Source organism: Papio anubis, chromosome 4, assembly GCF_008728515.1.
Source record: "Papio anubis isolate 15944 chromosome 4, Panubis1.0, whole genome shotgun sequence".
Lineage (NCBI taxonomy): Eukaryota > Metazoa > Chordata > Mammalia > Primates > Cercopithecidae > Papio > Papio anubis.
Window position 1 is genome coordinate 164,794,023 of NC_044979.1, and position 72,089 is coordinate 164,866,111.

Consider the following 72,089-nt stretch of genomic DNA (forward strand, 5'->3'; position numbering starts at 1 on the left):
ATTTCCCTGTGTAGACCCTGCAAAATGGGAATGAGATCTTTTTCTGTAGTTTTAGATAAAGGTAGTCTGGCAGTTTTCTAGAAAAATTCATTATTAGAAATTTATTCTAATGGGAACCCATTTTTGGCTTACTCTGTTGGTTGCTTTGACGTCTGTTTTTACTTGCAGAGCTTGACTTATTAATATCATTTAGGACCACTGGGAAACATCATTCTGCATATTTATCAGACAATTCATACACACATCCCTACAATTCAGTGTATAGAACTTCTCTGTTTTGGACTTAAACTGAAAGATTTTAATGACTGGCCGTATTGGCCCAGCTCCTAATTTGCAGACGAATCATCGTGTCTGCACTGCGGAGTGTTGGCCATCTTTTTACTTTGCTTTTCTTAAGTAGAAACAAATATTGAGGGGATCCTACAGAAGGACAGGACATGTACCAGCATTTCTTTTTTTTCTAAATCTGCCACTAAAGTCCCTTTGCATTGGATTTTAGATAGTCATGGCATTTGAATAACCTGCAATTTATTAATCTCTGGAGATAAGTGAAAAACTAGAAGAGGTTGAGCGTACAATCAATATAAGGCAATCTTGGGGCCTAACAAAGTGGATAAATTATGTTTATCAGAAGGGGACTGCTGTTGCATTCACAGGCACAAACGCCCACATTCATCTGTGACACTGAATCCATTTTCTAATGAGTGTTGTCTTCCCTGCGGTTCCTTTCTCTCACTCTTCTCTCCTTGCTCAAATTTCAGAGTGGTCATCCACAATTCCAGGAAAGGTGGTGTTTCACTTGCTTCATTCAATAAAGGTGGGGTGTGGGGGGGTGACACAAGGTGTGGCTACAAATGTCTAATGCTGGTATTATATCCTTTATCCAGTATGCCGGGGAGAAAGTATAATGATTTTGCTTTACTTCATAGCTATCAGATTCATTAAATCCCATGAGTGTTGGTAAATTATCAAGCAATTATTGATTTTGTTGTGGTCAACATCAAGATATATTGATTTTCCCACCAGCCAATAGTTTCCAGAGGCATAACAAATATTGATGTTTGCTGAAACATGCATGTTAATGTCAGTGTGTATATATACTTAGATCTCTATATTCAGATATTTATTTTATACTCTTTCTGAACGTCTTTGAAACAACTATTTTCTCCCAAAGATCCTATTATTTTTTGGCTGATTTATTTAGTTCTTCCTTTTTGGTTTACATTTTTAATCTCATTTATTCTTCCCCCATTGATAATGGAAAGGAAAACTAAGGCTTCGGAAGAAGTCTATTTGCCTTTAATGAACCAGTTGGGGGTGAGTCTTCCTGATGAGATTGTGATTAATTGCAAACTGAGTATTCCTTCCTGTCTCCATCCTGTTGGGTTCGATAGAATGACAAAGAACGTTGAAGACTTTCACTCTCCATTCCAGCATCTACCGGACCAACATAATTCAGGAAGCACATCTTAGAATCCACCTCATTTAATCCCAATACTTTTTTCAATTATGTGGAACATAGACAAACAGGTCAAACTTGGATTTAGACAAAGTTAAATGATCAACTACATGATGCAATTTAATGGGCACAAAAATAAAAACAAAGAAACCTCTTACTCTCTTCCATAATAGCTTACAGTCTACCAGTAGGAATTTATTACAAATATCCTCTTAGAAAATTCAGATTGCTCCTGAGTAAATTACAGTATCAGGACACACACCCTTAGCCATCTATTGAACACATACTAGATGTCTAGTTCTTTGCTATCCTTTTGAGTTGGCGCTTTACTTGGTTGACTCCGTGGTTCTTTAGTCTTTGTCTGCACTCCACGTTTCTTTAAGCTAACTGATGTTTCTCATATATTAACTGGCTCCTTCGACCAGTGAGGCAAATGAGTTAGTACTCATTTCATTAGTGAGTTTTTTCTTTTCATCTAGAAAAATGCATCCCATCTAGGAAATGGGCAGTTTGATGGCATGTGAGAAAGGTGAGAAGAAAGGAATAGATTTAAAGTACAGCAAATTGCCATCCTATACGTGCATGTGTGCATGCCTTCTGGTATATATGTATCAGAGGCTAGGTGGTAAGCAATAATTTGCCATGAAGCAGTTTGGTAGGGCTGAACTTCTCGGAGTAATTTCAAGCCAGTTACAGACTCCCAATAACAACGTAGCATTCTGATTCCCAGAGGAGAATGTGGTCAAGAAAAGAGAAAGGTAATGCATACATGACAAAATCAACCTCTCTCAAATTAAGACGAATTCCCTAATTGATCAGTGCTTCACAGCATTCCATGTAGTGGCAGGGGAAAATGTGCAGTGCAGGAAAAAACTGGTTCTTGCAAAGGAGAGATAGCTTTGATGTGACAGAGACAGTGTGACAACAACCAAGTCCACTTTTCTGTAATAGTGATCTGCCAACGCTTTGTGTAGTACTTAGGACCCATGTGGAGAAAATAACAGCTCACATTCGGTTGATGCATATTTAAAGCTAAGAACTTAAACATGAGATTTTATGTTTGAATTGTTTTTGTAGCTATACTTTCGAGCCAGTGTAATTCTTTATAAAATGCATCAACATGATTTTCAAACGTTACATGGGGATAAAAGAAAAGCCATTCTGAAGTTAAATATATAGATTTTCGTGAAGCTTATATAGTCAAGATAGCCTTTATACTTTTGACTTCTAATATAAAGAGGAATTATGTTGAAAGCAGTTCATGTGGAAGCAAAGTATTGTTCCTGCAGAATACAGGAATAGATGGACAATTTGTGAATGGCTCCTTTTTTCGCCCTGTTTCATGCTATGTAAAAATCTGGATTATAAAACATATCTGTACAAGGGCCTTTTTTTTTTTTTCTGAAAGCCCACAGGGATCTGGAGGAGATGTAACATCAAAATGTTTTGTTGTCTCTCCTGCAGGGGCCCCATGGGGACCATTTTTTTCATGGCTATAGACTGAGTTTGACTTGGGTCTGGAATGGCCTTGGTGTTTCGTGGAAGGAGACAAACAGTTCTTGCCTTTCACGTGAACTGTCCATCAATAATCCCATATTTAATGGCTCCTGGTGGAGCTATACTCCATTCCTTGCTGTGACATCCCAGGAAATGTTTCTACTGGCTCCTGGAATATTGTGAGGAAAATTAAGTTTGATTTTGATACGCAAAGCATCAACTGTGTACCGTTTCATTCCTCACCTCAACAATCCCTCCTTCATGGCTCATGATCTTATGTTCTTATGTATTACACAAATATTATTATATGTTCATATATTTTACATTATATGTTCATTTATTAAGAGTAAGGTTTTGATATGAGTATTATAAATATAAGCCAGTATATGGTTATTAATAATTAAAACAATATTATTTATACATTTATTATTATGCAATGAAAACTTGTTCCTTATATAAGGGAAATTTTAGGAATAGCAGCAAATGGGGAGATACAATGGATACAAGGACTTTAATAGTGATACTGAAGTGACTGGTTTCAGCAGCCACTTTGGCCTATATGGCCTTTCCTGAGACCTCTAGAAATGGCATCATTAGGCCTTCTCCTTTCTGAGTTCTTTCCTTCACAAGTTATGTACCTGATAAGGACTTTATGCATCAGAAAGTATGGCACAGTGTAGAACAATACAGGCAGCATGGCACAGCGGAAGGAACTCAGGGCTAGTTGTCAAGAGATTTGGGTTCTTCTGTGTGCTTAATGCTAGTTTTATGATTTGGATAAATCACATCACCTACCTGGACATTGCTGTCTACATCTGTGGGATGATGATGATGATGATGATGATGATGACGACAGTTAAGTGCTTAACAATAATGAACTCATTTAATCTTTACAACATCCTAATGAAGTATATACCATTTTTCTCATTTTACAGATGAGGATGCTAAGCCATAAAAAGGTTAAATATATTGCTTAAGTTCACTCAGCAAAGACAGGGTTAAGGTTATGTCTTCCTGTCCTGGGCTCCTGCTCTTCTTCTTGACAGTGGCTAAAGTTCCTCAAGTCTGAGATTCTATTGTAATGAAAACTTGCATCGGTGAAGACAGAGATAAAACACAGTTCTGGAACAAAGGATTCCAATGGATTTGAAAGCCATTCAGTAGTCATGACCATAACTTAATAGTTTATGTTTCAAAAATACATACTTGTCTATCATCTCTCTCTCTCTCTCTCACACACATCTATTTTAAATGTAAACCCAGGAATCAATCTGCTCAAGCTGCTCTCAAAATTCTAATACCTAGAATTAATGGCTAATGGCTCCTAGTAGAAATGAATAATTATAGCCCATTGCTAACCACCACTGAGAAATATAATAGCTAATCATTTCTTTCTAATGGCTGTTTGTGTCACAAACAGAATTTTTATCTAAGAAGAGAGAGAAAACAACAACAAATGACAGAGTCTTGCTCTGTAACTCAGGCTGGGGTGCAGTGGCGTAGTCACCGTTCACCGTAACCTTGAACTCCCGGGCTCAGGCCATCCTTCTACCTCAGCCTCCTGAGTAGCTAGGTCTTCAGGTGCATGCCACCATGCCCAGATAATTAAAAAAATTTTTTTCTTGTAGAGACAAGGTCTTGCTATGTTGTCCAGGCTGGCCTTGAACTGCTGGCCTTAAGCAATCCTCCCACCTTGGCCTCCTGAGTTGCTGGGATTTCAGTTAACTTATCAAAACAGTAATGCTGTGTAATAATATCACATAGTTTTGAAACTCTTTTCTATGGGAAGGGCTTTGTAGATTTCCTCTCATTCATTCTTTTGCTATCTCTATTTTTAATATATTATTTATAAATTTGATCTTGTTTGTTCTTATGTCATCTCTATTGTAGGACTTACCATCATATAATCTAGTAGTAAGTTTTATGAGAGCTCTCCACGTCCTGTAGTCTTATTGAACCAACCATCTCTGTTTCTTTAGCACTTCATGGAGTAGAATATTTCTTTTTACACTGTGAATAAAAGGACAGGTGAGTTGTTGAAATGTTCTCTGATTTTAGGGAATGGAGAATCTGGGTTCACACAGTGAAGGCTTTCGTGACAGCCTGGTCTGCTTACTGAGAGCTTCAGCTTTCTTTCAATGCTTAGTGTATAGACGTGATAAAATCACTCACAGAAACAATGATTCGTCTTCCTAGATACACTTGTAGGAGTTCCTTGAAAGACAATGGATCTAGTCCTAAATACTTTGTATTCACCCCTTCAATGAGTAATCAACTTCACTCCATCCAGAAGTTGGTAGTTAGGAACTTGAAAACAATCTAAGAAACTTTTGCAGTTTCAGGCTTAAATGATAGTGTATGTAAATGTACATGTTTCAGCCACATCATAGAAATTAAATCCAGGAGCTTAAGAAGCCTTTGTTAATTTGTCTAGAAAGAGAAGCCAGGGGGAAAAAAAGGGTGAGGCTATCCAGAAAACTGCTAAGTGATCTGTGGCTAGCAGGGCATCCCACAGTTAGAAACATTTTTTTTGAAATTATCTAGGCAGTATCATAAGTCTTATTTCATAACAGCTCAAACTAATATCAAAGAGAAAAAAAAACTTCTAACTTATTCCTTTGAAATATAATCGATGGCCATAAGTCCCATTAGGCTTACTAGATTCTTCCTTAGGAGCAGGAAGTAAATATGACAACAGACCAAGACTAAAGTGATACCGACATGGAACTTCAGTCTGTCCAAATAGGAAGATGGGCCAGGACCCATCTTAGAGTTGTGCTGTCCAATATGGTAGCTGTGAACTCCATTTGGCTCTTTAAATTAATGAAAATGATAATTTAAAAACTGGTTTCTCCCTCACACCAGCCACAGTTCAAGTGGTCAGTAGCCACATGTGGCTAGTGGACATCATATTGGAGAGTGCAGATGATTATACAATGTTGTATGTGCAGCATTGTTGTCATCGTGGAAAGTTCTTTTGGACAGGACTGACTTAGCGTCAGAGCTTTAACTGTTAGAAAATGACCACTCCAACTGGTTAGAAGGCAAGGGGTCAGTAGCAGCATTGGTTAGTTAGGTTAAAAGTCAATAACTACAGTTTAGCTAGGTTCAGAAATGCAAGCAGAACATGATCTGGATAATAACTCTTGGCTGCTTAATTGCTAACCAAAAACAGGCAGATAGTGACTAGTTTGGAGGCGAAGGGGATGGGCGATTAGATTTGCTTGTCTTTCACTTTCATATGAAACCACTCTTGACTCTGATGTGAAGTTTAAAGATTTGATCCCTTCCTTGGTCTTCTGCATCCGATTTTGATATGCTACCACTTACTCTAGAAATTCTCGTATCTGGATTTTATGATGATTGGTCTGGTGCGCCACAGACTTCACCAGAAAATTTAATGCTATGTGCCTCGGGCTTTCTTGCTGGAAAATATCCTGTGTAGAACACTCTGCCTGCCTCTAGATAAGTGTCATTTTTGGGGAGGGAATCTCCCTGAGGACTTCTGCCATTTCAGATTAGAAAGCCCAGAATTATTCTTATAGCATAAAATGCCACACAGTGGTTATGATATGAATATAAGAAATGACTTACAATAGATTGGGGGGGGATGCTGCTGCAAATATACATTCAATTGCTTGAATAAAAATCAAAGCAAGAAAGGTGGACTTAAATTATAAGGAAAATGTGTGGTGGATTTCTGAAAAATGTGAGTGGCTTGTAGGATTTCTGCCCTGGGAAGTTTTTAATCAGAAAAATTGAATACTTGATGAACATCTCTTACCTGGTCAATTGCAACTACCTTCCAAATAGACTTTTTGTCTTTAGCATTGACCATGACCACCTCTTCCCCACCGCACACACACACAAAAGATATGTCCACATTCTAATCCTTGGAGGGTGTGAATGTGACCTTATTTGGAAAAGATTTTTTGCACATATAATTAAGATCAGAATGCTGAGATGAGATCATCCTGAATTACTTGAGTGGGCCCTAAATCCAATGACAAGTGTCCCTGTAGGAAACAGAAGAGGAGAAGACATGCATAAAAGAAAAGGTGAGATGGAGACAAGGGCAGAGATTGGCATGATGTGGCCATGAGCCAAAACTGGCAACTTCCAGAAGCTGGAAGAGACAGAGGATGGATTCTTCCCTATGTGGCCCTGCTGGCACCTTGATTTCAGACCTTTGTCTCAGATCTTTGGCTTCCAGAACTGGGAGAAAATAGATTTCTGTTGTTTTAAGCCACCAAGTTCATGAGAATTTGCTATGACAGCCATAAGACATAAATACAGATACCCTCTGATATATCCTCCAAATCACTTCTAGAATGATCCATTTAAGAAATAAACATTATGCACAGCATAAAGTCCAAATCTCTTAGGAGAGCTTCCAAGGACCCCTTGATCTGGTCTTTGGCTTCCTCTCTCACTACATGGCTCTCTGGCATCCCCATAACATTTAATAAGACTGGAGTCCCTTATTCCCTGGATATACTATCTGTTTTACCCCACTGTATTTTTGAACTTGCAGTTCTCATGATCTGTGATGTCCTTTTGAGGATTGTTCATCCATGGTAACTCTTTTTTTTTTGTTTGTTTTTGAGATGGAGTCTTGCTCTGTTGCCCAGGCTGGAGTGCAATGGTACGATCTCAGCTCACGGCAACCTCTGGGTTCAAGCGATTCTTTTGCCTCAGCCTCCTGACTAGCTGGGACTATAGGCGTGTGCCACCACACCCGACTAATTTTTGTATTTTTAGTAGAGATGGGGTTTCGCCATGTTGGCCAGGCTGTTCTGGAACTCCTTACCTCATGATTCGCTCACCTTGGCCTCCCAAAGTGCTGGGATTACAGGCGTGAGCCACTGCGCCTGGCCCATGGTAACTCTTGATCATCTTTCAGAGTCCCGCTGAGTGTCCCTGCCTGTGAAGATGTGTTAGCTGACTTCCCTCTCTCACCCCCTCCTTCTCTGTGTCATCTCCACATCTTGAGTATGCTCATTATGACACAGTGCTTTCTTATATCCATCCATTTAACAACTTAGAACATTAATTTTTAGTAGGTAAGACGTTAGACGTTTATATGGGGTATCCATGGAGAAGTCTAATTCCTATCCATTTTTTTCTTTCTTTTCCCTACAGGTAACCATTTAAAAAATTTTTTTAACTTCCATTGTTTCTTTATGCAAATATGTAAATTTTCATTATACAAAGGCAGTACACTACATATATTGTTATGAACTTTACTTTTTTCCATTTAGTAATATATCCTAGATATTTTTCCATATCATTACATAAAGATCTTTCCCATTCCTTTTTTATGGTTACATAGTATTCCATCGCATACACAGTCCTAGATAATTTAACCAATTGTCAATTGTTGAATCACTGAATTGTTTTCATTATTTGTTATTATAAACAATGCTTTAATGAAAAATTTTGTGCATGCATTATTTCATATGTATGAAAGCATAGGTAGATTTTTCAAAAGTGGGATTGCTGGGTCAAAGGGCAAATGTTACTGTCACTGTGCTAGACATTGCCAGATTTTCCTCTGTAAGCACTGAGCCATTTCATATGAGGGAGCCCATGGGCATACTCAGGAACACAATGTTATATGTTTTGTATTTTTGTCAATATGATTGACAAGTGTCATAGTTTTCTATTGCTGAATAACAAATAATCATAAACTCAGTAGTTTAAAGCAACACACATTTAGTATCTCACAGTTTCTGTGGTTCAGAAGCCCAAGCACGACTTAGCTGCATCCTCTGCTTAGGGTCTCAGGAGCTGCAATAAAAATGTGGGTTGTGACTGTGGTCTCATCTGAGGTTAAGAGTTCTCTTCTAAATTCATGTGATTGTTGGCAAAAGTTGGTTCCTTATGGTTGTAGGACTGAGGCCCTCAGCAATTAGAGGCTGTCTGCAGTTCCTGGCCACATGAGCCTCCCCATAGACAGTTTACATCACAGCAGCTGGCTTCCACAAGGCTAGCAGGACAGTCCCTTTCTATGGTCTGTTAAGTGGTGGAGTCTTATACTATGTAACCTAATCATGGAAGTGTCATCGCAGCACATTTGCCAAACAACAAAATCTAGTCCAGGGGATAACACCACATCACTGTTGTCACATTCTATTGATTAGAAGCAAATCACAGGTCCTGGCCACACTCAAGGGGAGGGGATTGTACAGGCCCTAACACCGGGGGTGGAGATTATGGGGCTACCTATCATAAGATTCTTCCCATCATTGTGAGAAAATAAAAATCCTTTCTTTTTATTATGAGTATTTTCATATATTTAATTACCATCTGTGCTTTTTTCTTAGCGAACTGTCTGTTCATGTTCTTTGTTTATATTTCCATCAAATGTTTACTTTTCTTCTACGTTTCTATGTGACATGAATTGCAAATATTTTCTTCCATTTTGCACTCTTGATGTTTTTGAATTCAAAGTTTATGAACTTACCAATCTTTTCTTTTGACTTCTCATTTTTGAGTCATAGCTGTAAAGGTCTTTCCCATGCTATGTATATAAAGAAATTAAACTATGTTATAATTTTTTTTACCTCTAAATCCTAAATCCCATTAGGAATATTTATTTGAATATGATATGATATATAAATCTAACAATGTCATTTTTGAGAAGGCTTTTTGGTTGTTCTAATATTGTATATTAAAGTTCATCTTTACCACCACAGAATGAGTATCACCTTTATCATATACTAAATTCCCATATAAAGTAGAATCTATTTCTGGAATTTATCTTCTCTTCTTTAGTATATTTACATATGTCTCAATACCATATTGTTTTAATTATTGAAGTTTTGTTATGTATTCATTGGCTTCTAAGACTTCTGTTCTGGAGATTTCCTGGTTATTATTACTAGTTTATTTTCCACATAACCTTTATAGTTAGCTTATCTAATTCTAGAACAAAATTCCTTTTTCAGTATTCTTATTAGGATTGTTAAATTTATGAATTATCTTAGAAATAATTGGCATCTTTACCATATTAAGTTTCGGTGCATTTACAAACTTGGTATCTTTGTTTTTCAGAAATATACTAATTTTTCTTTCCTCATATTGTTTTGCATATTTATTTTTATTTTTTTGAGATGGAGTCTCACTCTGTCACCCAGGCTGGAGTGCAGTTGCGCGATCTTGGCTCACTGCAACCTCCACCTCCCAGGCTCAAGTGATTCTCCTGCCTCAGCCTCCTGAATAGCTGGGATTACAGGCACATGCCACCAAGTCTAGCTAATTTTTGTAATTTTAGTAGAGATGGGGTTTCACCATGTTGGCCTGGCTGGTCTTGAACTCTTGACCTCAGATGATCAGCCTGCCTTGGCCTCCCAAAGTGCTGAGATTACAGGTGTGAGCCACCATGCCTGGCTGCATATTTCTTATTAGGTTTATTCTTTGGTATTTCATGCTTTATAGATTTATTGCTTTTGCCATTATAAATGACTCTTGTCCATTACATCTTCTACACTTTGTTGTTTGCATAACATGAAAACTATTGCTTTCTATAAATTTTATATATGCATCCATTCTCAGTTAGAAAACATTTATTGGGTGTCTACCGTATGATGGGCTTCTATACTAGTGCTGAGCTCACAGTCACAAAATAGCCACAGTCCTTCCCCACCATGAACAAATGGCCTAGTAAAGGAGGCAGAAAGTAAACATGTAAGTAAGCTAATTTATAATTACTATTTGAATAAATGCTATGAAGATAATGAGGAGTGTTCAGTCATACAGAATAATTATTTAAGTGTATCTTATTACCCACTTAGAGTCTTCGAGGGTTTGGTCCATAACTTATTTGTCTTTGGGTCCTCAGAGCCTCGCACAATGCCCCAGAAATAAAGGCACCAAATATTTATTGAACAGAACAGAACCAAATTGGCTCTGAGCTCAGGGCCAATGTTTTCAGTCCTTTAGCCACAATGATCATGAAGTCCAATTTTTCAACCAAATTTATATTTTAAATATTCTGTTTCTATAAATACATTATCCCAGTACTGGCCTTAGTATTTGTTTGGAAAATGGCCACTACAGTTACAGCTTTCACCTAAAGTGGCCTTCCATGTCTCTGGTCCATGAGCAGAGTGGGCTTTTAATCCTTAGCCTGAGTGTTTCAGAGACAAGTTAGCAGAAAGGGATGCTCCCTTTGTAAACTTTTGACTGAAGTGTCAAAGTTAAACTTAGGGTATTGAGGCTAGCCGGAGCTTATCTGTTCTTCCAGGCAAAGGTGTTAAGATTTACATCTTTAATAACAGTAGGAAGCAAGAGAAGACTGTAGTGGAGAAAATTCTACTTTTACGTCCATGCTTTCATTGATGTTTCACTTCCCCTCCCCAAATGTTAATAAAAGGTAAGTAAATAATTTAGGGATTAGTCTGCGAATTTTTATTTATTTTTAGCCTATGTGGCTCTGGAGATAATTTAGATCAGCTTCCAGGAATATATGAAATGCAGTCAAATTAAGTACACTGGAGGAAGGTGAGAAAGAAATGGGGCACCAAACAAAGTTGGAGACATTTGACAGACTTGCTGTGAGAAGGCTCAGGTTTTGGCTCTTATCAGTTAGAAAACATATTGAGCATGAGCACAATTTATAGTTCAATTAAGATTTAAAAAAATTCCTAGTCATGGCAAAAATATATGTGGTGCCTTCTCTGTTCTGGGCATCATTTTAAGCTTTTTAAATGAATTAATTTAATCCTTGCAACAACCTGATGAGATGAGTCCTAATACTCTTCTGTCTTATAGGAGAAGATCTACTATTACTAACATTGAGATAAGGAGGAAAGTTATTCAGAGGATTTTCACAAAGACGATGCCATGCAATAGAATGAGTAGCATTCTCCAGTGTTTATACCCTGGCACTGCAGTGAATCTCACATGTCTGTCTTTATATTATGTAACATAATCCTGAAACTGTCATCTCCTCACATTTGCCACACAACATAACCTAATCAGGGAGTAATATCCTATTACTGTTGTCATATCCTATTGGTTGGAAGCAAGCTGCAGATCCCAGCTACGCTCAAGGGGAGGGGATTATACAGGGCCTAACACTAGAGGGTGGCATCTCTTGATCTAATGCCCTCATGCCAAGCTCAGAATGAGTCTACAGTGGCCAATGCGATAAACATAGCTCTGCCAATAAAACTTCATTCAGTGGTAGATTTTAGAGTACCTAGAGGAATGTGTTTATTTGAATATACTTTAGTTAATTCTCTTTCTTCTTCTTCTTCTTTTTTGAGACAGGGTCTTACTCTCTCATTCAGGTTGGAGTGCAGTGGCACAGTCACAGCTCACTGTAGCCTTGACCTTCCAGGCTCAAGAGATCCTCCCACCTCAGCCTCCTGAGTAGCTGGGACTATAGGCATGCACCACCATATCCAGCTAATTTGAAAAATTGTTTGTAGAGATGAGGTCTCACTATGTTGCCCAGGGTGGTCTTGAACTCCCAAGCTCAAGTGATCCTCTTGCCTTGGCCTCCTAAAGTGCCAGGAGGCCAAGGTGTGAGCCACCTCTCCCAGGCCCTTTAGTCAATTCTTTGAAAATATTACATCTTCTAATTAAGTGATAGGTAGAAATGGAAGTGATGGCTTGGAGATGGTTTCAGACTTTGAATTAAAAATGATGAAATAGATGCTAATGAGTAGTTAGGCAGTTCTTGGCCTGTATGCACAACTAAGCAACCTTTCTTTTACTGTTTGTGACTGTCTCAGATGGGTGAAATAAGGTGAATCAGTTAGGTTATGCTATGCTATGTTGTGGTAACAAATACATCTCTGAAATGCACTGATTTTGCACCAAAAAATGCTTGTTTTCTTCTCATATGAGGCCTAGTTATGTCTAACAGCTTACTTTGATTTGTAGTCATGCTACTTAGAGCAAATGGTCTCCAAAGTCAATGTAGCAGAGGAAAAAACAGTCTTGGAGAAGGCATACCCACTCAGACGTTCCTCAAATCAGAACTGGCATATTACTTCCGCTTGTGTTTCATGGAGAAGAGTTAGTCACATGACACCACTGCTCCAATGCGTGGGGTTGGGAAACCTGGAGAAGCACATGGATATTTAGTGAGCGCTGGTCATCTGTGCTGCATAAGGACTAGGCTGTTCTTAAATCTACTGGGAATTTCTCTCCTGCTACCTTTCTCTTTCTTAACCCTTTAGACCTCATGCTTTATGAAACCATATCCTCATGGTACCAGATTTCCCCTATTCAGACAACTCAGTCTTGACTAGAGGAGGAGTCTCTGAGGGTGGGTGAAGTGGCAGAAAAGTAGAAAGGGGAGGTAAAAGAAAAGAAATAGTCCCTTAGTTGTCACTTCTCATTTCTCTACTGCTGCTGGTTTCTTTGCTGCTCCATTTCTCAGGGCCCAGCTCTTGCTGACAGTTGCCAGTGGTAAGGAGATTCAAGAGCAGAGAGAATCTACTCTGCTATTTATGCTAAGGGACCTCTGCTATTTTTCCTCCTTCAACTCCTTTTCTTTCCCTTTTATTTAATAAACTCCTTTTATTTTTTTGACAGAGTTTTGTCCTTGTTGCCAAGGCTGGAGTGCAATGGTGCAATCTCGGCTCACTGCAACCTCCGCTTCCTGGGTTCAAGCAATTCTCCTGCCTCAGTCTCCCAGATAGCTTGGATTACAGGCACCTGCCACCACACCCAGCTAAGTTTTTGTATTTTTAGTAGAGATGGGGTTTCACCATGTTGGCCGGGCTGCTCTTGAACTCCTGTCCTGAGGTGATCCACCCGCCTTGGCCTCCCAAAGTGCTGGGATTACAGGCGTGAGCCACGGCGCCCTAAACTCCTATTCTACAAAAACATTTTAACATGCTTTGTGAGCCAAACACAAGCAGGGTTTGGGTATTGAGAAATGCATGATACAAGGCATCTGTGCTCCAAGGACTCTTGGTCACTGGTCAACACCAACAACTGTAAAGTGATTGAGTGCAAAATAGAAGTGTTTAAAAAGTGAACAAGTAGATGAGTGACTTAATGCTTGACTGAATGGAATGCTCAGAGCTTCCACATTGTGTGAAGAGAGGAGGATCCATGAGAGTGGAGGCTGGCCTTCTCAGGGTAGCACTGAGTTGGAAGGCAAGTAAAGCCAGTCAAGGGAGATGCGGAAGTTACAAATCTCATTGCCCTTGTGTTATCTCCAGTCTCTCTCTCACCTCTTTCCTAGCCCCTTGTTCATTTCTCTCCTACCTTACAACACAGGTCCTGATCCTACTCATAGCTCTCTCCTCGTTCCTTTCCTCAGCCCTTTGGTGCTTGCACATGCGGTAGAGATAAATCATGCTTCTGCGTGGAGTTTGGGGCTTCAGATGTGTCTGTGTATCTGCCATCCCAAATTGCGCTATAATCTGATCCTATTTTTTCATACAAATATTATGATACAGAGTGGGAAAATGCTATCATACTATGTGTTTAGTACATGCTAAATCTTTATGATGTAAAAACAATTTTTTTTTTTTTTTTTTTGAGATGGAGTTTCCCTCTTGTTGCCCAGGCTGGAGTGCAATGGCACAGTCTTGGCCCACTGCAGCCTCTCCCTCCTGGATTCAAGCAATTCTCTTGCCTAAGCCTCTCAGGTAGCTGGGATTACAGGCACCTGCCACCATGCCTGGCTAATTTTTGTATTTTTAGTAGAGGTGGGGTTTCACCGTGTTGGCCAGGCTGGCCTTGAACTCCTGACCTCAGGTGATCCACCTGCCTGGGCCTCCCAAAGTGCTGAGATTACAAGTGTGTGCCACTGGGCCTGGCCGTGAAAACAATTTTATAAGGTAATCTGGAGTCTTAATGGCCTTTTTATGACATTATTTACTTGGTGGGGATGATGTAATAGGTGATTAAATCCCAGAGCATTGACCTAAATGATCTTTGAGGCTCCTTCCAACCTGTAGAGTGTATGATTATGCAGGAATATGTGCTCTAAATTCTGAACACATGGTTTCAAAATGAGCCTTTGGAACATAGGGTATCATTAATAGAAGGATTGCCTGCAATGTGGCAAGTTCTCATTTCTTCAATCTCTCTTCCTTCTTAAGTTTTCACTCACAACTTATTCTGTGATTTTTTTCCTCTACCATTTCTGCATGTTAACACAGGATTATTCCTTAATCCAAAATTGCTTTTTGATTATAAGCAGTTCTGAATTTCACTAGGTTAAATAAATATATCTCTAACAAGGTAGAATGTATTTCCCAGTGGATGACAAGGGAATATTTTATTATTTTGCTTCTAAGTCATTGAAATCACATACATTAAAATGTTTAGCTGATTCTTTTACACTAATGAAATGAGAAATGACTAATTTTTTTTATCACTTCCCTAAATAAAGCATACCATCCCTAATGCATGTACAACTGGAATTAATCTCAAACAGAAATTGTAAGTGACATGCAAAGAGGATTATGTGATTTGCTTTCTTCTTCTTTTTTTTTTTTTTCTTTTTTTGAGACAGAGTCTTGCTCTGTTGCCCAGGCTGGAGTGCAGTGGCACAATCTCAGCTCACTGCAGCCTCTGCCTCCTGGGTTCAAGCAATTCTTCTGCCTTAGCCTCCCCATTAACTGGGACTACACGTGCGTGCCACCACATCCAGCTAATTTTTTGTATGTATTTTTTTTTTTTTTAGCAGATCTGGGGTTTCACCATGTTAGCCAGGAGGGTCTTGATCTCCTGACCTCGTGATCTGTCCACCTCAGCCTCCAAAAGTGCTGGGATTATGGGCGTGAGCCACCGTGCCAGGCTGTGATTTTCTTACCTTACTTTGTCAACAGGTATATTTTCCTGAAGCAGTTACATTTGCATTCAATTGCTTTTGTGTCACACATTTTGATTCTTAAAACAAAGACAACAACAACAATTTGTATACAACTTGGGCATAATAGTATTGGATAGAATGAGACTTACAGAGGTCATTAACATTATCCCTTGCTTCCTGCCCACCAATGAGAATTCATCTTGTAATTTCACCCACTCAAGGGCATGGGCTTCACAGTCTCCTTTGGTAACTGATTTGAATATCTAACAACAGTTTCTGTCAGGATTTTTTTTTTCTCACAAAGTACAAAACTGAAATGCCTCTTGTCTTTTTTTTTTTTCTTCTTTTTCAAGCTGTAAGGAAAAAGATAAATAATTGGTTACAATTCTTCATAAACTCTTGAGTTTATATTTGAACCTTTTATTTTATTTTATTTTATTTTATTTTATTTTATTTTATTTTATTTTATTTTTTGAGTGGAGTTTTGCTCTTTTTGCCCAGGCTGGAGTTCAATGGCGTGATCTCAGCTCACTGCAACCTCCACCTCCCAGGTTCAAGTGAGTCTCCTGCCTCAGCCTCCTGAGTAGCTGGGATTACAGGCGTGCACCACCATGCCCCGCTAATTTTTGTACTTTTAGTAGAGACGAGGTTTCACCATGTTGGCCAGGCTGGTCTCAAACTCCTGACCTCAGGTGATCCACCTGCCTTGGCCTCCCAAAGTGCTGGGATTACGGGCATGAGTCACTGAACCCGGCCTGAGCCTTTTATTAAACTCTTCAGACTAAGGTTGCCTTTTGTTCATTGTTTATCATTTTCTTTAAAATGATCCTTGATCACTTCTTCAAGTTTCTTAGCCAGGGCTAAATTTATTATTACACATATTTAGGAAAGAGGCTGCTCAAAGAGGTGAGTGTAGAACTTTGGGAGTAGATATTTTCAAAGGAGAGTCTTGGTGAAGGAAATTTCTGAGGGACTGGGTTTTGGAAAGAGACCGTTAACGGAGAATATTAATGGCTGCTACTAAAAGGAGGGTGAGTAATTGGTGCAGGGAAGAGATCAGTAAAGAAGTAAATGGACTGAAGGGGCTTAAGTTAAACAAGCAAACAAACATATTTCTTTTTTTTTTTTTTTTTTTTTGAGACGGAGTCTCGCTCTGTCGCCCAGGCTGGAGTGCAGTGGCCCGATCTCAGCTCACTGCAAGCTCCGCCTCCAGGGTTCACGCCATTCTCCTGCCTCAGCCTCCCGAGTAGCCGGGACTACAGGCGCCCGCCACCTCGCCCGGCTAGTTTTTTGTATTTTTTAGTAGAGACGGGGTTTCACCGTGTTCGCCAGGATGGTCTCGATCTCCTGACCTCGTGATCCGCCCGTCTCGGCCTCCCAAAGTGCTGGGATTACAGGCTTGAGCCACTGCGCCCGGCCAAACAAACATATTTCAAGTTCAAAGTCATTCAGAAGAGGGAGTATATGGGACGCAGACTTTGTACAAAAATGAAAGCCATTTTGACCCTGTGAGAAAAGAGAGTATTTGGAGGCAGAAGGCAAAATGCAGGCAGCCTGTGGATAAATGACCCGTCTCTAGAATGAGGAAGGCACAAGTGGGTGCTCCGAGAGTCCCCCTAAGGAGCTGAATTTATGGTGGTGTGCAAGGCTGAGGACATTTATTAGTAAATAACAGAGATAGTGTGCTAATGACCTGATCACTGGTCCATAATCAATCAGAGGTTGGTCTCTGTGCATAATTCTCCTGGGGGATTGTTAGAAGGAAAACACAGCTAAGGCCAGACACTGACTCACTAGGGGCCCCTTAGTTGCTCATGGTGGGCAGATCTCCTCTTTCTGTACCCGTAGAAGTTCTCTTTATTAGGGAAGCAGGAAGAAGTGGTTGAAAGACGCTGTGTCCTTCTCTCGTGGTGGGTGTGGTTTCTAAATGCAGCATATATCTGAGTAGAACCAAATTTAACTGTGAATATTTGGGTGAAGGTAATGAGATGGTACATTATTCTTTTATCAAAGGTTTTGATGAGCACAATGTATAATATAAGCATCTCCTACTTAAGTACAAAGTATTTTTACAACTATGTTTAAGATCTATGAATAAAGACAGAATAATAGATTTATAAATTATGAGTAGGAGGGTGATGTGGTTCATTTGCCAATCTACTAAGATATATTATAAAATCACACATTCTTCTAGCCTTTTAATCTCAATGTATTTCTTGTGTCTTGTACATATTATTTAATTGTTTTCATACAAAACTAAAGATGCTGTTAACTAGTTTGTATCCAATAAGAGGCAGTTTGAGGTTAAATACATTCTGCTTTCTTCATGTAAAGTGAGTCTCATCTTTATTTCATCGTACTTCGAATTGGGGTGGCCTGTGCTTTTTGTCTTTAGTGTTGGAACTCTTGTTTTATGTTCCCTATTTAACTCATAATGTAAATTATGCATTAAAATAGTATTCGAGATGCTTTGACAAAGTTGGTGTTTTGATCGAGGTGGTGCTGTTGGTAGAACTGACCTGTTGGTGGGCAGGCACAATGCCACTTTATCCCTGAGCAGTAGAGGCAGGAGAGTCCCTACCTGTCACATAAAAGCAGATTTAGGGAAATCAATACAGAGCGCATGAAAGTGAAGGTTAAGAGAAAGTACAATATGTAAAAGTCAGGAACTGTCAATATACAAATCCTCAACTCTGGCAAAACTCCAGATCACCCATGATCCAGTGTGATGATAAAAATAAGCTCCTAAGTACTTTTTTTTTTTTTTAACTTTGGCATTTTGTGCCACTCATGAGCTAGTAGTGTTTTCCTCATTATTATTATTAGTGTTATTATTCAGCATTTTGCTACACCCTCTCCTTCTTTCCAACATCTAAATACCAGCAAATATGTTATAAGATGAAAATGATGACACAGCACCTCTTTTCTGTCAGGTAGAAACATCTGCATTCAAGGTTATTTGAAGGTAAAATATGTACTGAGTTATTTACTCTGTCTTTCCCTCAGGAGTCAAGGCAGAATGGGGGTCGCCAAGAAGAGTGGCCAGGTATACCACCATACAATGGGGCCTGTGTGTGTCTCTCTTGTGTTTAGCTTCATGCAAGATGGGGCTTAGAGGTACCTGGGGGCTTATTTTTGTTGCATTCACACCATTGATTGTCCTTTCTAATGTGTGTGAAATTATACTCCCCTGCAACTGAAAATCTGATTGATAAAAGTATGTCATTATCTTCCATAACAATGAATCCAGACATAGCTGCTTCCAGGTGGAGGGTAGCTGCTCAGTCATGTCAGTAAGGACAGGGACTGTGTTCATCCTTATAGTTCATCATCCTCAGTGTGCAGGCTTTTAGACCTACTTAATTGTTGCAGGATGCCTGCTGAACTCCTGCAGTATTCTTTTTTTTTTTTTTTTTTTTTGAGACAGAGTCTCGCTCTGTTGCCCAGGCTGGAGTGCAGTGGTGCGATCTTGGCTCACTGCAAGCTCCACCTCCCGGGTTCACACCATTCTCCTGCCTCAGCCTCCCGAGTAGCTGGGACTACAGGCGCCCGCCACCACACCCAGCTAATTTTTTGTGTTTTTAGTAGAGACGGGGTTTCCCCGTGTTAGCCAGGATGGTCTTGATCTCCTGACCTTGTGATCCGCCCGCCTCGGCCTCCCAAAGTGCTGGGATTATAGGCGTGGGCCACCGCACCTGGCCTGCTGCAGTATTCTTGGCATCAAGATGGTACTCCAAGATAAGAAGCAGAAGAGAAGATAAAGAGAAATTCTCAACTGACTTTCTTTTCTTTCATCAGGGAAGAAACATCTCTCCCAAAGACTTCCATTTTCATTTCAATGGCTAGAACCTTGTGACATGGCAATCCCTTCCTGCAAACTACAAACAAGATAGCCATGACCAGCCTAACCAGTTGCCCTGCACTCTGTATGTACATCCCTCTAGATCTCTACCCCTGCCAGTGTGTTGGCCACAGCATCTTTCACTGCTCCTGCCTGTGTCAGCTGGGTCCCTTGTGCAGCTGCCATGTTTGCTACTTGCCCAGGGACTTGCCACGGTGCCTGCCCCATCCCCTTGTGTTGTCCTAGACACAGCTTGAAAGCATTTCCCGAACACACTCTGCTTCCCATCTCATGTCCTGGGACTTCCCTGATGCCACTAGGGTAAGAGATGTAAGCAGACCCTCACTTCGGGCCCCCTGTGTACAATCTGGAAGTTTGGGGGAGGAGGTCAACCCATGGGGTAGACTTTGACTAACAGAAGATTGAAACTCATAGATAGCTTCGCCTTTCTGTCTGTGGCAGAACTGTCCTGGGAGCGGTGGTTGAGAGGGTATCTCCATATGCAGTAGCCAGCTCCACCCATCTTCTATATTTTCTGCATTTCTTCTCCATCCTTCCCTGCTTAATCTGTGACCTCATTCCTGCTTTTTGGAACTATACACCCCAACAAAATAGTAGCACACAAGCCCTTGCCCCGGGCTGTGTTTAATAAAGACTCTGATCCATTTTTGATGTTCAATTGCTGACATCCTGTAAACCTCCCTGCTCCCTCTGTCCATGAACGGGACCCCTCACGCCAGCCCCATTTGCCACCAAACCCCACACCAGTCTCCTTTTCCAGCTCTCTCAAACCATTTTCACACCTGCCTGGAGCCTACCCTATTCCCCCGAGAAAGCCTCCTTTTGTGAATAGTAAACAATTTCATACCCCTAGGTGTGTGTATGGTGTCAGCAGTCTCAACATCAGGACCAAATTCTGGGTGATGTCCCTTCTGCTTCTGCAGAATGACTTCAGCACCCCGACACCAAACATTGTTCTCTGGAACTAGGCACACTGCCACCCTGAACAGTGATCAGAGTCTACTCAGTGAGGAAGATGTGGGAAGGACGGACGCCGTCCTGGTGCCACACCACAGTGTAGAGGATCGGGGCCTGGACCCAGGAGGGGCCACTTCGATCTCTCACCCCCATGGTAGTTACAGAGGGCCTGGGAGGAGAGCGTGCGGGGAAATGCTCCTTTGACTTTAAGTCTCACTGTCAGCCAGGGGAAGTGGTGGGGGTGTTCCCCCTCACCCGGAGCCTAGTGAGAGATGTCTTAAGAAGACTCCTAGAGAAGGGTTTGGAAGAGAATCTTTGGGGATGACTGTTGGTTGGGAATAAACATGGGGATGCTTCCTCCCTTTCCTCAAGTCACTAGTGAGATTGTAATAAGGTTGTCCAGAGACACACACACACACACACACACACACACACACACACACACACACACACACACACACACACACACAGAAAGAGACATTGGCTCACACAGTTGTAGAGGTTGGCAAGTCCAAAATCTGCAGGGTAGAGGGTAAACCAAAGATCCAGGGAAGAGGTGATTTTGCAGCTTGAGTCTGAAGGCAGACTGCCGGCAGAATTCTCCCTTCTCTCGAGGAGGTCAGTCTTTTTCTATTAATGCCTTTACTAATTAGATAAGGTCCACCCATAGTATGGGGGGGGGGGTTAATCTACTTTTCTTAAAGTCTACTGATTTAAATGGTAATCTCATCTGAAAATGACTTTCAAAACAACATCTAGACTGTTTTGACCAAATATCTGGGTACTGTGGTGTAGCCGAGGTGACACGTGAAATTAATCATGAGATGGGGCTTTAAGGGGTTTACTGGGAGGACTTTCTATATGTTCCTGGATTTTTGGTGGGCACACAGTGGATTATCTGACTTTTACAGGGCAAATTAAAAAGATGAGAGGCAAGCTGGCCAGTCACTCTTAGGGCAGAAGTAAAAAGAAATTGCAGTTGCCTTAGGGTTGGCCTCTGTCCCTTTGTTTTAAGACAAAGAATGCAGGGGTGTTTCTCATGGTCCAACTATGGGCTATGTCAGCAAAGCCTGGCATGAAATTCTCTTGGGACTTTGTCCAACAAGGCTACCTGGAGAGGCAAAAAGATCTCAGCAGAGAGGAGCTGCCTGTGTGAATGCCAATGAATGGGCATATTGCTTGATAGGCGGAACAATAAAAATGTATTTTCTCACGGTTCTGGAGGCTGGGAGTCTAGAATCAGATGCCAGTATGATTAGGTCCCGGAGAGGGCCCTTTTTTTCAGCTGACGACAGTGGCCTTCTCATCATGACCGCATACAGCCTTTCTTTGGTGCATGTGTGTGGAGAGGAGTAAGCAAGCTTTTTAGTGTCTTCATGTAAAGGCACTAATCCCGTCATGAGGGCCCCACCCTCATGACCACATCCAGCCCTACACACCTCCCAAAGGTCCTGTCTCCAAATACCAGCACATTGAGGGTTAGGGCTTCAATATGTGAATTTTGGAAGGATACAATTCAGTTCATAGCCCGCAGTCTGAACAAATACAGGGGAGAGACTTCTGATGGTAGAGTCTCTCAAGAATCCACAAAAACACTAAGGAAAGAGGCTACTCTTTAAGTTAGAAATTTCCCATCTCCTCCCCTCTCTTGGACCCTCAGTCTTAAAGGAGTCAGAAACAGAAGCTAGCAGAATGGAAAAAGAATGTAAAATGCTATAATAAGCCAGGAAGAGAGAATATATCACCTCCTTTTCCAACGCCAGCTGCCTCCTAGATTCTGACCCAAGCTGGTGTGGACTCGCCTTTTAACACTAGATTGAAACTCAGACCCGTACATGGGACCAATCATTTTAGTTACTAATTTGCGACAATGTTTTACATATCCAGAAAAGTCTTGGGGTGCCTACATTTTCATCCTGGAGCAGAGGAAGAACCAGTCTGAGTACATTTTAAGGGACAGTGGGGAAATACAAATAAATTTACATTTTATGAGACATATGTGTTCAACTATTAGCTGTATTTTGCCTCCCTATCCAATTTTAAAGGGGGAAAATATAACTTGATAGGCTGAGTAATGAAAAATCCCAAGACATGCTCTCTAGATTTGAGAATTTCACAGATAGTTTTCTCTGGGGGAATCTTGGTAATTAAAACATTTTGGCTGGGCGCAGTGGCTCACGCCTGTAATCCCAGCACTTTGGGAGGCCGAGGCGGGTGGATCACCTGAGGTCAGGAGTTCGAGACCAGCCTGGCCAACATGGTGAAACCCTATCTTTACTAAAAATACAAAAAATTAGCTGGACTTGTTGGCAAGTGCCCGTAATCCCAGCTACTTGGGAGGCTGGGGCAGGAGAATCGCTTGAACCCGGGAGGTGGAGGTTGTAGTGAGCCGAGGTCGCGCGCCGTTGCACTCAAGCCTGGGCAACAAGAGCGAAACTCTGACTCAAAAAACCGAAAACCAAAAAACAAAACAGGACTTTAAGTAGCTGTAATACCTGCAGTGGCCACTTGGTGGCAGCCGTCCATGAATGCCAGTTTCGGCTTGCTGCCCTTGGGCACCCTGTGGTTTTGTGTGACAAGCTTTTTTTTTTTTTTTCGTCCTAGAAAATTGCGTGCTCCTGCTTTTGGTGGAAACTCTGTTTTCCCTGACGGTGTTTGTTTTGTGGTTGAGCCCTCTTTGGCTCCGCGAGGCCAACTTTTGTGATGCTTTCTGAATATCAGATATTCTGGTCCTATCTATGTTAAAGCAGTTGGGAATCTCTGTTGGTTTTGAGGGTTTTTTTTTTTTTCTTTAGTGTTCTTCTTTAATTCAAGCACTGACTGACACTTTGAGAATGAAAAGCTGTTGTTACTTTTTCCTGGAAAAGTTTTCTCAAATCATTCAGACTTTCTAAAAATCCTGACTCACATCAGAGAGAGAACGCTGTTTTTCTGCCACCCTTGAGCCCTCATTATTCATCTTTGCGCATGTCATTAGCAGGGTGAGTTTTCTCTTGATTTGTACCAGATGGTGTGATTTTTTTTTGGGTTGGGGGAAGAGAGTAGAAACTTGCTTCACTAAACTGCACCAAAAATTGTTTTCGAATAGGTTCATTCCTTTAATGACAAAATTTCATTTATGAGGGCACAGTAGCACCCAGAACAAATTTTGATTTTGCAAACCAAAGACCTTTTTATGGTTCTTTAGAAATCGAAGTCAGCTATTGTCCAGAAGGGTTGGTGGCATGGGGACTTAGAAAGCCACGAAGTTTGAGCGCCGCTTTCTCATGCCGGACCTGATGTTTGTGGCTGACTTGCTGTATGTCCTCAGGCACAACAACTATTAGCTTTGTTGTGAATTTTAGAGGGAGTCACTTGTTCAGGCAATGGATACTGCCTATGTGGCACTCTTTGCAGGTCCAGCTGGGTGACATGCTGAGAACAAGCAGGTGTGGTCCCTGAGCTCACAGCACATGTGGTCAGGTGGAGAAAACAACCTTGATTTCCAACAAAACACCCAAAGGAGTGCATGTGTAATCGCAGACTGAAGGAAGGACTCCGAAGGAAAAAAACAACATGTTGTAGAATCACAGCAGAGAAGCCCAGACCTGCTCCAGCTGGGTGGTCAGGCCAGGTCCCCCTAAAAAGTTAGACTGAAGGTGAAATCTGAAAGATGAATTGATGCTAAGCAGGGAAAGGCAGTGAGATGGGAAGGGAAGTGTTGGTGGAAACGAAAGGGCCCAGGCAGAGGACAGAGGTGGGAATGGAATGCAGGCTAGAGCACACACAGCTAGAGGGAGAGAGCATGAAATGAGGCTGGGGAGAACAGGCTCACCCTGAGGTCTATGGCAGGGCTGGTGTATTAGTCTGAGTTCTCCAGAGGGACAGAACTAGTGGGATAGAGGTATATGCAAAAGGGCGTTTATTACGGAGAATTAGCTCACAAGGTCACAAAGTGAAGTCCCACCATAGGCCACCAGCAAGCTAAGGAGCAAAGAAGCCAGTAGTGGCTAAGTCTGAGTCCCCAAACCTCAAAAGCAGGAAAGCCAACAGTACAGTCTGTGGCCTAAAGCCCAAGAGCCCTCAGCAAATCACTGATGTAAGTCCAAGAGTCCAAAAGCTGAAGAACCTAGAGTCTGATGTTCGAGGGCAGGAAGCATCCAGCATGGGAGAAAGATGGAGTCCGGAAGACTTAGCCAGTCTAGTCTTTCCACGTTCTTCTGCCTGCTTTGATTCTGGCCGTGCTGGTAGCTGATTAGATGGTGCCCACCCGGATCGAGGGTGGGTCTGCCTCTCCCAGTTCACTGACTCAAGCGTTAATCTCCTTTGGCAACACCCACACAGATGCACCCAGAACAATACTTTGCATCCTTCAATCCAATCAAGTTGACACTCAATATTAACCACGACAGCCAAGGAGCTGTTGTTGATACAGGAGGTCATAATGAGTTTCGACATTGAAAATAGCCCTGTCACTGTAGCATTAGCACATGGAAGTGAAGTGGCGCCCAGGATGGCACAGGAGCAAAAAGGTGGCCATGCAAATCCTGGCAAGACAGAGAGGAACTTGGATGAGAGGACAAGCGTCTGGAGACTAGTAGCCAGATTCAAGAGACAGGTGGGTCCTAAAATGGACTGAACTTTGGGAGGAATTGGGTAGGAAGGGGTGGTTAAGGGAAGAGAGAGTCGTGGGTCATTTTGGCTGGAGTAACAATGTTTGATGGTCTCTTCAGCGCGTGAGGGGACAGAGATTGAAGACAGGGTCGAGGTTAGAACATGACTTGGCTGCTTACATGCAAGGACAAAGGTTGGGATCTCCACAGATGGACACAATGGAAAGAGAGAGAAAGACAAAAGAGTTTGGAGTATTAGCAAGTCACACAAATAAAATGTTTCTAAAATGATGCTTACACATCATTAGGAGTTTAATTATGGTTATTTTCATTCCCTGATCTGCTTCTTCTGTTGTTTTTCTCTTCCTTCTTTCTTTTTCCTTCTTATCTTTACAGAATTTTATCTCAGCTTGCTCAAGTTTAATTGCAGAAAGTCTCACATTTTTCTACCTTATGAATCTCTATGATCTTTTCCAGAGTTTTTACAAAGGGTTTATACAAATTTTGTTAAAATTGAGTAACTTTTCTGAAAGACCAGATACCTGGACCAGCTGGTAATTTGTCATAGTTTAAAATTATTTTTATTTTAATGCATCTTTCACTCTATGGTTTTGTATTTTAATGCATCTCTTAACGACACATAGTTGATTTATAATGTGACTTTGGATAAGTTATGTGACCTCTCTTTGCTTTTGTTTCCTAATTTGAGGAATAGATTAGTAAAAAGATGAAATAATCATCTTTTTAATGGGTTGTTTTGAGGACTAAATGAGTGAAAACTCATAAGGTGCATTAAAAGCACTTAATAAGTATTAGTGTTATTGGTGGCTATTGTTATGGCGTGGGCCGGAATGGTAGACTCACAGACAGAGCTAGAACTTAAGCAATGGAGGTTATAGCTATGCTGAAATTACCTATGTGCTGAAAGCTGGTGTTTCCTGGAGTTTACGATGCAGTTTGCATTATGGACGGAAAGTTTCTCTGGGTAGTGAAAGGAGAGTAGCCAGTGGGTGTTTGGCGAGATGCTTGTATGGTGAGATGAAGAATACACTTGGGTTTACACCCCTTTGTGTCTCTTTGGATGGGCCTTCTCTGAGTGACATGAGGAATACTGATACATCTCCATAATAGCAGTAATAAGACTTGATATGGAGTAGGAGGGGAGCTCAGCAGTTGCCAGCCCTGAACACACTTTATCTCGTTGAACTCTGTAAGAGCCCTTTTGGGTTATGTCTATTTTTGTTTCCATTTTAGCAATGTGAAAAATCAAGATTATGTAACTTGCCAAAGTGGTGAAGCTGGAAATCCAGATATTCTAGCTTTAGAGATCAACCAATGTGAATGAGCAACGTCCATTTTCCCAGCCACATTTCCACTTCTAAAGTTTTCCCTAACTCCAAGTTTTTACACTATTAAGAAGGATGCAGTCACACAGATTTTGTTTTCTTTACCTTGAAAGAGGAGAGTTTAACCAGCAAAGGTATGTATTGGTTGCAACAATCCTTAAAGACACATAACCCTAAATTTCCATACTTTTTTTGTGAGATGCAGTCTCGCTCTGTTGCCAGGATGGAGTGCAGTGGTGCAATCTCAGCTCACTGCAACCTCCGCCCCTGGGTTCAAGCGATTCTCCTGCCTCAGCCTCCTGAGTAGCTGGGACTACAGGCACACGCCATCACACCCAGCTAATTTTTGTATTTTTAGTAGAGGCAGGGTTTCACCATGTTGGCCAGGATGGTCTCGATCTCTTGACCTCGTGATCCACCTGCCTAGGCCTCCCAAAGTGCTGGAATTACAAGCGTAAGGCACTGCACCCGGCCAATTTTCTATACTTTAATGAGTGAAGAAATGGATGAATTCAAATATATTGATAATGACAGAGATAATAAACATAGTTGCATAATCAAATCACTGTCTCCAACGGCCAGTTGCTAGAAGTAGGAAAGACATCTAAGTGAAGGAAGACAGAGAATCAGATTCCTACCTTCCATATTTTACAACTTATTTTTTTATTCATTCAGTATAAACTTAGTAAGCTCCTACTATGGTCCAGGCACTGTGCTTTGCTTTTATATCAGAATCTCGGTCATCAAGATGCTTATAGCTTCATGGAGGAGAGATGTAGGAAAATAAAAAAGCCTGCTAAAGCATACGGATAACAGAGGATTTTCACAGAAATATATAAAAAATGCTGTGGGGACAGAAAGAATTCATGCCCAGTGAAGTCTCATTCATATCCAAGTGAGTAATTCAACAGTGATGAGGAATATGAGAAAGTCCTGGTAGATTTGGGGGGCAAAAAATTATTAGCAATAAAGATATAAGAGCTAGTCTTTGGCTCTGTAAAGAGAAGGACAATTTTGAGAGGAAAGGAAGAAACTTCGTGAGAGTATTTACTATTAGGTTGGTGCAAAAGTAATTGGGTTTTGCCATTAAAATAATGGCAAAAGTAATGGCAAAACCACAGTTACTTTTGCATCAACCTAATATGCTGGATTAAAGTTTGATGTGGAATTTCCTCTTTCCTGGGTCTCTTAAGACACAACAGATGTGGAATCATAGCAAAAACTCTGTAACCAAACCTAATGCATAAGACCAACGCGCAATTACAGACAAGAGTAATCAGGAAAAACAGAAAAGGATGGAAGATTACATATTTCTCACTCCCTCAGGCAGTGTTCTGTTGACAATTTGTAACTCCATTTTGATCCTGTAGTGACAATAGCTGCTTCCCCACCACCTTCTTTTTTTTTTGAGACAGAGTCTCACCGTGTCACCCCGGCTGGAGTGCCAGGGAATGATCACAGCTCACTGCAGTCTCAACCTCCTGGCTCAAGTGATTCTCCCACCTCAGCCTCCCAAGTAGCTGGGACTACAGGAGTGCACCACCATGCCCAGCTAATTTTTTAATTTTTTTTGTAGAGATGAGATTTTGCCATGTTGTCCAGGCTGGTCTCAAACTCCTGAGCTCAAGCGATCTGCCTGCTTTGGCCTCTCAAAGTGCTGGGATTATAGATGTGAGCCACCGGCCTGCTTCCCCTTTTATTTGTCCTTTTTATAACTGCAGTTGTTCTATGTGGAATGTGATGGTGAAGGGGTGTCCATAAATGGGCAATTTCACGAGGGTGGTTAGGAATATAGTAACTTCAGATTAGTCGACAAGGAGGAACTTACACATATTCATGCTCTAATGAAAGAATGAAAACGTTGCCAAATTCTTTCCTTGAGTATTTCTTTCATTTACTATATTCCTTTAACTGTATGAGTTTATGTTTTACTGTTTGCGACATAAAACTCAAGACTTTGTCTTTCATTGTCAACATTTCTAAAAATGGGAATATTGCTGAGCAGTATTTGGGTTTACCTGCCCCGGCCTGGTTTCTGAGATGAATCTTCAGACTCAGTTCATGTGGGCTGTATGTATAAAAGGAGCTTGGCTGATAATGAAACAACTGTCCTAATTAACTAAGCCTGAAGAAGCAATTATCTCAGCCCACAGAGTGAGCTACCTTTGACCTCATTTGAAAGACCCGGCAGATGGTGGGTTCTGGGAGGTTTGAGGCTCTTCAGAACTTCAAATGGAAAGTTTGTTGAAAGTGAAGAGTTAGCTTTGGTGTCTTTTTTTTCCTAGATGGAGTCTCACTGCGTCCCCAGGCTGGAGTGCAGTGGCGTAGTCTAGGTTCATTGCAGCTTCTGCTTCCCGGGTTCAAGCAATTCCCCTGCCTCAGCCTCCCAAGTAGCTGGACCTACAGGTGGCGCCACCACACCGGCTAATTCTTGTATTTTTAGTAGAGACGGGGTTTCACCATGTTGGCCAGGATGGTCTCGATCTCTTGACCTCATGATCCACCCGCCTTGGCCTCCCAAAGTGCTGGGATTACAGGCGTGAGCCACCGTGCCCGGCCAGCTTTGGTGTCTTTATCCCTGCACTTACCAACCAGAGGCCTTCAGGGGCCTCCCAAGGCAGGAGAAGGTGCTGTGTTTGAGGCAGTAGGTACACTCTTTGATGACCTGGTTTATAGACTCCCTTGACCATTTGTGGCTGCTAAGGTTTATTCACAGTTTCCTCCTTTTGCCCTCAGAGGAAATAAATATTTTCCTCAAGCGGATTGCTGCTCACTGGCCCCCTCTGTGCTCCTATCCCCTTCCAGGGGTCCTCATTCATTTCTTCCTCTCTCAGGTGGCCCTTCATCTATTCATTGTAGGCTGTCATTGTTTTGTGGGACTCAGAGGAAGATCCTGGGCAGATACACCGTCCAGTATTCTGGATGTAATGATATTTTCCCAAATTACCATTCCAGCACAATTTTATTTTATTTTATTTTATTTTATTTTATTTTTATTTTATTTTTTTTGAGACGGAGTCTCGCTTCTGTAGCCCAGGCTGGAGTGCAGTGTGGCCGGATCTCAGCTCACTGCAAGCTCCTCCCCGGGTTCACACTCATTCTCCGCCTCAGCCTCCCCGAGTAGCTGACTACAGGCACCCGCCACCTCAACAGCCAGTTTTTAGTATTTTAGAGACGGGGTTTCACCGTGTTAGCCAGGATGGTCTCGATCTCCTGACCTCGTGATCCACCCGTCTCGGCCTCCCAAAGTGCTGGGATTACAGGCTTGAGCCACCGCGCCCTGCCCTCCAGCACAATTTTAAAAACAAAGAAACAAGCAAACATATTTGCCGTCCCTCCTTCTAACAGGTCTGATATCTGTTTAATACACCGTTATAAATAAGTATATAAATAAGTACTATAAACATACCCTATAAATAAACACACAAAATAAGTCAGCCTGCTTTTCAGGCAGGAGTTTGGTACATTGTAAAAACAAGCAAAATAAAATAGCTTCAATAATCTTCAGGAATAAATTGATTTTCTTTCCCCTTGGCAAGTGGCTATGTGTACAGCTGCCTACATGTGGAATAGTCACTTGGTGGATCATTGGCTGAGAGGGTCAGTGTACTTGTCTCTGAAAGCCTGTTTCTTGAACTGACATATAAGAAAGAAAATGTAAGAGAAGCTTCAAAGCTAGTGTAATGAGGGTGACCTAGCTGGGAAAAGTGCTAAAATATCTCCAGTGTATAAAACCTTTTTAATTCTCACCAACGATAAGACAAGTCATTTGGAGTTCTGAGTACTTCCAATTAGCAAGTGAGAGACTCTGATTAAAAAATCAGGGCCACTGCATGGCAGACTGTGCTTTGGCTCTTTATTTTGATAAGTGGTTTTAAGTATTTATTATAATAATCCATAGCCTACTGACTAATGGGCGGTAGGATGTCTTTTAACTGCGATAAAGTCTTGAGAAAATGAGACCTCATTGTAAGCACTTGCAGTTAAATCTTGGTCGGGAAGTAAAATGAGGCCACTTTTTTTGATCACAATGATCATGTTTTCTGATTAATGAAGTGAAAAATAGATCATTTTACTATGTGGAAATTACAATACCCCATGCATAATACTACAAATAAAAAACATTAATTGCTATTAATGGCCTTGATGTCTATCCTGAAGCATCACATTTAATTGCTTTACTTAGTTGCTTTACTCAATTGTTTGGATTTTTATTTTATTATGGAAGAACAACTCCGCAGATTTTATGTCTAGGTCTTCTAACATCAGAAGTGGAGTTAGACTTCCAGTGCTGCTGCTTCTGCTGCCCTGTTCTGTAATGTTGGAATCCCATCCACTACTTACGCCTCTTTCGTTCTTTCCTTCACAGCTCACAAGTGGCTGTGTTGAGGCTGGTGGGATGACATACTGCTGAGTTCCTGGTTTTACGCCAATCATTATCACCTCTCCAAGTTTTACTTAACCTACCACCTTGGCATTGACTCAGCATAGCTTGCAGATGAAGGTGCTCTTGTGACAGGCGTTGAGGAGCTCCTCAGCAGATGGTAACAATCTATTAATGACTTTCCTAATGTGTAGACCCAAGCTGAGTAAACATGAAGGCAAATTTCTTGGCCTTGATGTGTTCACTCAGACTTTACAGGAGCCTTTGTAATTGATGTTACCAGTTCCTGTTCAAGACAACAGGGCAGTTAAATTATCTATGCCTCTTAGCAGCCGACCTTCAACCGTGAGAAGTCATTCTGGATGTAGCAAGTTCCTAAATGACATATTGCTATTCCTTTTAGCTATCAGGATCCTTGGCAGAATTGTTTGTCTCCAGAAATTACCATGAGATCTGCAAGCACTGAAGGACCAGTTTTATTAGTAGACTTTGTGGAGTGTTGCTGGAATTAGTGATGGTATCTTAAGTCACAACTGGGTCTTTGAATGCAGACTGCTTCCTTGGCTTCAGGTCCCACAAATCCTCCAAGCTCTTCTTGATTTGGTGGATCTTTTGGAAAAACTTCTTTGGCTTATCTACTTTGACCTGCCATACTCAACTATCAGGTTTTCGTAGCCTTTTATCTTTGAAGACCCCACTGAAGATAATGCAGTTCCCTGTTGTATTAGTCCATTTTCATGCTGCTGATAGACATACCTGAGACTGGGTAACTTACAAAGAAAAAGAGGTTTAATGGACTCATAGTTCCACGTGGCTGGGTAACTTACAAAGAAAAAGAGGTTTAATGGACTCACAGTTCCACGTGGCTGGGGAGGCCTCACAATCATGGTGGAAGGCAAAAGGCACATCTTACCTGGCAACAGAATGAGAACCAAGCAAAACGGGAAGCCCCTTATCAAACCATCAGCTCTTGTCGGACTTATTCACTACCACAAGAAGAGTATGGGGGAAACTGCTCCCAAGATTAAATTATCTCCCACCAGGTCCCTCCCACAACACGTGGGAATTATGGGGGCTACAATTCCAGGTGAGATGTGGGTGGGGACACAGCCAAACCATATCACCTGTGACCTCCAGAGACTTCCAGGGTGTGGCTCATTTTCACTGACACATTTACAGAGATGTTAGTGGCATCATACCAAACATAGCTGACTTTCTCTTTGCCTTTCTTCTGCCGGACTCCCACCTTGTCCTGTAGCTATTCTAGAGTTCTAGAGAAATTTTATGCAAGGGACAGTCCTTGTTCCCGGCTATGACTTCTTTCCCAGATCCCTCTTGTGCTCCTCCCTAGTAAACTTGACCGTACCATGAAGCAGCACAAATGATCACCCTATGATCTCACCTCGTCTGGTAAAGCCCAGTGACAGTCCAGCCTGCACCTTTCTTCTTCTCTGCCTGGACCTCTTTGATTCTTCTGAGCCATGAACTTTCTAATCTGAAAATCCAACCAGCCTACCTTCTAAAATTCCAGAGGGAGATGACTCAAGATAGTGTCTATGAAATTTTCTTCTGGTTTTTCTTTAGCGACCAGAACTGTAGGTTAGTTATTTAAGTTATACTTTATGCCCTGAATAGACATACTGGCAAATGAAAATGTTACCTATCCAAACAGACTTTCCAGCTTCCCTCCAGCAGGTCTTGTCACATGGTCTTTTTTTCTTTCCATCATACGGAAGGCTTATTCTGTCCAGTAGTTTCTTGCCTGCTCCACCTTGGGACTCGCTGTGTGCCTTTAGAACTTGGTTAATCAGAAATTACATTGCTATTCCTGGCCAGAAAGCAGAGCCAGAGAAATTCTGACCTAGCCTTATTAGAACAGGACTTTAATCAGTTAAGCCTACCAGCCACACACAGGATAAACGTATATATTCTGTATAAATAACTACACAAATATATTTATATATCTTTTTAATGTGTGTGTATGCACCGAAATTTGCAAAGAACTTGGATAGAAAAGCAAATGCATATGATGATTAATGAAACCAGAATTTTAAGTGGTTCCTTGTTGTATATTTGCTGACGACATATCATTTTCCTTTTTGGAGTGGAGTATGCAAACCTCTGGGCAGGAAAGAACTATGAATTATTCTTTCCTTTCTAATCTACATAAATAAGAGATTCTAAAACTGTGCTTTTATCCATTTACCATGCAAATAGTCACCAGGGATAGAACCGTTATAGATCTAGATTATTTATTTAATGGCAGCTGCTGCAGGACACATGCTTTTTGAGTTCAATAGCCTGGAATCTCCTGAGCCTTACCAACCCCTCCCCTTTAAGGTTCATTTTTTGTGAGTAGCCTAAGCTCTGCCTTGTAATCATGCAAAAGGATTTATTTCAATTATAAGAAATTTCAAATCTCTTTCCTGTGCCTTTTAGGAGCTCCTTAGAAAGTCTAAAATACTCCATCTGGACTTATGATAATAGCTGCAGATGTATGCATTATAACTCAATATCTTTATTTTTTTCCGTATCAGCAATGTAGATCTACCTTTTTTTTTCACATATAAAAATTGATTTAGCAGGTCCTTACTTTGCTTTTGGTGGGGAGTTTTAACTCTGTTATTATAGACCTTATTTCCCAAACAAAGGCACAAACAGAGGAAAAAACAAGGTTAATAGTTTTCTTTATCACTGCACTCTATCCCCCTACCCACCAATAACATTTAACTGGAACCCTCTCTGTCTCCTTCAATGACCTTTCCTTATGTTAGTTCTCTGAGACAAGAAAATGTGTACACGCACTAATAGACAATTTACTTTTTGTTTGCAAAAACAATTCAGTTGCCCAACACGGGACTGTGTTGTAGCTGCGGTGATTAGCAGGCAGGATGGATAAAGCTTAGAGAACATTATTCAATGCCTAAATGAAGGTCACATTCCCAGCGCTAGTTTTAGTGTGCATGCAAATGATGGCAATTGCTGGGCTGTTCACTCTCACACAAAAAAGGCTTTGTTAAGTATGATAATTAGTCAGCTGGGAAGGTAAAAAGTTTCCTGCAAATAATATTGAAACATTTAAAATATGCATTGTTACAGAAAAAGAGACTACTCTCATTCAGTCAAGTAGTATTTAACTAGAGACAAAATGAAAATGATTGTAGAAATCAGATTGGAACTCTTGATTATTAAAAGTAATAATGAGGGACCTACTCATTGAACTACTTAATTTATCCAAAGAAGAGTGTTGAGGTTTCAAAGGCAAAATTTAAAAAGTCAAAAAAAGAAATGCGATGTATGGCAATGTACTTATTTCTGGGAGAGAATGTTTTAGTAACAGGGAGCTGTGAGGTGGGGGAGAAGTGGTTGGATTTATAATAATCAGCTTGGTTGCTTTATTTAATCACAATAATGAATCTCTCCCTTTGTCGATGTATGGCTAGTTATCCTCAAGTTATCTTAATGATATCAGGCAGAGTGTGCCGTTGATCCGTGCTTGAAAAGTAAAAATAGTTGACAGTCAAACTGATCTAATCCTGAATGCTGTTAGTGACAGAGGGAACAATTTTGTGCAAAAAGATGACGTGGTTTTCATGTCGTGCCAAAGGCTGAAATAATGCTTTACGTTGGCATTATTGCTGATACCGGTTCCATTTAAAAAGTTTAACAAAGTGAGTTGTGGTTAAATGAATCCTCTGGGGTGCCTTCCTATTAACTCTCTATTAAATAGCGTAGATACTTCTGGAAGAGGACCGTTTGTACTCTATGCACTGGCAAAAGTGAAGTTAATTTCTGTGCCATAATCTCACGCTTCTCCAGACAAACACACAAACACCTACTGACTGCCAACCAAAGTCTAGCAAACCAAAACCTAGTCCCAGAAACTGCACAGATAACATGGCTGAATCTACAGGAGATGTATTTTTAATCATAATCTTAGGGTGAGAATGTTAGCAAGTTGTAGACAGAGACACTTTATTTTTCCCTTCTCATATTTACGGAGGCTTATAGAGCAACTTTCTTAAGACAGGCATGTTAAGGGAATGAATACGTGAATGAGTGCCTGCCTGCATGAGTGAAGCCATTCTGAGAAGATGCTGGGGCCAGGGACACATCTTGAAACGACTCTTGGTATTTTAATGTGGGTGGGATGTGATTCAAAGAAATATTAAATACTCTTGCTAAAATGGAGCCAATAATACTAATACTAATACTAATAATAAAATGGAGCTAATAGTATTACAGTAGCTAGCTAGCTAGTCAGGCATAAGCGGGGCAGGAGAGGGCTCCTCTGTGCCCATTAGGAATGTCAGGCGACTCTCAGGTATGGTCAGGTGGTTGTTAACTGTCTCTGTAAAATAATAATTGGTCACAGCTGGCACCAAGAAAGGCCGTCTCCCAATAGATAGAAATGCCTGAAACTGGTGATCAGCAGCTTCCCAGTAAGATCTCAGGAGTTGGCTAAGTGGGCTCAAGCATGCACATTAAGAGGCAAAATATCCCTAGAATGTTCCTTCTAGAACATTCAGCTGGTAAGGGAAGAACTCCTCAAGTAAGCATATGTACAACTCCAGTAAACACTGCACTTGCGGCCCCTCCCAAGGGCTAGCAGGTTACCGCGCATGCAGACAGCCCACCCCGGGGGATGAATCAAGGGAGAAGAGATGCAAGACTTTGCAAGTATTTCAACTTATAAAACCCCATGTCAAAGGTTAAACAGGGCATTTGATCTCTCAAGTTGCCTGCTTGGCCCTCTTCCAAGTGTACTTTACTTTCTTTTGTTCCTGCTCCAAACTTTTTAATAAACTTTCTCCCCTGCTCTAAACTTGCCTCTTTCTCTCCTTCTGCCTTCTGCCCCTCATTCGAATTCTTTCTTCTGAGGAGGCAAGAAATTGCTGCAGGCCCTCATGGATCCACTGCTAACCTGCTTTGGTACCATGCAACTCAGATGCTTTCTGCTGCTAACAATAGTAGCCGCTTCTTCACAGGGGTTTGTGAAGAACGTACATAAAGCTTGTATATACATTCCTGGCACATTGTAGAAGCTATAGAGGTGTTGGTTATTGTTACTTTATTATATTGAAGAGGAAAAATTAGCTCCAGTGAAGGGGCTTAGAAAGGGAGAGCGTGAAGTTTCTATCCCTCTGTCAAGAAGATGGTGTCTGCCAAATTCTGACTCTTCTGGGCCTTGAGTGGGCACTTTCGCCCTTTTTTCATAAAAATAAATAAGCTAAAATTATATTTTATGATTACATTGATATAAAGATGAACACAATTCAGGCTGGAATTATTATCATATATTTATTGTTATTACATTAATATTTTTCTTCTGACTTAAAAGAAATAAAATTAAAATATTTTTGTGGATTCCTAATGTTCTTTGGGCCATAGGTACTGCGTCTACTGTAACTGGCTAGGGGTCTGGGGTGGGGCTGGGAGTGGGGTTGCTGGAGAGAAAGACGTAGACCAGGAAGACAGTCCTCATTGCATGTAGTAGCTTAGAATCTAGGCTCTGGGTTCAATTCCAGGCTCTACCACTTACTGATGTTTGTTACTTTGGATAATTTACTTAACATCTAAACTTTTAAATTTCCTCATCTGCAAAGTAGGGTAAAAATAATAATACATACTCACAGGGCTATTTGTAAGATTAAAATGCAATTATTTATATAAAGCACTTAGCATGATTGCTGGTACACAGTGAACATACGACGACTGTGAGCATGACTTTTAGCTCTCAGTGTTTCTGGGTTTCAGGCATCAGTGTCTGCTCCCCACTCTGCTCCCATTGCATTTTTCTTGGGGGTAAATTCCAACCTTCTGTGGATTTGGGGTCATGGCCCAGAGTTTTCACAACTTAGCAATGATTCTTGCCATTGTTCAAAAATTTTTGAAAGTCCAAAGAGACAGGGTTTGATTCAAGAGCTCAAAGTGTTTATACATCTTTCTGGGACTTTTCTGTACCCTTCAATCTTTATACATCTTCATATCATTTACAGAATTCTTCCCTGTGCTTTGTATCCAGTGGAAGCTCATTCAATGATACTTGCTAAATTGAAGTGACCCGGGGTAACAGAACATTTGAAGTAACATTAAGAACCCAATACTGCCCCACAAAGCTCTATGTCTGTATGGAGTGGGGCACTCCTGACTACACCATAAAAATATTATACAGAAATACTAGGATTTTGATATTGGAATTCAAACCCATGATTGAGACAGAAAAGAAAGAGGAGAAGATTCCCATGATAGCTCATCTTAGGGTAGAACTTCCTCTGTCAGCGAGTGCAAAATGTAGGAATCATCTGGAGGTTTACTTTCTCATTTACTTGTTTCAGAAGAACTGACCTCCTTTTTCTGGAAAGATTGTCCATTTAAGCCCACTAGTTCTGTTGAAATACACAGAGAAGGGAAATAAGGATCAGTCAACCTGATTACCAAACCAACCCTGAGGGCAAATGAGGCAACAGACAGCACTGCCAATGGTCACACCAATATCGTATTATCCCATCGGCAAGAAGACGGTTTTCTCTCCCAGGGTTCATATGAAAACATAAAAATCAGATATAATTTTTTAAAAAAACTTAATTATAACAGCTTTACTCTTCTCTTTTGCTGATTTTTTTTTTAAACTGGTTCCAAGGAGGAAAAGGATCTTATTGGAATTACGTAGTGAGACGGTTTACCTTGTTGAATAAAATTGCCAAAAGTTAGCAAGAGAAGAAACAAAGGATGTCAATAATGATCAAGCTCAATGATCAGCTTCAGAGTCATGGAGGGTTACTTGCAATCCCCCTATTGTTTTTTTAGACAAAGTGTTAAATTTTCTTTCAGTGTCTTGCAATGCATCTTGTACATTTTGCTAGTAGTTAAAAATTTAAGAGATCAGAATGCCATGGTTATTATACTGCTGGGTAAGATTTTTTGCCCTGTGAAGAGGTGCCTGCTTCACCTTCTGTCATGATTGTAAGTTTCCTGAGGCCTCCCCAGCCATGTGGAATTGTGAGTCAATTAAACCTCTTTCCTTTATAAATTACCCAGTCTTAGGGAAGTTCTTTATAGCAGTGTGAAAATGGACCAATACAGATGTTTTCATGATGACTTAGGAAAGCTTTTCATTAATGTGTCTATGCTATTGTCAGCATCCATGGTATCATCCTAGCCTTAATTTGTCTCCTATTGTGATGGCTTCTCAGTGCCCTTTGCTGTCACTCATCTCTACATAACCCTTGGCTATTGGATTCCCTGAGGAATCTTTTCTAAGCGCTCTTGTCCTCTCACCCCACATGCTTTCCTCCAAGGTCTCATGCGCTCCCATGCTTATGGTTTCTACAACTTTATCCTTAACCCAGACCTCTCTCTGGAGTACCAGGCTAGAATTATCCAACTGTCTATTTACATTTCCATTTAGAATGTTTCCAGGTAACTCAAATTTAACCCATCCCAAACTTGATTCATTTTCTTCTCTTCTCCTTTCCCCTTCAAAAACTGCTCTTTTTCCAGTTACTCTTGTTTCAGGGAATGGTAATCACCATCCTCCCACTTGTCAATCATCTCGGTGTCACCCTTGACCATTCCCTCTCTTTCTTCTTGCAGCCAAACACCACTGTTGTTGGCTTTGACTTCTAGACGGCTCTGCCATACATCCACTTGTTTTTGTTCCCGCTGCCACAATCTTATTCCATGCTACCACTGCTTCTCTCCCAGATGACTTGCAATGGCCTAATAATTAGACTCCTGGTGACCATTTTAACCCACTCCTTTCTGTAAAGGAGACCATGCAGAAGTAGAGTACTTTGTTTTTGAAAACTCAATTCTGATCATACATCTCCTGACCTCTGTGGCAAATTAGTAGTGTGGGACACTCAGTAGTCCTGCCCCACCAAACAGTCCACCTCCGTCAAATGCTCTGCTTTTTGTTCACTTGGTGTAGCCATCAAGTCTTCCTTCAGTTTCCTGAACCTGCTATGTTGTCTTGCAGAAACGTAGGTGTCCCTATTTATCACTTAACTACTGGGCATCCTTTACATCTTAAAGGTGACTTTCCTGATAGGACTTTTCTGAACTCCCTTTGTTTACTCTGTATAGCACTCTATATTGCCCCACTTGGTAGGAATTGTAATTATTTGTTTAGCCAGTTCTGTCAAGAGAGGACTATTTCTATCCCCAGAAAGTAGAACCAGGTCAATAGCAGGTCATGTAGCAGTAGCTCAATACATTGGTGAAATGAATGAAAGAATAAATAAATGAAAGAATAAATAAATAAGTAATTATTTATCAATTATTAATAAATAAATAATAAATTATATTATTATATTAATTATTTATTATTTATTAACAATTAATTATTAATAAATAAATAAGTAAACAAATAAATAAAGAAAATTAGAAATATGGCTTGAGTTTTGGAAAAGACAGTGGAGCATCCTGCATTTAAATATAAGACCACCTGTATATCTATATATTTCTTCAGTTGAATGGGTGCCAAAATAAGAATTTCTATTTTAGGGCAAAAAAATCACTGCAAGTCAGTAAGGTCTGGTGGAATGAATTTGTCTAGTTGTCAGGAGACCTGGGTCCCATTGCCAATAACTAGCTGTGATCTTGGTTAAGTCACAAAACTTTTTTTTAATGCTTGGTACCTGAAATTTAAAATGGAAATAAAATAGTTATCGCCTTAGTATTTGAAATAAACTTACAGTTATAACAGTACTTTATTTATTTATTTATTTATTTAGACAGTGCCTCGAGCTATTGCCCAGGCTGGAGTGCAGTGGCACGATCTTGGCTTACTGCAACCTCTGCCTCCTGGGTTCAAGCAATTCTCCGTGCCTTAGCCTCCCAGGTAGCTGGGATTACAGGCTACTACCACCACACCAAGCTAATTTTTGTATTTTTAGTAGAGATGGGGTTTCTCCATGTTGGTCAGGCTGGTCTCGAACTCCCGACCTCAGGTGACCCGCCTGCCTCAGCCTCCCAAAGTGCTGGGATTACAGGCCTGAGCCACTGTGCCTGGCCTGCTTCCCAGTTTTCAAGACTCATCTGATGTCCCTCACTTCATCTTGAAGCTTTTCCAGATTACTCTGGGAGTTCACATTGAACTTCCTTTTGGTGATATTTTAAGACACTTAAAATTCACCAAATTCTTCATTTAACTGATATATTTTGAGAACTAATTGTTCCTGTGCTAGTCTTACTTCTTCAAATAGATTCTAAGTTCCCTAAAGTGTGGAAATCTGGTTTATTATATTTCCATATGCCCTCAGTATCTGACACATGTCGAGTTCAGAGTAGGTGCACAAACATTGGGGGGAGAAGTCTGGAAGGGATGGACATTTAGGAAGATGAAGGATCTGTAAAACCCTCTTGTCCATTCTCCTCTCTGCTGTTGTCCTTGTTTTCACCAGTTTTTATTTCATCAAATATCCCCGCTAGATTTAAAACTCTCTGCTTAGCTCTTTTAAATCCCATAAAACATTAAAGAGCAGATAAATTTAGCTCCTGGTAGAGGGTCTGCAAACGCAGATGTATAGCACGTGGGAAGATTTCCAGGAGCTTTAGCAGAAAGTATCACATATTGGGCATTAGCTTTGGAGGCTGATTATAAAAGTCATTTTCTGGTGGTAATTTTGTAATCTTACTCTCAGGTGAGCTGTGATCAATGCTGACAGACTGGTCCATGCACAACAACCACATCATGGTGCCTTTTCTCATCAATCATGATTTATGTATTTTTTTTGTGGGGGAGGCGCTTTGATTTAAAAAAAAAAAGATTGAAAGAAAAGATAAAATGGGATCTCTGCTAGTTTGAGAAACAGATAAAAGAATACTTTCAAAAATTTATTCCAAGAGATTTTAAGAAGAAGACAAAAAGTTTTCTCTTTTCTTGTTGTAGAGATTCTAAACTCCTTTGGGAGGCTGAGGCGGGTGGCTCACCTGAGGTCAGGAGTTCGAGACTAGCCTGACCAACATGGTGAAACCCCGTCTCTACTAAAATACAAAAAAATTAGCCGGGCCTGGTGGTGGGCGCCGGTAATCTCAGCTGCTTGGGAGGCTGAGGCAGGAGAATCGCTTGAACCCAGGAGGCGGGAGTTGCAATGAGCCATGATCATGCCATTGCACTCCAGCCTGGGCAACAAGAGAGAAGCTCTGTCTCAAAAAACAAACAAAACAAAACAAAACAAACAAACAAAAAAGATTCTAAACTCACCAGGGCATTAACTTGAAGGCTGCTCTCATAAGACAGAATAATGCCCCGGGACACCTGTAAAGTGTGCGGGGGTGTGTGTGTGTGAATGTGTTTGTGTTCAAAGTGTTTTGGGGGAACAGAGCCTAGAATGGGGAAGTCTGGGAATAATAGAATCCAACTACCATGGCCGTTTGTTATTTCACTGTTAAGAAACCTTCTACCCGTAATAAGACGGTTATTAAAATTTTAATTAGAACTTTTCTGTGCACCTGAGGGCCAGGTCACCGAGTCTGCAGCTCAAGTATGTAGTTCCCGTATAAATGACTTTAATTAAAAATAATAATGATAGTGCTATTTTCAATTTCTGAAATCTTGATTGTGTTTTCATTTCTACGATCTCATTTTGACTTTCATCCTCTTAACAAGCCCATGAAGCAAATGGGCAAGAATTACTATCTTCAGCAACCACAATCCATTCTATTTGTAAAAATTTTCCCTTGGTGATCTATTTCATAGTGTATCATGAATCCCATCTCCTCTTTTCCATGCCTGCCTAGAAATATCAAGAATACATGTAAACTACACATCTTTTTAATGACACTGTATTATATTTGAAAGTGCAATTAACACAAAAGAATATACTTTACATTCATCAAGCATACCTGGAGGTCTCTCTTGGCAGACTGGGGGGCAAAGGATGTGCTCTGAGGTTGCCTGTCATTCACCTATGAAACTTAAGGGGCCTTCTTGAGATCTGACTCAAGGTGACGTTTTGTCCCTGTCCACATAAAAAGATGCTAAAATTGCTTTTGCTAAAGGAGAAAAGAGTAATCTCGAATAGGGCACCTAATTATATCAACATGATGACTGTGGACTGTATATGCACTCTGAGAATTCCTAGGGAGCCCACGTATACAAACCCACTCATCACCACCCAGGAGACATCAGGGTGTGAACTGGTTTAAGGAGCAGTCGTCCTGTTATTGTAGCCTACTCTGAATGTGCCCCCTTGGGTTCTCTCCCAAGTACACTCTGAACATCTGGTCATGGACACATCGCCCTGCCTCGGACACCATGTGTCCTGCTTTCTGGATGCAGGAAGTAAACCGTCTCTGAGTACCTGCTGTGTCTCTGGCACTGCCAATTAGTGTTCTGGGTGCTTGTGCTGTGATGGAAGAGGGATGTAGAAGCCACGGGTAGGGCCTGTATCAGTGGCTGCTCAGTCACCTTCTGTTGATTCCTGATGGCTGAGCAACAGTCCCTTGCTGGCCCATCTAGAGGTCTAGGAGTCCTTCATGTGTTTCCTTTAACTCCAAGCCCTTCTCTCTTTATCCTTTTCCTGGGCTGTACAGAGACTCACTACCCTTTTATCCTCTACAGGCCTTTCTGTTTACTTAGTTCTACAACCGCCTCATCTCACTGTATTCTTGTAGCATAACTCTGGGGCTCTTCCCCTTTTAGTTAAGAAAGAAGCAAGATCTGGAGAGAATAACATGCTAAATTATGGAACTGGGGCTTTACACAGGTCTGTCTAAGGTCAAAATGGATGCTTTTAACCATAGCCCCCCAAAGATTATTTTTCTTTTAAGAAGACTGGCTCTTATGTATGGCAAGGGGAAGAGAGTTATAGATAAGCGAGGAACATGGTGGAGAGACAGAACATAATTATTTTTGTTTGTTTGGTTTTTTTTTTTTGGTTAGAAGGAATTCAAATGTTTTTGTTCCAGAGAGTGACCTGAGAACAGAGGCCTGCTGTCAACTAGAATGCTGAGTGAGGAAGTCTGGAAAGACCTAATAATCCTTATCTTGGGTAGTTAGACATAAACTACAGGAACTGTGGGTTCTGCAATTCTCAACTTATGCATGGCTTGCTTTGCTTGTTGATGGGCAGGGGAGAGTGCATTGAGTTGCAAAGTGAGTGGTAAAGTACATTAATTTTAAGTCTATTCACATGTTGTCTAACTAGTGTCTACAAGATTAGCAGGAAGAACCCTAAGAAATGTAGTGTGTAAGTTTAAGGAGTGTCAACAAAATGGTCTTCAACGAAAAGACACCAGACGAACCCAGCACTGTACTCAGCTAGGACTCAGTTGTTTGTGCCCAGAGGGGTGAGAAGCACCTTTTACTCCAGTTTCTATTTGCCTGAGTTTTAATTTTTTTTTGCAGAAACAAATAGAAGGACAGATTGGGGCTTCACGAGTAGGATGACAGCTATATTTTTATTAGGTTTTATTTAAATTAGTGTCAACATTTCAGTAGCTCTAAGTTTCACCTGCTTGATGGCAGCACTAAAGGGAGCCCCTCAAAGCTTCCTCTGCTATTCCAGGCATTCCAGGGTGGCCTTGCAGGACAGCAAGGAGGAAATCTGCTCCTGGACCATGATTTCAACCTCACCTGCTGTCCACTGCCTGTACTGAAGAAGGCATCATGATGAGATATTGCTTTCACAGCCTCTGAGAGAATAGGACCGCCACGTACTACCACAGGCCTGATGGCTTAAAACAACGGAAGTGCATTCCCTTATGGTTCTGGAGGCCGGAAGTCCTAAAACAAGGTGTCTGCAGGGCCGCACTCCCTCTGAGGGCTCTAGGGGAGGATCTTTCCTTGCCACCTTCAGCTTCTGATGACTCTTGGTGTTTCTTGCTTGTGGTAGCATCACTCCAGTCTCTTGTCTTCATCTTCAGCATCTCTCTAATCTCTGTCTTCATCTTCATTTGGCCTTCTTCCTTCCTGTGTCTAAAATCTCCTTATCCTTTCTCTTGTAAGGACACCAGTCGTTGGATTTAGGGTGCAACTGAAATCCAGGATAATCTCATTCTAAGATCCTCAACTATATCTGTGAAGACCTACAAAAGACCTGTTTTCATACGGTCACACTCATGTGTATTGGAGGTTAAAAACAGGACATATCTTTAAAAATTACTGATATTTAATTTTTGTGTGTACTTAGTATGTGTATATATTTATGGGGTATATGAGATATTTTGATACAGGTATGCAACGTGTAACAATCACATCCGGGTAAATAGGGTATCCATTGTCTCAAGCGTTTGTCCTTTCTTGTTACAGACAATCCAATTATACTTAGTTACTTTCAAATGTACATTGTTGACTGTAGTCACCCTGTGGTACTATCAAATACTAGATCTTATTTGTTCTATCTAATTATATTTTTATACCCATTAACCATCCCCACACCTTACACTAGCTACCCTTGTCAGTCTCTGGTAACCATCGTTCTACTCTCTATCTCTATGAGCTCAATTTAAAAAAAATTTTTTAGCTGCCACAGATAAGTGAGAACATTCGAAGTTTGCCTTTCTACGCCTGGCTTATTTCATTTAACATAATGACCTCCAGTTCCATCTATGTTGTTACAAGTGATAGGATCTCATTTTTTTTTTTTTTTTATGGCTGAATAGTATCCCATTGGGTATATGCACTGCATTTTCTTTATCCATTTGTCTGTTGATGAACACTTACATTGCTTTGGGTATATCTTTAGAGAAGACACGATTCATCCCATTGTAGGGACAAAGGCGACTGGAGAAAAGAGAAATAAGAGAATAAGTAAGGGTATGCAAGGGGCGGGGGCACTTGTGTCCTGCCCTCTTTCTAGAGTATGTCAGAGTCAATTCTCAACCCTAGTAAGGGAGTAGGTTAAGTCAGAAGCCGAAGGACTTGCGAATCCAGGCATGAGCAGAGCAACTTCAGGGCTTAAGTGGAAAAGGTGACCGAGACCATGATCCTAGTATTATTGAGGCGGCTTGTGACCTTGGAGTGGCTACCATGTAGTACCCAGAGTTGTAGTGGAGAGATCCACGACCCCTATTCTCTCAGAGGGTCCGAAAGCCACGGAGCAATATCTCATCAAGGTGCCTTCCTCGGTACAGGCAGTGGGCAGCAGGTGAGGTTGAAATCCAGGAGCAGATTTCCTCCCTGCTGTCCTGCAAGGCCACCCTGGAATGCCTGGAATTGCAGAGGAGGCTCTGAGAGGCTTCCTTTAGCACTGCCATCAAGCAAGTGGGAACTTAGAGCTACTGAAATTGAGATACTAATTTTAATAAAAGCATATCTGTTCTCCTACACTGCAGAAGCCTGGGAGGATCTGCTTGTAAAGGTACAGGAAAGATTAAAAGCACATCTGCATCATGTGCGCAGAAGAATGCACTGGGTTGCTCTGGTTGTGAGCTTGAAGCTTCATTTTGCCTCATTTGGAAAATCAGGAGGAAACAGCCTCTGAAGCCGGTGGTGAGAGTTGGGCTAAACATAATCGTCAGGAGCCCTGGGAGAATGTAGATGGTGGGGGAATTTGAGGAATTGATTGGAGGAAGAGGAAAAAATAGTAAAAAAAAAAAAAAAAAAAAGAAAGAAAAGTAGAAAATAATTTTAGAAATAACAATATTCCATGGTCTTTTCTAATGTTCTACTGAGCAAAAATTCCTGCAAACTAATACGCTAGTGAATTGGCTGGGACATAGGGAGCACATTGCAAAGGAACCACTGGGGTCTGCATTCCTTGGGCTGGTACCAATCAGGAAAAAATGAAGAAAGAGCCGCAGTGGCTAACCAGCTTGGTCTATGGGGGTCTTTCCTCAAGGGCTGCCGTGGATGGGTGATGACTGAGAGAAAATCTTTCTGAACTGGGGACGCATTCTTCTGGAGGTGCTCAGTACTCTCCCTGAAGGCTGGTCTCCTCCAACCCCACCCTATCTGCACCCTTAGGTGTATTCTTTATTCTTTTTTTCAAGCAGGAAAGAGACACATAAACAATTGACTTGTTAAGTTGAAAAAACAGGAAACACCGGCGTTCTCTCTCTCTCTGTCTTTCTCTCTCTTTTTTAATGCTTTCACTTTTAGAACAGATAAACAAAAGATCCGTGGGCCCGAAGAGAGGGTGCTAGTGGGGTTCAGAAAAATGTTTCCCCGTGGGGAGGAGTGGAATTGGCTTGGTTCCTTGTCAACGACCTCCTGTCCATACCCGAGGCAAAAAAGTCAGCACACACCCATGGATGATGTGGAGAGCCACAGGGCCCCTGTAGAGAGATTCCAGCTCAGGGTTACTGTCTCTGCTTCTCTCCTGTGGCAGCTGGGAATTCAGGAATTGCTTTTTAAATGGTGGAGGATGTTGTTAGGTTCAAGCAAACGTCTCTGGGAATACATGAGCCCATTTACCGGAGGCCCTGCAGGGGGCAGCAGAGAGCAGGCCGCAGGCAGGGCAGCCTGGGCAGCTGACGCCATGGCATCCCCTATCCCTCTTCCAGATGGTGGGAGCCCGGGCGCTCTTCAAAGAAAACAATGAAGAGCACAGAACAGGGGTCACTACAGCGGACTAGAGAAGTTTGCATAGACCTGTGACCCCTCTGTCCAAACTTTGTAGCTGCCTCTGCTGTTTTCTGGAAGCTCTGAGAAGGTGGTGCCTACAGTTCAGAACTCCAAAAGCACCCAACACATTGTTATCACAATAATTTATAGTCAGGATGCCTCCTCCACCTGACAGTGAGCTGCCTTAGTCCTCAGGTTTATGTCTCCAGCCCCAAACACAGTTCCAGGCACAAAAGAAGTGCTCAATAAATACTTGTGAATGAAAAACTTGGCAGCCCATTTTAGGTTCTACAGTATCTCTCCAACATTCATGATCAGAAGTCTGTTCAAATATCCAGAGTATGACATGGGTAAGTTGGATGGAAGAAATAAAAATGACCAACCCAGATAGCCTGAGAAAAAGTAGAGTCAGACCTGAGTATTTTATCACAGCAAGGGAGCTGGGCAGAGTTTATCATATTCTGGCCCTTAATATACTACCAAGCAAAGAAGACTTTAGTAGGGTAAATGGGGAGAGGTTACAGTAATAATAATTCATATAATCGGTAAAATTCTTCCCATTTTACATAGGAGGCACATGATACCTCCTAGTGATAAAGGATCAGCCCCAAAGCCACCAATCCCATCTTTCCTTATGGAGAGGGGCCGAAGATGCTGTCATAGTGAATGGAATGATATTGACCCATTATAGATTTTACCATATGAAGAGAGATCACAGGCAAAGATAATGAAAGACTTGTGGCAAGAAGCCACAAGGCGTCTATTGGGTTCACTTCTCTGGTCACTCTATGCAGACGGACAGTCATGCTGGGGAGAGAATGGAAGTAGGTTGCTTAAAATGTTCTGTGTGTCCAGGATAACCTTTGCTTGGCATCCTATCTTTGCCACATTATCCATTTTTAATTTTCATTTTATTATCAGTATTTCTCCTATGAAAACATGTTCTTTGGCTCTTCATTATGCATAAAAAAGGTGGCTCTTAGGTTTTTAAATTTTTTTATTTTTATGTTTGAGACGGAGGCTTGCTCTGTCGCCCAGGCTGGGGTGCAGTGGCACGATCTCGGCTCACTGCAACCTCTGCCTCCTGAGTTCAAGCAATTCTCCTTCCTCAGCCTCCTGAGTAGCTGGGATTACAGGTGCATAGCTAATTTTTGTATTTTTAGTAGAAATGGGGTTTTACCGTGTTGGCCAGGCTGGTCTCGATCTCCTGACCTTGTGATCCGCCCACCTCAGCCTCCCAAAGTGCTGGGATTGGCTCTAAGTTTTAAACTTTTCTTATTTCCCTATCTCTCTGTGAAAAGACCCTACTGACACAGAAATATTTTCGGTCACACTTGTCATTTGCAGCCTCCTTCACCCCCTCGCACGTATCTGCCTCATTAGTTCACATTTCTTTTGAGGATTCAGCTTGAGATGATCTTTTCCTTCCTCGCCTAGCACCCATTCATTTTTCCCTGATGACTATTATTATTTGTTTAACCTAGAGTCATATTTTTAGGTACATTTTGCAAGGAAGATGCTATAATGTATAAAAACATGTAATGCCATATTCAAAAGTCACAGATAAATAACTCTTTAGGTGATGGGTGAAACTGGAGATGCTTTTGACTTAATGTTCTCAGAGGAGAAAAATAAATGGGAATGTCATACAATGCATTTTTATTAAGCAAATGATGAAAGCAAAATGAAACATAATGTCCTTAATAGCATTTCCAACAACGCTGAAAGGCAGAAACTTGGGCATTTCCCAAGCTATTGATGTATCTTGCCTTTAGGCTCTGTTCATTAGTCATTTGTAATGTCTATTTATATAGATCTTTTATTTTATTTTGATTTGTAATTTAACAACCAGAACCACTGAAGATTATGTTCTCTAGAACACCAGCTGGGTTTCCTTTCCACTAAAAGGGCGTAGTGTTCTGAGAGATCAGGCATCTAGCATGAAAATGTTCTTTCTTTCTTAGTGGAAACTGTCTAAATTTGAAAGTAAATTTTTTAAAGTAGCAATTTGTTGTAGCAGGGGCAATGGCTCATAATCACTTACTGAAGATTAGGAGTAGGAGAAATGTGAGGTGTTCTTTTCTGAAGTCCAGAAGATGATAAACCTTCCCAAAGGTGCTCTGTCTCTTTCATGTTCAAGGGAAGAAGGCAGTTTTGTTTAGTGGGTAAGAACCGTAAAGAATCATAATAGTGGCTGGGCGTGGTGGCTCATGCCTGTAATCCCAGCACTTTGAGAGGCCTAGGTGGGTGGATCACCTGAAGTCAGGAGTTCAAGACCAGCTTGGCCAACATGGTGAAATCCCGTCTCTACTAAAAATACACAAAATACACGAATGAGCTGGGCATGGTGGTATGTACCTGTAGTCCCAGCTACTCAGGAGGTTGAGGCAGGAGAATCACTTGAACCCGGCAGGCGGAGCTTGCAGTGAGCCAAGATTGCGCTACTGCACTCCAGCCTGGGCAACAGAGTGAGACTCTGTCTCAAAAAAAAGAATCATAATGGTGCCACTCGCAAGTCCAAGGTATGTCCCACACTGCCTCTGCGGGACTTTTTCAGCAATTATCTCTCATTTTCTGCTTCTCAGTGAAGAAATGGAGAAGTGAAGAGACTGAGAACTACTTTTCTCTATAATTAGTAGGGCTGTCCTCTTCAGTGACAAGTCAACACTGACAATATTTTATGTGTGACACAGAATTATGGAACCAGAGAATAAAATAAGTAATATATAGCTCAAAGGCAGAATAACACTTCACTCATCCCAGACAAAAAAAACTGCATCTTACATTCAAAGACTGAGAAAACCTCCATAGTGAGGTGCCTGGGGAAGAAGAAATAACATTTTCAAATATATAGACAGAGAATTGCCTTTTTAGGGTGGAAGTTACTGGTAATTTAAGTTCCTGTAGAAAACAGCCTACAATCTTTCTAAGCTGAATGTCTTCTTTAAAGGGGTCATTTAAGCTCTGTAAATGGAAGACTAGTAGTTATCTATGATTCTTAGGAGAAAACCTTGACATTTCCGTCTGTTGCCATCTGGATTCTGCTGTTTGCTCATGTAAATTGAGGATTTTTTATCTGGTCTATGTTGTAAAGGTGACTTTTAGAAGTTGTCTCAGCCGGGCGTGGTGGCTCATGCCTGTAATCCCAGCACTTTGGAAGGCCGAGGCAGGCGGATCACGAGGTCAGGAGATCGAGACCCCGGTGAAACCCCATCTCTATTAAAAATACAAAAAAATTAGCCGGGCGTGGTGGCAGGTGCCTGTAGTCCCAGCTACCAGGGAGGCTGAGGCAGGAGAATGGTGTGAACCCGGGAGGTGGAGCTTGCAGTGAGCCGAGATCGCGCCATTGCACTCCAGCCTGGGCGACAGAGTGAGACTCCGTCTCAAAAAAAAAAAAAAAAGTTGTCTCTCCTCCCTCCATTAACTTATTTTACTTATTGTCTCCTACATGGAACCATGAATGGTTGAACAGTCTACACTGTTTTTTCGGTTTTGTTTTTTGAGCAGCTCAAAAAATTAAGTTGTGAACTGAAAATAAAGAAAGCTATTCCATGAATGGTTGAATGTAGGGGCTGGGACTGGGTCATTTCCTACAAGGGAGTGAATACCCTGGGGGTTCCTGAGGCTGCCTTTTATATCTTTTCTTGTTCTTCTGGAGAGTTAAGAGAGAAAACTACATCCAGGCTTGAAGAATATTAGTGGGGAAGATTTGGTTCTGGGCTCAAGGTATGGTGATGCTAGAAGCTGGTATGACTGACCACCAGAGTAAAAAATATTGACTCTGAAGTGTACAGAGTCTGGGTAATACTAGAAGTATGTGGGTTGTGTGTGTGTGTGTGCGTGTGTGTGTGTGTGTGTTTGGAGGGGAGAGTTATGGGTCAAAATCAGCAGGCATTAATAGGGATTTGGGAAACTGGCATTTCCTGACAAAATTAACCCCAAAAGACCTGCTGGATTAGGTCAGCCAATGTGAGTGCTCCTTGGAAATATGGGGAGTAGCAACTTTGCAAATTTCATTGACTGGTAACTCAGGATCAAAACTCACTGATATCTGAGGCTGTGTCTATAACCAGATTACATGACTGTAACCACAGAAGAGTAGGAATTAAATTATAGATGCTTGGGGCTACAGAAGAAAACTGTAATGAGACTGAGAATGATGGACTCTCAATCTACAATTTGTGGCCCTAAATCGCTGGCAGGTAGAGTGTACTTGGCAAAATATTTGAGGTGTGATAAGTTTTGTTTGCTTATTTTTTCTCAATTTATTTCATCTTTTACCTTCCACTGCCTGTAATTCAATCAGATCGTTGGCTCTGGGCTTATTGCCTAAGGGGAGAGACGAAGGGGTAAGTGTTTCAAAAGTGTAATGCCTTAGGGAAATTCAGAGGATTTGAGGCAAAGACAAAATGTTATGAAAAATATCAGTTAGCTTTTCTGTAGGACCAACTGCTCCAAAATGGAGTGACTAACACAAACATTATTTACTGTTGCCTGAGTTCCACTGATCTGAGACAGCCTTAGCTGACTGTGGCTGAGCTAGCTCGTGGGTCTTCATTACAGTGCACGGCCTCCCTCCTATGCCTGGGGATTGTCTGGGAGTTGGCTGGGGCCATGAGGAAACGTGGTCCTGTGCCTCCATCATCCAGCGAGCTAACCTTGGCTTCTTCACATGGTGGCTGGAGGATTTTGAGAGTGGGCAGAGGTGCAACGCTCCCTCAGACCTGCATCCCAACAGGCACTGCATCTGTTCTGCCACTTTCTATTGACCAAAGAAAGTCGCAAGGGCACCCCAGATTCGAGTGGACAAAAAACTTTCGCTTTAATGGGAGGAGCTATGAAGACATATTGCAAATGGACAGGAAGGGGTGAGGAATTGCAGCTCTGTTTGCAATTTGTCACACATCACGAAGGAATGGGGAACATGGACACTGACAGCAGCACGGCAGCCTTCTCTATAGCCACTCACATGACAAAATATTGGCCTTAAGGTTCCCACTCTGGGAAAATGAAGAACCCAGACGATTAATAATGATGGTAGTGATTAGAACAATGGTTTTGGGACACAGTCCACAGTAGGAAATCTGCAAAACCCTACATTGATTTGTGGGGCCAGATAGAGAAAGGCGCCCTGAGGAGGCAGAAGCTCCCAGAGAGAGAATGGCTGTAATGTAAGGCCAGACAGGTAGCCCACAGATAGATAACAGAAATTCCTAGTTACCAGCCAGCCACAGCAAGCAGTGGAATGAGTTCTGTGCCTTCAGGTATGGCAGGGAACCAGCAGAGAGCCTGAGTCACGGAGCCTGAATGAATGAAGCCCTGTGGATGAACGTGGGAGCCATCTTGAAGGCTCTTGGATGGATTGACCACTAGAGACACAAAGACTTCCCCTGCCCTTGTCACCCCAACATTTCAGCACCAAGTAAGCCACCCTCCCAACATAAACGTAGCAACAGGTATGGAAGGTGAGGGAGAAGAGATATCCTGAGGTTATGTTTTTGAAATCCCAGGAGAATACAAGCTCAAAAAGGAAAAAAAGAAAAAGAAAAACCACACAAAACAAAACAAAAACAACCAGCTGGGCATGGTGGTTCACTCCTGTAATCCCAGCACTTTGGGAAGCTGAGGAAGGCAGATCACTTGATGTCAGGTGTTCGAGACCAGCCTGGCCAACATGGTGAAAACCTGTCTCTATTACTACTAAAAAAAAAAAAAAAGGTTAGCTAGCATGGTGGTGCGTGCCTGTAATCCCAGCTACTCAAAGGGCTGAGGTGGGAGAATCACTTGAACCTGGGAAGCAGAGGTTACAGTGAGCCGAGATTGTGCCACTGCACTACAGCCTGGGCAACAAGAGTGAAACTTTGTCTCAAAACAAATGAACCAACAAACAACAAAAAGCAAAAACAAAAACAACCAAAATAAGATGAAGTCTAGAAAAATGTTTAAAGAGTGTGTGTTCTTTTCAATGGTTGAATTTGGTGGCTGTGATTTAGCTCATCTCCTGTAGAGGAGGTAAGAGAATATGTATGCAACTTCCCAAGAGTTTTTAATGACTCTCTTATTTTTATTAAGGTATTAGGACAGGCCACTATGTGGAAAGCCCCTTATCTGGGGCTCTAGAGCAGAAGGAGTGAACAGCCTGATGTGACCAGGTTCCTTGGGCATAAGAATAGCTTCAGGACCCCAAGTCTGATTATTCGTGCATAGATCAGTATATTGTGACCAGTCTTGTACAAGGCTGTTCATCCTGTGGTAGAAATAATAAAGTATCCAGCACTGAGAGTGTTCTCGACATTGTTACTCCAGCCTTGGGAAGCGATCTTCCATGCATGGCTGAGGCTGATTGCACTTGGGTGAAAGTGGCAGGTACAAAATGAAAGTGAGGAGGGTTGTGACAAAGTGTCTCAGAAGTGCCATGTTTGAAGCGGTTCACTCTCAAGGTGAACAATGCTTCTGACACTGAGGCCAAGTATTTACAGAATGTTGAACTACTGCTGGGAATGTTGAGAATTTCTTGCTATTTTTCACGAGTGGGAGCCCAAGTGTCTGTGTTTGTGTTCAGGCTAAAGACGTTGCTGCAGAATTTCAGAGAAAATAGAGTGGGAGATCAAGGAAACATTGATCAGCCTCTCCCAGAAAGAAAGCAGGGGATGCACTAAAAGAGATGCTCTGACGGACCCCATATTTCCTAGATTCTTCCAGTTATTGGTCTGGCAAAGGGAGATGGTAGCTTGAATTAATGAGAAGGGGTTACTGGGATGAAAACAAGGTCTTTTTTCGTTACTGTAACTATAGAGTTTGGTAAAGAAATAAAAAAAAAAAAGGAAGTCTTAACACAGCCTTGCAGGAATTAATGAAAGAGCCAGACCCTTGGGCAAAGGGGCAGAGTTGGAAAAAGGCTAAAAGAAGAATTCTTAGAGCTGAGGGGCCAATGAGCACATGGGAAGGGGTTGTAGACACCTAGAAAAATCAGCTTCAGTGTTTCATTCTGCAGTGGTGAATTACTTAATCTCTTTAAGTCTCACTTTCATTGTCAACAAAATGGGAGTAAATAGTAGTGCCAGCTTCCCAGAATCTTGATTTCATGAAACCCTTAACAGTGTGCTAAGCACTCAGGAAATGTTATCTCTTGTTATTATTACTTGCCACACTGACTGATATCAGAAAATAATGAAGGAGTCGGGAATTCAAGATATCTTTCCTCTCTCCTCATCTTTGCCTCAGTTGAAAAGTCTCAACCCAGTTTAAGGATCTAGCCTCTAAGACTGATGAGTCATGCTGTAGCAAAAGTGAAGAGATGTGATTGGCATTCACTGGTGCTAGCCAGAGAATTAGGTTCCCCATGATAAAAATGGAACAGATTGGGCTGGCCTCATCAGATTAGAGAAATCTGCCCTGCTTTTCTACCTTCTAGAGCTGCATTCCTTTTTTTTTTTTTTTTGTAAATTAACTATTTTTAAATATTCTTTAAAAAATATTTTAAGTTTAGGGGTACATGTGCAGGATGTGCAGGTTTGTTACATAAGTAAACGTGTGCCATGGTGTCTCGCTGCACAGATCACCCCATCACCTAGGTATTAAGCCCAGCATCCATTAGCTATTCTTCCTGATGCTCTCCCTCCCTCATCTTCCCACCCCCAACAGGCCCAGGTGTGTGTTGTTCCCCACCTTGTGTCCATGTGTCCTCATCATTCTAGAGCTGCATTCTTTGCGTTGCTTGGCTTGTGACCCATTCTTTCAGCTTCAAAGCCAGCGGTGAAGTGTCTTGCTTCAGTTATCACATTGCCTTCTTCTGTTGTAATTCTGTCTCTCTCTCTGCCTCTCTTTTATAAAGACGCTTGTGTTTACATTTAGAACCCGCCCAGGTAATCCAGGATAATCTCCTCTATCTCCAGTTATGTCCCCTTAATCAGATCTGGAAAGTCCCTTCTGTCTATAATGTGACATTCACATGATCTGGTGACGAAGACATGGATCTCTTTGAGGGCCATTAATCAGCCTCCCATCAGCCATATAGTAAGTGGCAATGTTCACATCAGACTGAGGCCGACTGGCTTCTGCATCCCTTTGTTGGAGTTTGCTGACATGCACTCAAACCAGGAGGCATGCACCGAGGAGGCTGCATCAAGGAGCATCAATTTCAGTCTCCTTAGAAGGCCTGACAGGCCCTGTAGGCAGCATCAGGGCAAATTAGTGGGGAGTCCTCCTCATCTTTGTCCTGCATCCAGAACCCTGCTCAGAAGTCAGAGGCAGCAGAAAGTCTCATGCTTAATGTTTGGAACCAAATTTATTTGACTCTTCTAGGTAATGAGACCTTATTTTATGCTCTGAGCTGCAGAGGCAGTAAGTTATAGTAATGCAAAGAAAATGGATGGCAACCTTTCATCCCCAGGTGTCACTTTCTTTCTATCAGTGTGGACATTCTTCTTTTGATGTATCTTAAATTCGTACTGACATAAGTCTCATTTTCCTGGCTTCTTTTGTTGGGAAGATGGAAAGCAATCACTTTCCACTATCTGAATGATAGCATTTATTATTTCAGAGACTAGTGACATTTTAGCCAATTTTGTCTTATTGCCCAGGAAGTAAAAAGGAGCCAATGTGTGGGATAGACACTGATTTATTTGCTGTTGGGTCTCAACATATATAATAAGAATTACCTTTGTTTTCTGCCAGCAACTCTTCGTAAGTTATGCAAGGACACTCACAGACTGTACCATTTAGAGCAGACTTGCGCAAACTTCTGTAGAGTGACATGGTAAATATTTTAGGCTTTGCAGGCTATACAAGCTGCATTGCAACTACTCAACCCTGCTGTCATATCACATGGACACATAGGAACGATGTGCAAAGACATTGGTGTGGCTGTGCTCCAGTGAAACTATTTATGGGCACTGAATCTCATATAGTTTGCATGTGTCTTGAGATATACTTTTGATATTTTCAACCACTTAAAAATGTTTAAATGTGAAATGTATAAATCATTCTTAGCAAACACTGGTAGTGGGCTGTAGTCTGCTGCCCTCTGACCTGGTAATCTTCAAATTTTGTAACTTATTCCTGGATGATGTCTTGAGGGCAAAGTGAGGTAGGCTGGCATGACATGATCCTGTTTGGAGGGCCAGGTGTATGTAATCTTGTCTCATCGTCTATCTTCAAATCCATCAGTGACTCTAAGATAAACTGCTGAGATTCAGTTTTAAAATAGCTCCTCTTCCATCTAGTTTGCTCTGAGCCTCTAGATCCTGGTTAGACTCTTTAACATCCACCTGCTCCGAGACTCCTCCCTCTTGCTCCTCCCTTTATTTTCACACAACTCTATTATTTGTGTACATTTCTGCCTCCTCCATGTTCCCTGCCATAATGTAAATTCCTTGAAGAGTGACAGCAAATACTTATTAATCTTTGCTGTTGTAGTGCACTTATATCAGAATGGTGGCCAGAGCTCCATAAGTGGTTTTTCTTTTTAACCTATAAATTCTTCTCCAAAATGACATGTTGAAATTGGGTGCCATCTAAAAAACATAGAGGTAGTATGTCCTCTGTTATTTTTCCATATGTCATGCACTTTTGACCCAATTAGTGGTTAACAGGAATTGTATGAATTTCTGCAGTGCTCCCTTTCATTCTGTTTAAGACGTGGGCCATGTCTTTGAGGAATTCCTGTCTACAGGTTGTCATGGGGTGGTTAACAGGATGTGAGAGCGGTTGCTACAGTATTGAGAGACGTGGACGTCATCAAAGTTTGGTTTGGATGGATACGACAACAGGACGTGTGCACAAAACATTGTATCGATGCTTACGCCGATTCATACCCTGGTAAATTAATGGCACAGTTTCCTCCTCATTACAAATATCTGCTTCTGTGCTAAGGGCAGTCACCCTGCCGTGTGAGCAGTAGTGCATGAGAGCTAGGAAATTAAAAGGCTTAACCGCATGCCCCAAACCATCCAAGCTACTTTATTGTTCAAGTGAAGTGAAATACAAACACAAATAGCCAGGAGGATGAAATTTAAATTAAACTTCAAAATTGTTTTGTGTTTTAACCATCAACTGCGTTCTTTGTGCGGCAAATAAGGCCACATTTACTGGAAACCTAGAAAAATAATCCTCTTGGCTCTATAGTCTCCCTTTGCATACTCCGCACCTGTTCACTTTGAATGAAAGTTTGACAAGGTTTCCAGGAATGCGATGTAACTACCTAGGAGGAGTTTCTAAGCCATGATGACCACGGCTAATGCCCTTCTCCAAGATGATGGTCTGGATTTCAGCAGGATTTCAGGCCAAGATTGTTGTGCCTTTCATTGTTAGGTGGCTGCATCTGGAAATGCTTTGCAAGAGAGACATCTGCGAGGGATTCCTAATGATGCAGCACGTTCTGGCTTTGTGAGTTGGATACGCATTTCTGTAGACTGGTTTTTCCTTGGCACAGTTGTGCTACTGCTCTCCAGTCAGGAGCTGGATGTGAATGAGCAGGATGTTTCTCCGAACAGTTGAGCTTTTATTCTTTGAATCACACACCACCTGCAGAAACTGTCCCTTATGGAAAGAGGTTGGAACCCACGCTGGAGCTAGGCAACAGGCTCAGTGGATTGGCAATTCCATGTTTTTTTTTTTTTTTTTTTTTTTTTTCTGAGGCCAAGAATTTTTCTGCTGTCTGAGACTTTTGGGTTCATTTATAAAAGAAGATTTGATTTCTAAAAGTCTGCTATTAATGTGGCGGGCTAAATGAAAAAGTGTTGAATGGAATTAGGTAAAAATCGATTTCGGGCAACCCGCTCGGGTCCCCTTCCACGTTGTGGAAGCTTTGTTCTTTCACTCTTCACAATAAATCTTGCCGCTGCTCAAAAAAAAAAAAAAAGTCAATTTCTCATGAGAGGAAGCCAGGTGCGGTGGCTCACGCCTATCCCAGCACTTTGGGGGGCTGAAGTGGGCAGATCACCTGAGGTCAGGATTTCAAGACCAGCCTGGCCCACACGGTGAAATCCCCTCTCTACTGAAAATACAAAAATTGGCTGGGCGTAGTGGCATGTGCCTGTAGTCCCAGCTACATGAGAGGCTGAGGCAGGAGAATCTCTTGAACCCAGGAGGCGGAGGTTGCAGTGAACCAAGATCGTGGCACTGCACTTCAGCCTGGGCAACAGAGCGAGACACTGTCTCAATTAAAAAAAAAATTTTTTTCATGAGAGAAAATAACAAGGTTATAAATGTCATGGCCTGTGCCATGTAGAAAGAGGTCTGTTTTTCGAAGACATCTATCAGGTTTGCTACATAGATATTGTTTCTTTAAGAGGATTTAAGAAGGGTGTTCATACAAACTTGTATATACGGAGTTTGAAGTAGGAGGGAAAAAAACAGAAAAAAAGAAGAAAGGGAGTCTAATGAGTAGGTTTTAGGAACAGATGCAATTCCTCCAGGCAAATCTGGTGAAAGGAATCAACATGACTTCAGGCCCTCATGGGGGGTTCTGGGGTCCCCTGGTCGCCTCCTTCACAGCGGGCAACAGCTCTAAGTCGCTCAAAAAAGCTTCTCCCTAAGGCCAAGAGAAATTTTTATGTTTGAGCCTAGACTTTATATTTTTTGCCTTGATTAAAGAATTCTTTGTGTTTATTTCTTTTTACTTGAAGGTGCTTTCTCTTTGGGGTGAGGCAAAAAGAAAAATAATTCTTATTAGTAGGAGAGACAGGAAGAACTTTTTCTGTTCCTTTGTGGGTGAGTATTGGTCACCATCTGTGGTGGTTTAAAAAATCCATCCATAAATGCTTTGATAGTTCTCCCATCATGAAGTGGAGTCTATGAACCAGTCCCCTGAACACGGCCAGCCTTCGTCATGGCTTGATGAATAGAATGAAGCAGAGTTATGCTGCGTATCTGACTTCTAGGCCTTGGCTAGATGATGCCACAAGGCTGCCGTGGTTTCTTTTGTGATTCTAGTTCTGGGAGTCTTCAGCCACTGTATTTGTAGTCTGGCCACTCTTAGTTAATGTGGAAAGAATTAACCCCACAGGGGTAGTTGTTCAAACTCTTCATATTTCAAAAAAGGTTTGGCCCCTGTTCAGCCCCTGGAGTGTTTTCATTTACCTGAAACTTTGGGCCACGCCAGATAGTTAGTAATAATGTGAATAATGGTAGCAGACCTTGGGCTGTGGTATCAGCTTGACCTCTGGAGGGGCTGAAGGGCTGAGGTCAGCCATGTGGGAGGTCAGCCATGCCAGTGTAATCCTCAATGAAAACACTTGGCCAAACCTTGGCCACCAAAGTTTAAGTGAGCTTCCCTTGTTGGCAATACTTTGTGAATATTGCCAGACATCATTGCTGGAAAAATTACGTGCTATCTCGATGACTCCACTGGGAGAGGGCAACTAGAAGCTGTCTCTTGGTGCCTCCTAGACTCTTCCCTAACCACCATTTTCTATTGTTGATTTTAATCTGTATCTTTTTGCTGTCAAATACCATAACTATGCATATAACAGCTCTGGTGAATTCTGTGAGTTATTGCAGCAGGGTATTGAACATGAAAATGGGTTTGGGGATTATTGAACACACACATACAGAGAGAGAGAGAGAAAGAAAAAGCGAGAGCAAGAGAAAAAGAGAGAAAGAGAAAGAGAGAAAGAGTCCTTTCTCATGAAGGATGCCCAGATGCTACTATCCCAGCTGTTTGATTCTTCCCAGTACTGGTTTTAGGCATGTGTGAAGAAGATTTCAACATGAGGTCAGCCCCCGCCACTGTTGGATTTAAACCACATGACAGACCCTGAGTGAGAATTGCCTAGCGAGTCCAGTCAATTCCCAGATTTGTAAACAAAATAGATGATGGTCATTATTTTTGGCCCTTGTTTTGGTGTAATTATTGTTACCCAGCAATAGATAACCAGAACAGGTTTTGGTAACCGTGAATGGAATGCTACAATAGCAACTGTGAAGAGGCTAACGGCAGAAGTTTGACGGCCCTCCAAGAGACTTTCAGTAACGGATTAAAGGACATTAACAAAAATGTGCTGGAAGCTGGAGGGAAGGAGACTCTTGTTACATAGCGTTGAAAAGTTTGGAAACACTTTTGCCTAATGAATCCAATGAATTGGCAGATTTGGCCAAGTAGATTTTCAGGTGGAATATTAAAAGTGCCAGCTTGTTTCTTTTGGCTGTGCATAATAAATTGAGGATAAAAAGAAATGGGTTACAATTGCACAATTGGAAAATTCTGTCCCCTGACACATGCACAATAAGGGGAACAAAGCTGTATGGAGTCTAAGGGTCCGCTTACACATTAGGAGGACAGGGTGGAACTACCAATTGTAAAAAATTAAAGGATAAATAAAAGAGGTGGGGCTTACAGATTTGAAAATAAAGTTGGTTTTTATCCTCTCCAGATGGTGAAGGATTCTAAAATTAAGACACAGCTTCAGACCAAAGATTATTTCCAGGGTGGGACTTTAAATTCCTTCTAACGTAATGCATCAGAGAATCTCTCAGACATACAAAAGACTTCTAAGGTCTTAAGGCAGTGCCTATTAGATATTTTCTAATCAAAAACAGAGCTTATACAAAATCTTAAGGGTGTTTCCCACAAAGTCCTACAGCTAACCTGAGGTCTAAAGGGGCTCATCTTGAGGAGATTTATGTTCGTGGCTTTTGTCTAATGGTATGAGTGGTAACACAATCATAGGCTACCCACAGAATTTAAAGAGAGTTTTAATGGTAGAAACATCAGCAGCTTGGACTAAAAGTGGCAGAAGCAGTACAAAATATAGAAAGGGCTTTACACTCCCCAATTATGGTGAACAGAAAGCAGACTGAAGAATCTCCTCAATTGGAAATGCCAATACTTTCTTAAGGGAAAGGATAGGTGAACCAGAAGTGAGAACCAAGAACAAAAGAGGCACAGCAAAGAGCAGTGAGAATCAGCTCAAGGCAATAAACTGAATTCTAACCAGTAAATTGGCAATGCAAGCCCAGCTAGATTTCAGAATTGCTATGGATCAGTGTTTGCTGTGCGTATCCCATTTTCCCTCTTTTGAATGTGTCTGTTGGAATATCCTATGCATATATCACCATTGTATGTTGAATATGGGATGAAGGAGTTGAGAATTTGTCTCTTTAGTTCACAGATGTCCATACTGAGAGAAACCATACTCAATGTGCTGTTTTTGAGGAAATACACCCAAAGAGACTGACTTACCCCTGGACTTGACTAAAATGATGGGATCTTGAACCTTGACCTTGAGCTGAATGCCATAATAGGTGAGACTCTTGAGAATATCTTAGAGATCTTAAAAGGATATGAGTGTATTTTTCACATGGGAAGAATATAAATCAACTTGTTTATTTTAGCTGTGTATGATAAGATAAAGATAAAGTTATAAGTGATGTTTATTTTCTATCAAAATTCAGAAGACAAATAAAAGATTCAGGCTTATGAATTTAAAAATAAACCTGTTTCTTATCCTTTCCAGATGGCAAATAATTCTAACATTAAATCCAACCTCAGGGCCCCTGCTTGGTGCTCACACATTTCAAATTGGAAGTGTAGGGCAGTTATTGTTCTGTAGAAGCAAACTTTAGCCACTGAGGGGAGAAAACCAATAAATAAATTCTTCTCTTTTTTTGGCTAAGAAAAAAATAATCCCGAGATGCAGATGCAGTGTTTATTATGGCTTTCAGCCACAATCCCAACAAGATGTGCAATCAGTCACATTTAGTGACATCCAGGTCAGTCACACATCTCCTACTCCTTTGCTCTCCTTCTCCCTCACTCTTCACTCCCATTCCTCGAGCTTGGATACCTTTATAGCACATATACCCTCTACTTCAAGCTTTATTTCCTGATGGTCAAGGCTAAGAAAGAGGCCATTTGTAGAGTCTGGGGATATCTAGCAGTGGAGGGAGAATATATATCTCCCCACAAGTCCACTACACACATGCTTTGAACTATAAAAACTTGTGTAAATACATTGTGTATTTCCAGACGATATTGGCTAGTTAGTTCTTGGGAAATAATTGCTTGTATCTGCCAGAGTTTTGGAGACATAGACATTGACTTCTAAATCATTCTGGAGAAGTGTAAAGGTCAGAGGCTTGTTGGGGCTACAGAGATATGTATAGTGGAGAAAAGATTCCACATTTTCCCACTGTTTAACTTGCAGGCCAGGTTCTTTGGGAAGCACACTATAAAATGAAGAGTAGTGGGCAGTATTAGGAAGCATTCTTGGGATCAACTCTTGTAGAAGGGAAGAGAAGAAGGGAGAATTGGCCAGAGAGAGAAAGTAACTGTGATACAGTCTGAGTGAAGTCCTCAACTGATGCCATCAGGAACTCTGAAACTGAAATGGCCCTTCAGAGTTGTCCCAAGTTGGGCCAAAGGAGCTGGTTTTTTTTAATCACTTTGCCTGGTCGTTGGAGGCAGGTTGCCCGGGTGACCTGATGCAAGGAATCTGTCCTCACTTAAGGCAGTTATTGAGGAATTCCTGAGAAGTGAGTGCCAGCAGTAGTCCCACCATCTGGGGAAATAAATCATTCAGTCTTGAAAGGAGGCTGTAGGGGACACACTGCAGCATCCACTACAGATGCATTGGATGGTAGCTGGGTCAGGAGAAGCTTCTTCCAAGTAGAGACAACCCCAGGTGACAAACCTTCCTGGATGTGCCTTGGAGTAGGGTCTAAAAAGGAGTCAAAAGCAGTTAGCGAGAGAAGATATCTCCCAAATCAGAGCACAGCAGAGTACAGGAACTTCCTACCATGGGAACTCTGAAGAATTCATTAACATTTCCTGCTGGAGAAAGTCAGCCTTTGGCCATCGGCTTACAAGTGAGCACCCACACCTGATAAAAGCAGCACCTGTCAAGACAGACCTTTGTACCCTTAGCTGTCTTCTGCTGCCTCTCCCTTCTACATCTTATTTGAGGTCTCCAGAAGTAACATAGTGATGGGGAAGGAGCGGGACAGCAAAGTAGAGTCATGGGAAAGGACTGTTGCAGTGCAGAATTTGCAACCCAAGCTGGGGAAGGGGAAAAGTTCTAACTGAATAAGAGACAAATGTCACTTTAGATTGGACTGGATGCAAAAAGGAATGTTCAAATACCCAGAAATCCCCTGAACAACTCTGAGACCTGCCTAAGTTATCATGCAATGATGGAAAATGGGGAGTGATTAGCACTTTTCCATTTAGCGGTAAGAAAGAATATTTAGTTTCTGCTTTTACCCTGTTGAATATAGTACAGTCAAAAGGAGATTCTACTTATGTCACTGAGCTAAATCTTCACAAAACTCTATGGATTAGTTGTAATTATTCTCATGTTAGAGATGAACGAACAGATTCAGGGAGCCTCTGAAATGGGCTTTGCTCTTTATGTGTGTTCCTTCAAAAAGTGATCCCAGCTCTAAGAGTTGGATTTTAGAGAAGGAAAGTAAACCTTGGAGGGTTCAAGTGACTTGCTCATGTCCTGTAACTAGTAAATGGGAGAGTGAGAATTCCAACTCCAAAGACTTTGCTTTTGCCTCTATAGTTGGCTTCTTCTGACCTACAGGATGTGGTGGTTGGACATCACCTCTGAAATTATTTGTTCTGAACATTTCCCTGGGAACTGACTTAAGTTCAATGATACATTTTGCAGATGAGGGAAGTAAAGCTTGAAAAGATGAGGTGCCAGTTTCAAAGCCATAGTAGTTCCTATCTCCTCATAGGACCGTATTTAAGCCTGTCCAGCAAGTTCTGTAAAACACTGTTTTGATGGAGCATTTATGAGGTTTGTAATTTCATTTGATGCTGTGTTCAAGTAATTTGGCCAATAATGAAGTCAAATATATTTTCAAATTTCAGGTTTTTGGTGAAGTCTTTTTGTTTGTTTGTTTGGAGACAGGGTCTCACTCTGTTGCCCATTCTCGCCATTCTGGAGTGCAGCAGGTGATCATGGCTCACTACAGCCTGACCTCCGGGCCTCAATCCATACCCCCAAGTAGCTGGGACTACAGACATGTGTCACTATGCCTGACTAATTTTTATATTTTTTGTAAAGATGGGGTTTCACCATGTTGCCCAGGCTGGTCTCAAACTCCTGGACTCAAGCAGTTCACCTGCCTTAGCCTCCCAAAGTGCTGGGATTACAGGCATACACCACCACACCTAGCCTCAGTGAAGTTTTGAGACTAATAGTTCTCCTGATTTTGTGGCTTTGTGTTATCAGTGAATGTAATGGTGACATGCCTTAACTTTATATCTGGCCCTGATGGTCAGTGATGTTAGTCATTTATTCATCTATCCACTCAGTTCTCATGCATTTATTTACTCATTTGAGTTTGCTGCAAAGTATACTGCAAAAGATTTTTTAAAAGGTATGAAAGACTGCACGTGTCTCATTCTGGACACTGGGCCATGCCTTTCCTCTTTGTTCCTCTGTCTGCTGCTGACCTGCGAAAGGGGTTATCCCACAAGAGAACAATTGTGATGTTTCTGAAAGTTCTTGAAGGGCAGATGTGGCTCCACAAGGGACAATCGTATTTTACTTAAGAGATTTAGAACGACTTTGGCTAGTAACTACTTTCATTCCTCAGAGATGGGAGGTTTGCTGTTGGAGGGATAAATTGCACAGGGAGACTCTGGAGGCTGAGGATTTTCCTCAACTCCTCTCTTCCCTTTCTATGTAATATAAAGCCTCCCATATAAATTAGAAATCTAATCAGAATTGTATGCTCCACTCAACAGGGATGGGCTTAATTGGGAAATTCGCTTAATCAGGACATCTCCCAGGGAACGGATTGCAGCCCGATGATACATAATGGCTATGATTGCAGTTTTAAAGGGGGTGGTAATTCTCCTTAATTGAGACACTTTTAGGTAATGTAACGCTGCTTGGGACTAGGTGTTTGTGAACGTGTATGCTTCTGGCCTCTCTGATTTGTTTTGTATTCTACGGTATGGAGTGCAGGATCAATTCACACAACTGCATACGTTAGTTCAGCGGTGCCCCGGTACCTATTTTCGTTCACAAGACAAGAGTCTTAGGCCCCTTGGCAAATAACTACCATGCTCCTTGCCAGCAGTTTGGAACTGATATGTCAGCCCATTTCAAGGTGTGATTGTGGGCTGGTTAGCATTTTCTTTGTAACAGTTTCAGGGGAATTTCTTCAGGCAGCAGAAGCGATCTCCTTCTGGCTCTTTGACTCCACCTGAGCTCCTGAGTGGTCTTCCTACTGGCACCTTACACAAAATCCTTTACATTGACCTAAACTCTGTTGGCCTGAGCAGCATTTGAGAAGAATCAATTGCGGGGCAACGGTAAATGCATCAGATTCTTTTTTTGAGACCTACGCCTGAATTAGAGACGAAAAGTTAGAGTGATGGTTGTTGGTATCAACATGTTTGCGCATTTCTTTAGCCCTTTTCATCCTTTTAGGAACTGGGTATGCAATTGATCATAGTCCTCACTTCATATTACACCATCACTATTGATCTATGCGTGCCATTTTCTAAATTGATTCAGTCATAGAATCACACACTTTTTGATTTCCTTTTATCCCAAACCCGCCATCATTCTTCTCTTCTTTCTCCCTCTGTAGGCCAACATTATACCATGTTTAATGTGTAACCCTTCTTGTGTGCCTTCCTGAAAAATGTGTATGGTTTTGTGTGATGGTAAATTAACAAACAAGGTAGTTTTTTTTTTCATATAAAATAATTTCAGATGTGGCCTGATGATTCCATCATGTCATTAGGAATTCATCATCGGGATGTACGCTACCGTCTCTAGTCTTGGTTTCCATTCTCAGAGTCCAAGAGAGCAGCCCAAACCCCAGTCTTCACATTTGCATTCCAAATTGCGTGAAGGAGAAAGAGGAAAGAACAGGGTGGTATGCATATATTTGAAAATTGATATACATAGTATTGTTCCTCACTTTTTTCCACTAAGCACTATATATTTAAGATACCCACAATTTTATATGTGTATAAAATGAAATTTATACATATAAAATAAAATTTATGTATATATATAAAAGTTATTACCTTTAATTGCTTCATAATACTTCATGGTGTTTATCCACCATATTGTATCTCTTTTATTAGCTAAGGTATGACTAAATACATTGCTAAACCTTTTGAATTTCAGGGGGTTATCAAACCATCTAATCAGTTAATAAAGTTGAAACAAAATTAATAGTTCAGAACATGGAGTCCCTATAATTTAGGACCCAGGCTCCTTCCATCTTGTGGTACTGCAGTTTCATCACGTGCATCCCAAGGCTGCTCCAGGACTTATCTCCATTCAAGCCATTGGGCAGGAGGAAAGAGCAGGGACAGTTGCACTGGAGAGGGTTCTTTTTGGCAAAGCCTGTAAATAGTCTACTGCATTCCAGCCTAACATACTTTTTTTGTTGTTGGAATGTAGTCATGGATTTATACCTAATCTCAAGAGGATGCTAAGAAATATGCTTTTTCTGGAGGAAGAGGAAAAAGGCTTGGTGAGAAGCCAGCGGTTTCTTCCATATGTATGTCCTGTGTCAGAAATCGATAGCCAGATTGCCTCTAGTTCCCGCCATCAAAAATAATGCTGCCGGGAACATCTCGTTTTGTACACTCTGTGGATCTGTGTGACAATGTCCTTAGTTTCTACACCCAGGGTGGAATTGCTACGCCATAGGACACGCACAGACTAATTTACACTAAATGGTGCTAGTTGTACTCTGGATTGGCAATACTGTCTGTACTTACCACCAATGTATGAGGATGCTTCTATCCTCACATCTTTGTCTACATTTCATGCTTCGGCTTTCTTTTTTTGGAAGACTAAGGTGTGTCAAGAAATATATCATTGCCGTTATAATTTACATTTTTTCCAATCGCTATTGATTTTGAACATCTTTTCATATGCTCTTATAAACCTTTGGGTTTTCACTTCTGTAAATTGCCTAGCAATGTTCTTTGCTCACTTTTTCATTGTGGTTCTTGTCCTTTCCTTGATATGAAGAATATTGATGAAATTGAATGGATCTATTTATGCTCATTCTAAATGCTTATTAAAAACCTCTTCTGGCCCTATGAGTCACACCTTTGACATTGAGAGTCTACTTTTTTTTTTTTTCTTTGAGACAGAGTCTCGCTGTGTCACCCAGGCTGGAGTGCTGTGGCGTGATCTTGGATCACTGCAACCTCCACCTTCCAGGTTCAAGCAATTCTCCTGCCTCAGCCTCCAAAGTAGCTGGGACTACAGGCGCCCACCACCACACCCGGCTAATTTTTTTTTTTTTTTTGTATTTTTAGTAGAGACGAGGTTTCACTGTGTTGGCCAGGCTGGTCTTGAACTCCTGACCTCGTGATCCACCTGCCTTGGCCTCCCAAAGTGTTGGGATTATAGGTGTGAGCCACCATGCCCAGCCCTGTTTGTTTGTTTTCAGAGAGGATCTCATTATATTGCCCAGACTGGTCTCAAACTCTTGGGCTCAGGCGAGAGTCTGTTCTTGGAGTGTTGTTGAGTAGGGAGTCAATTTTATTTTCTCCATATAAAAAATAATTCTCAACCACATCATCTATTTTTGTTTTTAAATATTTTTTAAAAATTAACATATAAAGTAGCATTTATCATATACAAAATCTATGTTTTCAAGCATATATACATTGTGGAATGCCCAAGTTTAGCTAATTAATGTATGCATTACCTCAGAAAGTTATCATTTTTGTGGTTAGAACATTTGTGACTACATCATCTATTGAACAATCTACCCTGTATTCACTAACTTATGGCTCTAGCCTTTTCATGTATTAACTTCCCACATATTTGTGCATCTGTCTCTGAGCTCTATTCTGTCCTATTGGTCAATTTGTCTTTTTTTTTTTTTTTTGCCATTACTATTCTGATTTACCTTTCTGTGACTCTGAGGTATGTCAATATCAGGTACATTAGGTTTCCTCTTTCCTTTTCTTCTGAAAGGTTGGTTCTGTGGTTTGAATATGGTTGTTCCCACCAAAATTCACATTGAGGCTTCATCCTCAATGCAGGAGTGTTGGGAAGCGCGGCCTAGTGTGAGGTGTTTGAGTAATGGGGGTGGAACCCTCGTGAATAGACTATTGTCATCTTTCAGGAGTGAGTGACTTCTTGTTCTTGCAGGAATGGATTAGTTCCACAAGAATGGATTGTTATAAACAAGGCTACTCCTTGTGTTTGGTGTCTTTGCACATGCCTGCTCACCTTTCCACTTGACTCATTCAGTGAAAGGCCTTCACCAGAAGCTGATACTGGATGCCAGTGCCATGCCCTTGGGCCTTCCAGCCACCAGAATCATGAGCCAAATAAACCTTTTTTTTTTTTTTAAATTTAAATAAATTACCTGGCCTCAGGTATTCTGTTACAGCAACACTAAAGGGACTAAGACAGTTGGTTTAGCTACATGTGGGCTTTTATTCTTTTATGTAAGTATTAGAGTATATTGATCCAGTTCGTTAAAGAAATACCACTATAATTTTGATTCAGTTGCTGTTAGATTTGTAGATTAATTTGGAGACCAATACATCTTTATAATATAGTCATTTCACCCAGGAGCTTGGACTGTGTCTTCATCTAGTCAACTTATCTTCTTTGTCCTTTATTGGCATTTTAAAATGGGATTGATTATGTTCTTGTGAGTTTTTGGTTAACTTAGTTTTAAGACAGTTTATAGTTTTTATTGTTATTATGAATAAGATCCTGTTTATATTATATATTCTAAGTAGTTATTGTTGGTGTAGAGCGATGCTATTGATTTTTATAGTTAGGTTAGCTGCATATCTGGCAGCCATGATAAACTCTTATTATTTTTAATTGTCTGTCGAGACTGTTGATTTGTCTGGGTAGATGATCACAACACATACAATAATAACATTTTATCTCTCTTCAGAATCCTTATACATGCTCTCTTTTTTCTAATAATTCCTTCTCTCTAGTACTAGACTGAATAGTAGCTCTATTAATGAATATCCTTGTTTTGTTCTCCTTCCTACAGAAAATACAACTAAAAATTTTGTGTGCATAATGTTTGGTGTCTTTAGATTTTAGTATTTAATCTTTATTATGTTAGGGGAGTTTCTCTGACTTTTCTCACATCAGAGACTTTCACAATATTATAATAGAAATAGGACTTTATTTAGTGCTTTTATTTTCCTTGAGATAACAGTATATCTTTTTTTTCTTAAGTCTGCAAATGTACTGTTATCCCGGCCCACTTTACACTTGAAAACTCTTTGCTTTCCTGAGATAAACCCAGGTTGTTTATGATATATTATGACCCTCAAAGACAATGCAAGTGTTCTTGCCACTGAGTGCAGAACCACTGAAAATCAGGCCTACAAAAAGAGGCCCATAATTAATTTCAATCTTTTGTTTTATCCTCCATCTCTCTCCATACGAAGTTTCTAGGCACTTACATAAACTGCTTTCGTGAGTTTTTGAAACATTAAGACTCAGTTTTCAATAAAAATTAGTTTTTCATTTCTAAATAATGAAAAATTTGAACAATTCAGAGAAGTAAGAAGAGGGAAAAAATCATTCATGTTACGGTCATGGAAAGACAGGCTTACTCACATTTTAGTTGAGGTGGTTACAACATTGAGATGCTTTTCCAGAAAAACTGTATTCAGATACCAGGTGGGTTGAATAGAATAAAAAGCCAGAGACCAATACTAGCTACACCAATGGACCCTCTATTGTTAACGTTTTCAGGGAGGGACTATTTGCTGAAGTCCCACAAACCCATGGGTATTACTCTTGTGTCTATTGCACAATATAAGCAATGATAGTCCTTCCAGTGATGGCGCCAACTGGCTGAGGAGAGTTTGGGCTCAGCTTCAAGTCATATATCTCTTAATTACTTTAGTAGGGAATAAAAGAGACATGGATCAGCTGTAAGGCCTGGTGTGAGCTTGGACTCTGGAATAGCACCAAAGCCCAGCCCAGAATATTTAGAAATATCTGCTAAAGAGGCAGAATATTATGACATCCTTTCTGTTTTTTGTCCAAGTGATTCAACAAGTTCTATTAAAATATGCTGGACATTTTTATTCATTGGTGTTCTCTCAAGAATGAGCAATATCCTCTGGGTCTGAATGTGGCTTACGTCTTCTTCTTATGAATAATTTTGCATATGGTCTTAGTTTTAATTTGATATCACAGAGCTTGTGGTAGTAATTCTTTATAATCCCTGCAATTCATTTTGTGTATTTTCTTGCCTTGTTTTTTGTATGTTGGAAGAAATCTGACCTCTCAGACTGTTCTGCTCACTCATGTTCTCTGGCCCCGTGGGCTTCTAGTTGAGTTTGTCCATTGGGAAGTCCAATTGCATAATGTTCCATACCACTCCTCCTTCCCATCTTAAAGTGGTGTCAGCTGAGGCTGTGTTCCTCTACTGATAGCCACAACTCCTATTTGGTGGGTTCTTTCTTATGGAAACATCATTCATTCTGGCTGCCCCCTCTTGCTTATGGATGTTAAAGACCGTAAAATGATGTGATTTGACCACATCATCTATTTTTGTTTTTAAATACCTTTAAGATTAACATATAAAGTAGTATTCATCATATACAAAATCTGTGTTTTGAAACATATACATTGTGGAATGCCTAAGTTTAGCTAATTAGCATATACGTTACCTCAGAAAGTTATCATTTTTGTTGTTAATACCATGTTGTTAATGTTATCATTTTGATAAATCATTCCGGCCCTCACTGGTTTTCCTAAATCTTGCCTGTACCGCTGTCCGTAGTTATTTTAGTAAATCCTCTTTCTTAATTCCTTAGTGTGTCATCTGTTTCATGGCAATACCCTGGATGGAGACTTGCTGAAAGGACCGGATATGCTCCGCATATTGGTATATTTTGGGGCTTTCAGGATACTATACGCTTACGACAAGACCTTCCTGCTCTTTGGAAGTAGGTCACAGCTTATTTGACTTTGACGTCCTCCAAAAAGGGGTGTTGCAGTTTAAAGATGACACTGAACATGAGGCATCCCTATGAGAGCTTGGAGAAACATCATTGTATATGATTCTTTCGTGTGCAGGTCCTTTGGGCACTGAATACTGTATTTTAATTGTGAGCAACACAAGGGAACCTCGTGGATGCCCATTGTTTATGATTTTATTTTGAAACAAGCTAGAGAGTCCCTGGAGGTGTTTCTTTCTCTTTGTATTAACTTCTGACTTAATAATAATAATAGTAATAATAAAAAAGTAATATTTTGCCAGGCACAACATATGTACCCTTAATAGTCTCACTGATGATATGAGAAAACTGAGAAATCTGCCCCCGTGATCCAGTTACCTCCCCCGGGTTCCTCCCCCAACACTGGGGATTATAATTCAACATGAGATTTGGGTGAGGACACAGAGTCAAACCATATCAAGTAAAATTTGTGGTTCCATGAGCTTCATCTCATCAGGATCTTATGTTTCCAATGAATGAATTTCTCTACTTCAGGCCATAGTTCCTGTTGGGTGGCCCACTTTTAAGGGAGCCTGAAGATTCTAGTATTTGCCCCTTTCTCTTGCTCCTTCATGCCTAGGGCTAGTGACAGATCCCCATTGTTGCTATCCTTGGACCTACCCTCCACTCAGGGAATAGGTCTTCATAACACTGCCTCCATTGCCCCATTGACTGTGACACTGGGCTCTTGCCGTGATGCTCAGGTGAGAAAATTGTATGATTTGCCTAAAGGTAAAAAATGTGTTAATGAAAGAATAAAATCCAGATTCTAGAATTACTTTTGACTCTTGAAAGAAAGACGGAAGTGGTCTAGCCAACCTTAAAGAAAGAATCTCATGGGGAGAAGTAAAGGCAAAAATCTCACCTGAAGACCAATAAACGTTCTGCAGTTCTCCAGCCAGCTTCTGAAGTATCTCCTGTCCAGTTCCTTTAAAGGTCTCAGAGAACCACCAAAGTAAGCTGATCTGATGATCTTGGAACTCTTTTAGAAAGTCAGCTATAGAGTTAACACCAAATCTTACCCATAGAAAAGCAGAGCTTTAATACTATTTTGATCATAAATAGATTTCCCCTGTTCTCACTAAAACTCTTCAATGTTCTAGTTATACTCTCAGTGAAAGAAAGAATCTATTTATCCTTGGCTTAGCAAAATTACCACCTTTTCATGATTCATAGCTGCATAAATAATTTTTAACCATAAAGGCAAATGTGATTTGGATTGAAGATTTTTGGAGCACAGCTCAGGGGTCTCAGGGCCACAGTCTCATCCTCAGAATAGATGTGAGGTGGAAAATGCCACTGTGGCTTCTCTTGATCCTGTGATTAAGGGTAATAATGTGTCATTTGGAAGATCTGAAGTGAAGAATAGTGCCCTTGTGAAAATGGTAGTTTGAAAGAAGGTATTCATGATGAGCCCCAGCTCTTTCCTCTGATTAAGCTGTTCATTCTGTGCACATAACAAAACTGTCCCCATGCTGAAGAATCGTGGGCCTGGGGTCATCTCAGATAGTTTGTTGCAGGAGCATCTGATGGAGGAGTAAAATACTCATCTTTCCTGCTTGAATACCTCCCATTCTCTCAGACAAATTTGCTTGGAGCTCCCTGAATGTGATTAGTGATGGTGGTTGGGAGCACATCCTTCCCTCCTCCATAGGGAAAAGCCACCACTCTCTGACAGGTGGATAATGTGGAAGGACTGCGATGCTTGGCCCGTGGTAAATTTGCTTTTGTGGGTTGGGGAGTAGGA